The sequence below is a fragment of the Orcinus orca genome, chromosome X (assembly GCF_937001465.1).
Source record: "Orcinus orca chromosome X, mOrcOrc1.1, whole genome shotgun sequence".
Lineage (NCBI taxonomy): Eukaryota > Metazoa > Chordata > Mammalia > Artiodactyla > Delphinidae > Orcinus > Orcinus orca.
Genome location: NC_064580.1, coordinates 72,935,507 through 73,007,595, shown reverse-complemented (window position 1 = coordinate 73,007,595; position 72,089 = coordinate 72,935,507).

Below are 72,089 nucleotides of genomic sequence, written 5' to 3'. Positions count from 1 at the left end.
ATTATTTGTATAAGAACTTATTTGGCAGCTGATTATAATGAATCAAACTCTCAGATGTACAGAAAAACTGGTCAGCTAGGCTTTTATAATAAAAAGGCATCCATGACTGTGTCAGAAACACTGGCAATAAAGCAAAAGCTGTGTAGTGTATGGTACTGTATTTTTCCTACCAACTACCATTTTAAAATTGGGGAAACCATATTCAGAGAAAGAATGGACAGCACATATAATGAATTCAAATTTAAGAATGAAAACAAAAACAAAGAGAAGTAAAATCCCCAAATGCCACCCCGAATCCTTTTTGCACCAGTTTGGAGAAAAACTGACAAGAAAATATGCGGTCAAAGGATCACAAATGCCATAATTTCCACAAATGTCAGAGATGCTCCTCACGGATTCTGGAGCTGCCTGAATAGCAGCAGGAAGAAACTTTATGATTTGCTTCACTCTGTGAGTTAACTCCAGCCCAATGGCCCCTGCTTCTCTTGATCTCCCAGAATACACACTCTTTATGCTGTCTGGCTAGTATAATTGTTATTTATGTAGCTACCTCTGCTCCCAGACTGTGAGCTCCCTTTTCTCCCCTACAGGCCAAGCACAGTTCTCCACATAATAGTCACTCAGTAAACGTTTGTTGAATAGAACAAATGAATGAATAAAAGATGAATGAGTGATTCAGGCTAGGCTGCCAGGGTAGGAAGAAGGGAGAAATTCTGTGGTTTTCTTGTATTTGGACATCTCAATCAAGTTTCTGTTTTGTTTTTGTTTTACTCCCTCTAACTCTATTGCATCTTTATAAAACTTTTGGCAAGTTTTTTTTTAACCCATTCTTGCCTGCACACTTGCTCTGCCTCCCTTTCTCTCTTGCCTGGCAAATGAGTTGAAACATATTAGTCTGAGAAGCTTTAAGCTTTTAGGACCAAAGACTATGCTTACAACAGAATCACCTTACATATACCCAGTAGGTTCTCCATAAAACTTTTTTAATCAAATAAATACATTTCTAAAAATATTTTCAGTAATCTTTTCATCTTCTTCCTAGAACGTATTCAACAGTCCCCTACTTTTCACCAAAGCAACTTAGTATTGGAATTCTGAGAAACAAGCCCAGGAATTAGTCTTCTTTTTTGCATTCCAGTTATAATTACTAGGTTTTCAATTTAACAAGTTGATGTTGAGCACCGATTGGGTATTTAGCACTGAAAGATAAAGGAGACAATGTCCCTGCCTTAAGCAGCTTATTGTCCCATGGAGGATAACACAAGTATACAAAGTACTGCAATTTGTCTTCAGAGGAGGCACTAAGCACATCTTTTCATCAAGGGGACAAGAAACCTTACTTGGAACAGATGGCATTTGAATCAGACTTGCATGAATTTTGCTAGATATACATGGAATAAAAGGCATTTCAAGCAAAGAGATTAGCATAAGTAAGTGTCTTAGGTTGTTTTGCCATAACAAAATACCATAGGCTTGGATGGCTTGAATAACAGACATTTATTTCTATAGTTCTGAAGTTTAGGAAGCCCAAGATTAAGGTGCCAGTCAGTTTTGGTTCCTGGTTAGAGCTTTTTCATGGCTTGCAGATGGCGGACAGATAGGAAGCTCTGGTGTCTTTCCCTCTTCTCATAAGGGCATTGAAACCATCATGGGGGTTCTACCCTCATTACCTCATTAAACTTAATTACTTCCCCAAAGCCCCACCTCCTAATACCATTGCGCTGGGGGTTGGGTCTTCAACCTATGAATTTTAGGAGCACACAAATGCTCAGTCCATAACAGTAAATGTGTGGAGAAGTGAAAGTGATGATTCAGAGAACAGCAAGGGGTCCAATTTGGGGAAGAGGCATTGATGTAGAGAAGGCGGTAAAGGTAATTTGAAATCAGAAAGTGGAAAGATTTAAAATGCTAGGCTAAGTTTGGACTTAATTTAGTAAGTAATGGGGAGACAGTCTAGGTTTTTGAGCAGAGAGAGATAAATATCGTGAGCAAAGCTGTCCTTTGTAAGACTAGTCTAGAAGTAGTATGGGAAAAGGAATAGGGATGGAAAGTGATTTTGAAACAAGAGGACGGTCACAGTCTTGGTGAGATGTGGAAATAACTAACACTGATTGAGCCATTACTGTACTATATATCTGGAAGTTTAAAAAGTGCTTTGTAAGTATAGGTCATTTAATCATTAGCAAAAGCTTTTAAAGTAGACGTTTTTGCTATCTTCATGATATAGACAACATAATGGAGGCACAGAGAAGTTAATTACCTCCCTCAAATTCACAAAGTTAGTGATAGAATCAGAATTCAAAAAGATCTATATGTCTCAAGATTCTAAGGTTTGTTTGCTTGTTTCATTTTCTTTTTTTTAACACAGAATGTATACAAATTAATAAGAGAAACTCTAAGACTCAGAATGTGTATATATAATCATGATCAAGTGACTTCAGCATATAACAATGAGATACTATACTGGTAAATTTAGTCTTTTAATATAGAATTTTAAAAACTATAAAAATAGCTAGAGTTAACATTTATTGAGTGCTTATTATATGGCAGGCAATATTTAAGGATCAGTGTATTAACCTTTACAACAACCCTAAGAGGTCAACAATTGCATTAGCTCCACTTTACAGATGAGAAAATTGAGACTTACAGAGGTCAAGTAATTTGCCCAAGCTCACAAAGCTACTAAGAAACAAAGGAAAAATGCACAACCAGGTAGCCTGGCTTGAAAGTACACTTTTAGCCATTAAACTACATTATGGCGAAGAGAGGTGAGATAGCCACTATCTAATAGATTGTTGATGAGGTTTTGTTTACTCATTTACTTTTAAAAACATGTATAAACCATCTAAAATGTTCCAGGCATTGTCTTACGTGATGAGAATATAGTTGTATAAGGAAGACAGACATGATGCCTGCCTGAATAACTTTTACAAGCTCATAAAATGATACAACCTTTCTAATGAGATATTTGGCAATTTATATCAACAGCCTTGTAATGTTCATATCCTCTAACTTAGTAATTCCACTCTTAAGAGTCTATGCAAAAGACATATTGAGAAAAGACAGATATAGATTTATTATTCGAGTTTTTTTGTGGTAGCATTATTTATAATAGCTTGAACTGAAGCGTTATGAAGACTACACACACACACACACACACACACACACACAAACACATACACATACCCCTGCTATATTCCTAGTGACATACATAGTGCCTGACATATGGCAAACACTTATTAAATATTTGTCAAATGAATCAAAGGCAAATATAAAGAACAAAACTGAATGTTAAACAAGATGGCTTAAGTGTATTGCAGTATATTCACATAATAAAGATGACTATTAAAATAACTATTGAGAGGGGGTCAAGACAGCAGAATAGGAGGATTTGGAGCTCACCTTCCCCTACAAATACCTCAAAAATACATCTACACGTGGAAAAATTCTCATGGAAAACTAACTGGAAAGTGGCAGGAGAACTCCTATAATACCAAAGCTGCAAAAAAGATCTCCATGTAACTGGGTAGGACAAGTAAATAAAGGCATCATGTCAGGACATGTGCCCCTGGGAGGGATCTGTAAGAAGAAGAAGATCCATACAGGTGGACCCTCACCCTGGGTTGTGAGTAGGTCAACTCACAATCTGGGAAACCTAGTCCTGAGGTCCAGCACAGAGGAGACAAGCCCCCTTGCCTCCTGGGAAATCTACTGAGACAGATAGAAGGGCTGGAGAAACCTAGACTCTATTCATGAAGAGTGTGAGCATGTTGGCTTGCTAAAAATCAGAGAAGAGAGAGCCTTGCACTGGCTGCTGCCACCTCACTATATTTCCCAATCTGAGGGGGTGAACATCCCAGCTCTGCTCATTCCACATCACAGCCTAGCACAAGATCAAGGCAAAGATTCAGTCTAGCTACAAAGAGACAGACCCAGGTGCCTGGGGTGTGATCTAGGCAGAGCCGTGGACACCATTCAGTGCATGCACTGGTGTGGGTGGCAAGTCTGTGTAGACACTGTCAGTTTGTGCACAAGGAGGTGAAACTAGATGGGCAAACCCTGTCAGTGTACACAGTGGTCGGCACCACAAGAATGTGCTAACACTGAATCTTGGTCAGACAGGACCTGGGCAGGAATATGCAGTGTTTCCTTGCCCAGCAAAAGCACCCTGCCTCCACCCACTCCATGCCGTAGCTTAGCCCTAGATCTGGGGCAGACAGGTCCTGGGAGAAGCCTGCCATAGAGGCAGCCCAGATCTCAGGAAGCACAAAGGCCAACTCAATTCCCGCAGCCACAACCCTAAATCGCAAACCACAGCCTACTCCACATCAAAGTCTTGCACTAGATCTGGGACAAACACAGCAGAGAAAGGACTCGACCTTGGGCTGCTTCTGAGCAGAACCATGGACACATACATGGGCAGTGCATAAGTTTGCTGAGACCTCATTGGCTTCACATGCTTCAACAATCACTTCCTTTAAGGTAGGACATTTACTCAAGGGCAATGGAGCCTAATGGACTCCAACCCTTAGGGCCTTTACCCTAACAATTGCAGAGCAGACACCATGCCACACAGGTTACAGGTACAGAGATAGCCATGAAGCAAAGAGGAAGACCTGCCTCACATCCAGCACAGTCTCTGGACACCAAAACATCAACCACATGCCCTATCAAGGGGATAACAGTCAGCACATTCTGAGGAAAGATGTGGCTGGCATCCATACCAAAACCAGCCTTTGCACCAAAAATATTGGACACACAGTCTACAAAGGGATGTTCCCAAATTAAAACACCCCTTCAAGGCCGCAGTAGTTAACTGTTTCTCCTAAATTTATATATAGAGAGGAAGTTAGGTAAAATGAAAATGCAGAGGAACTACTCCCAATTTAAACAATAAGAGAAATCCCCTAAAAGAACAAAAAAGGAAACAGACCTCACCAATCTACTATACTGCAAGTTCAAAAAGAGGGTAATTACAATGCTAAAGGAATTAAGAAAGGTTATCAATAGAAATGCAGATCACTGTAACGAGGAACTAGAAACTTTAAAGATGAACCAATCAAAAATAGACAAGTCAATTGTTGAGATAAAAACCAATCTAGAAGTGATGTTATTGCACATTAAGTAATACAGAAAAACAAATAAGTGATCTGGAAGATAGAATAATAGAAATCATCCAATCAGAACAGCAGACAGAAAGACAAGTGAAAAAAAAAAGTAAAAGCAACATATGAGACCTATGGGTTAATATAAAGTATGGCAACCTATGCATAATAGGGGTTCTAGAAGGAGAAGAGAGAGAGGGGAGATCAAAAATGTATTTGAAGAAATTATGGCTGAAAAGTGTCCAAACCTAAAGAAAGAAATAGGTATCCAGTTATAGGAAACACAGAGGGTCCCAAACAAGACAAACTCAAACCATTTCACACCAAGACATATTGTAATTAAAAAGGTGAAATTTAAAGAGAGGATTGTAAAGGCAGCAAGAGAAAAACAAAGAGTCAGTTAGAAAGGAACCCCCGTGAGGCTATCAGCTGATTTCTCTGAAGAAATTTGCAGGCCAGAGTGTCATGATATACGCAAAGTCTTCAAACAGAAAAGCCTGCAATGTAGGATACACTACCCAGCAAGATTATCATTTAGAATAGAAGGAGAGATAAAGAATTTCTCAGACAAGAAAAAACTAAAACAACTCGGAACTACTGAACCTACAATAAAATAAATATCGATGGGTCTTCTCTAAATAGAAAAGAAGTGAGAATCTATAGGAAAGGGAAAATAACAATACAAAAGCTAAATATATAAAAGGATTGAAGATCACTTAAATAAACCAGTACATAGATTAAAAAACAAACAATTGTAAAAGCAATTATAACCACAATTAATAGTAAAAGGGTAAGTATGAAGATGTAAAATAGGATATCAAAATCACAAAATGTGGGGGAGGGGAGTATAAAAATGTAGATCTTTTAGAATGAGTTTGAACTTGAATGACTATCAGTTTAAAGCAGATATGTATAGTTATGGGCCAACATACTTGTACTACATGATAACCACAAATCAAAAACATACAGTAGAATCACAGAGAATAAAAAGAAAGGAATTCAAGCATACTACAAAAGAAAATCATCAAACCACAGAATGAAAAACAAAAAGAAGAAGAAATGAACAAAGAAGAACTACAAAAACAACCGGAAAACAAGGATTAAAATGTCTGTAATTACATACCTATCAATAATTACTTTAAATGTCAATGGGATAAATGTGCTGATCAAAAGACACGGAGTTAGAGATTGTATAAAAAACCCCCCCAAGAACCTACATTATGCTGCCTATGACAGACTCACTTTAGGGTGAAAGACAAACAAAGATTGAAAGTGAAAGGATGGGAGTTTTGGGAAGATTGCAGAGGAGTAAGATGTGGAGCTTACCTTCTTCCCCACATATACATCAAAAATACATCTATATGTGGAACAACTCGTACAGAACACCTACTGAACACTGGCAGAAGACCTCAGACTTCCAAAAAGGCAAGAAAATCTCCAATAATTGGGTAAGGCAACAGAAAACAGGAGAAAAAAAAATGACAAAGGAATTAGGAGAGGACATGCACCTCTGGGAGGGAGGTGTGAAGGAGGAAAAGTTTCCACACATTAGGTAGCCCCCTGGATGGCAGGGACATGGGAGAGCTTCAGAGCCTCAGGGGAGAGTGCAGCGAAAAGAGTGCAGAGGGCAAAGTGGAGAGAATCCCACACAGAGGATCGGTGCCAACCAGCACTCCCCAGCCTGAGACGCTTGCTTGCCTGCCAGGGTTGGTGGGGACTGGGTGCTGAGGCTTAGGCAGAGGTCAGACCCCAGGAAGAGAACTTCAGTTGGCTGCATGAAGACAGCCTGAGGGGGCTAGTGCACCACAGCTGAGGGAGTCCAGGAAAAAACCTGGGCCTTCCAGAGAGGCAAGACCATTGTTGTGGGTTCATGAGGAGAGGGGTGTGCCCGCCATAGGAGCTTCTTTCTCTGTGTGCTCACAGAGAGCAGGGCACCACCTACATGACCTCTAGGACTGGGTGCAAGCCACAGCTGCTATCTAGGACCCCAGAGGTGGGCACGACGGCTACCTACCACAGCCGCTGCTGCCACCAGGGTTCCTGTGAGCAAGCGCAGGTCACCGACCAAACCTTCATGGGAGTCTGTGCAACCCACCACTGCCAAGGGTCCTGCGAGCTGGGGCCAAATTCCCAGGGAGAGCAAATGGCACACCTCAGACTGTTGCAACTTCCTGCTGGTCTCTGCTGCTGAAGTCAGTCCCTGAATATCCTAATTGTGACTGTCGTATCCCTTCTTCTCCCTGGCCTGAGTGAGCAAGTGAGCCCTAATTAGCCACTGCTTTTGCCCCCCCTTGCCTGGGTGGGGAACAGACGCCTGAGGGTGACCCAGTGCAGAGACAGGGCCAAAACCAAATTTGAACTCCAGGGGTAGTGAGATCAAAGAAGGGAAAGGGAACTCTCTCTGTGCAGTTGCAGGAACAGCAGATTAAATCCCTGCAATCAGCCTGGTAAACCCTGCATCTGTGGAATATCTGAATAGATAATGAGTGTTCCCACAATTGAGCCTGTGGACTTTGGGGGCAAGTACATGGAGGAGTAAGGCCAGGTCAGAGTCTGAGCTGGCCCCACAGTGCACACAGAAGGTCCAGAGACCTACCTAGAGTTTGCTTTTTGCTTTTAATTTGTTTTGGGTTTTATGCTTTTGTTATTTATTTTCAGTGTTTGTTTTCACTTTTGTGTTCGTTTATTTGGTTGCTTTCTTCTTTTTTGTTTTCTCTCCTTTGTGTATGTGTGTGTGTGTGTGTGTGTGTGTCCTTCTGTGTGTCTGTTTGTTTTCTTTATTTTTCCCTTTGTTTCCACACCATACAGCTTGCGGGGTCATGGTGCTCTGGACAGGGGTGAGACCTGAGCCTCTGAGGTGGGAGAGCTGAGTCCAGGACATTGGATTCCCAAAGAAGTCCCAACCCCAGGGAATATTAATTGGCAAGAGGTCTCCCAGATGTCTCCATCTCAACACAAAGACCTGGCTCCCCTCAATGGTCAACAAGGATCATGACAGATTTCTACAAGCAACAATATGCCAATAAAATGGACAGGCTGGAAGAAATGGACAAATTCTTAGAAAAGCACAACCTTCCTAGACTGAACAAGGAAGAAATAGAAAATATAAACAGACCAGTCACAAGCACTGAAATTGAGGCAGTGATTAAAAATCTTCCAACAAACAAAATCCCAGGACCAGCTGGCTTCACAGGTGAATTCTATCAAACATTTAGAGAAGAGCTAACACCTATTCTTTTCAAACTCTTCCAAAAGATAGCAGAGAGAGGAATACTCCCAAACTCATTCTACAAGGCCACCATCACCATGATACCCAAACCAGACAAAGATGTCACAAAGAAAGAAAACTACAGGCCAATATCAATGATGAACAGAGATGCAAAAATCCTCAACAAAATACTAGCAAACAGAATCCAACAGCACATTAATAGGATCATACACCATGATCAAGTGGAGCTTATCCCAGGAATGCAAGGATTCTGCAATATATGCAAATAAATCAATGTGATACACCGTATTAACAAATTGAAGGATAAAAACCATATGATCATCACAATAGATGCAGAAAAACTTTTTGACAAAATTCAACACCCATTTATGATAAAAAAAAAAAAAAACCTCCAGAAAGTAGGGAGAGACAGAACTTACCTTAACAAAATAAAGGCCATATATGACAAACCCACAGCCAACATCGTTTTTAATGGTGAAAAACAAAACATTTCCACTAAGATCATGAAAAGGACAAGGTTGCCCACTCTCACCATTATTATTCAGCATAGTTTTGGAAGTTTAAACCACAGCAATTAGAGAAGAAAAAGAAATAAAAGGAATCTAAATCAGAAAAGAAGTAAAGCTGTCATTGTTTGCAGATGACATGATACAATACATAGAGAATCCTAAAGATGTTACCAGAAAACTACTAGAGATAATCAATGAATTTGGTAAAGTAGCAGGAAACAAAATTAATGCACAGAAATCTCTTGCATTCCTATACACCAATGATGAAAAATCTGAAAGAGAAATTAAGGAAACACTCCCATATATGGTTGCCACAAAAAGAATAAAATACCTAGGAATAAAACTACCTAAGGAGACAAAAGACCTGTATGCAGAAAATTATAAGACACTGATGAAAGAAATTAAAGATGATACAAACAGATGGAAAGATGTACCATGTTCTTGGATTGGAAGAATCAACATTGTGAAATGACTCTACTACCCAAAGCAATCTACAGATTCCCTGCAATGCCTATCAAACTACTACTGGCATTTTTCACAGAACTAGAACAAAAAATTTCACAATTTGTATGGAAACACAAAAGACCCCGAATAGCCAAAGCAATCTTGAGAAAGAAATATGAAACTGGAGGAATCAGGCTCCCTGACTTCAGACTATATTACAAAGCTACAGTAATCAAGACAGTATGGTAATGGCACTAAAACAGAAATATAAGTCAATGGAACAGGATAGAAACCCAGAGACAAACCCACACACATATGGTCACCTTATTTTTGATAAAGAAGGCAAGAATATACGGTGGAGAAAAGAAAGCCTCTTCAATAAGTGGTGCTGGGAAAACTGGACAGCTGCATGTAAAAGAATGAAAATAGAACACTCCCTAACACCATACACAAAAATAAGCTCAAAATGGATTAAATACCTAAATGTAAGGCCAGAGACTATAAAACTCTTAGAGGAAAACATAGGCAGAACACTCTATGACACAAATCACAGCAAGATCCTTTTTGACCCACCTCCTAGAGAAATGGAAATAAAAACAAAAATAAACAAACGGGACCTAATGAAACTTAAAAACTTTTGCACAGCAAAGGAAACCATAAACAAGACGAAACGACAACACCCAGAATGGGAGAAAATATTTGCAAATGAAACAACTGGCAAAGGGCTAATTTCCAAAATTTACAAGCAGCTCATGCAGCTCAATATGCACAAAACTAACAACCCAATCCAAAAATGGGCAGAAGACCTAATTAGACATTTCTCCAAAGAAGATATACAGATTGCTGACAAACACATGAAGGAATGCTAAACATCACTAATCATTAGAGAAATGCAAATCAAAACTACAATGAGGTATCACTTCACACCAGTTCGAATGGCCATCATAAAAAAAAATCTCCAAACAGTAAATCCTGGAGAGGGTGTGGAGAAAAGGGAACCCTCTTACACTGTTGGTAGGAATGGAAATTGATATAGCCACTATGAAGAACAGTATGGAGGTTCCTTAAAAAATGAAAAAATAGAACTACCATACAATCCAGTATTCCCACTACTAGACATATACCCTGAGAAACCCATAATTCAAAAAGAGACATGTACCACAATGTTCATTTCAGCTCTATTTACAATAGCCAGGATATGGAACAACCTAAGTGTCCATGGACAGATGAATGGATATAGGAGATGTGGCACATATATACAATTGAATATTACTCAGCCATACTAAGAAACGAATTTGAGTTATTTGTAGTGAGGTGGATGGACCTAGAGTCTGTCATACATAGTGAAGTAAGTCAGAAAGAGAAAAACAAATACCATATGCTAACTTACATATACGGAATATTTCAAAAAATGGTTGTGAGGATCCCAGGGGCAGGACAGGAATAATGATGCAGATTTAGAGAAGGGACTTGAGGAGATGGGGAGGGGAAGGTTAAGCTTGAACGAAGTGAGAGATTGGCATGGACTAATATATGCTACCAAATGTAAAATAGATAGCTAGTGGAAAGCAGCCGCATAGCACATGGAGATTATCTTGGTGCTTTGTGACCATCTAGAGGGGTGGGATAGGGAGGGTGGGAGGGAGATACAAGAGGGAAGAGATATGGATATATATGTGTATGTATAGCTGATTCACTTTGTTATAAAGTAGAAACTAACACACCATTGTAAAGCAATTATACTCCAATAATGATGTTTAAAAAAAATGAATGCCATAAAGAAAGACAGGTATTATATAATGATAAAGGGATCAGTAAAAGAAGAGGATATTACACTCATTAACATATATGCACCCAATATAGAAGCACCTACATATAGAAAATACTAACAGATATAAAGGGAGATCTGGGCAATAATACAATAATAGTAGGAGACTTTAACACCCCACTGACATCAATGGATTGATTATCCAGACAGAAAATCAATAAGGCAACCAATTGAAGAATAAAAATCATGTGATTATCTCAATAGATGTAGAAAAAGCTTTTGAGAAAATTCAGCAACGATTTATGATAAAAACTCTCCTGGAAGTGGACATAGTGGGAACATACCTCAACATAATAAAGGCCATTTATGACAAACCTACCACAACGTCACACTCAATGGTGAAATCTAAAAGCATTTCCTCTAAATCAGGGAAAGAAAAGGATGCCCACTCTCACCACTTCTATTTCACATAGTGTTAGAAGTCCTAGGCACAGGAATCAAACAAGGAAAAGCAATAACAGGCATGTAGTTTGGAAGGAAAGAAATAAAACTGTCATTATTTGCAGATGACATGATGACATGTAGGAAACCCCAAAGTCTCCCCAAAAAGCACTACAAAGTTATTAGAACTAAAAAATGATTTCAGTACTGTTGCAGGATACAAGATATATAGAAATGTGTTGCTTTTCTATTCAATATTAATGACCAATCAGAAAGAGAAAGGATGACAATCCCATTTAAATTCACATTAAAAAGGAATAAAATTCCTAGGGATAAACTTAACCAAGGAGGTGAAAGACCTATGCTCTGAAAACTATAAAACATTGAGGAATGAATGTGAAGATGATATAAAGAAATGGAAAGGTATCCTATGTTCTTGGATTGGAAGAATTAATATTATTAAAATGTCCATAGTATTCAAAGCAATCTACTGATTTAATGCAATCCCCATCAAATACCCATGACATTTTTCACAGAACTAGACAAATAATCTGAAATTTTTTATGGAACCATAAAAGACCCCAAATTGCCAAAGAAATCCTGAGAAAAAAGAAAGAGCTGGAGGTATCATGCTCCCTGATTTCAGACTATACTAGAATGCTACAGTAGTCAAAACAGAATTGTACTGCCATGAAAATATACACATAGGTTAATGAAATAAAATCGGAAGCCCAGTAATAAACCCACCCACTTATGGTTAATTAATCTACAACAAAGAAGGCAGGAATATACAATGGAAAAAGACATTATCTTCAATAAGTGGTGCTGGAAAATTGAACAGCTACATGGAAAAAAATGAGATTAGAACAATTTCTCATACCATATACATAAACAAAATAAAATAGATTAAAGACTTAACTGTAAGGCCAGAAACCATAAAAGTCCTCGAAGCAAACATAGGTAGAATACTCTTTGACATAAATCATAGCAATATTTTTTGGACCTATCTCCTAAGACAAAAGAAATAAAAGTAAAAATAAATAAATGCAGCATAATAAAATATAAAAACTTTTGCACAGCAAAGGAAGCCATCGACAAAATGAAAGACAACCTACTGAGTTGGAGAAAATATTTGCAAATGTTATGACTGATAAAGGGTTAATATCCAAAATATATAAATATCTCAGTTCAACAGCAAAAAAACCCAAACAACTCCATTAAAAATGGGCAGAAGAACTGAATAGTCATTTTCCCAAAGAGGACATACAAATGGACAAAAGGCACATGAAAAGATGCTCATCACTAATCATCAGAAAAATGCAAAACCACAGTGAGATATCACCTCACACCTGTTAGAATGGCTATCATCAAAACGATGACAAATAACAAATGTTGGCAAGGATGTTGAGAACAGGGAACGCTTTTACACAGTTGGTGGGAATGTAAATTGGTGCAGCCACTGTGAAAAACAGTTTGGAGGTTTCTCAGAAACTAAAAGAAGAACTACCATATGACCCAGCAATTCTACTCCTGGGTATATACCTGAATAAAATGAAAATACTAATTAGAAAAGATACATGCACCTCAATGTTCATAGCAGCATTATTTATAATAACCAAAATATGGAAGCAGCCTAAATGTGCATCACCAGATGAATGGATAAAGAAGATTTTGTATATATATATATATATATATATATATACACACAATGGAATATTACTCAGCCATAAAAAATGAAATTTGCAACTATGTGAATGGACTTAGAGAGTATTATGCTTAGTGAAATGATTCAGATAGTGAGAAATATTCTATGTAATCACTTATACATGGATCCTAAATAAATTAAAAAATGGGATTATATAGCAAAACAGAAACAGACTCACAGATAGAGAGAAAAACTAGTGGTTACCAGAAGGGAGAAGGAATGAGGGAGGGGTGAGATAAGGGTATGTGTTCAAGAGATACAAACTACTATCTGTAAAATTTATAAGCAGCAAGGATATATTGTAGAGCACAGAGAAATATAGCAATTATTTTCTAATAACTTTAAATGGAGTACAATCTATAAAAATATTGAATCAAAATGTTGTACACCTGAAACTAATATTATTTTTTAACTCAATTATACTTCAGTTTAAAAACATGCACCAGAGGACTTGACACCAGATATTTCGTATATCACTTTTAAGAAAGTTACTGGAAACATATACCATTCTCATCTCTCTTATTAATGAAACACAGATTGTTAAGTATCTATTCTTTTTCAGATTCTTTTCCTGTATAGGTTATTTCAGAATATTGAGTAGAGTTCCCTGTGTTATGCAGTAGGTCCTTGTTGATTATCTATTTTATGTATAGTGGTGTGTATCTGTTAATCCCAACCTCCTAATTTATCCCTCCCCTGAATTGGGGGTTTTAATATGCACTTTTGTAATGAAAAATAATACTAAGCTTATTTTCACGTGCTTATTTTCTATACATATAACTTTAGTGAAACATCTATTCAAATTTTTGGTTCAGTTTTTGTAGGGTTGCCTTCTTATAATTTAATTGGAAGATTCATTTATTTATTTTGGATACAAGTCTTTTCTCAGATATGTGTTATAGAAATATTTTCTCTTAAGTCTATAGCTTGTTTTTTTCATGTTAAACAGCAGAAATTTAAAATTTTGATGTAGTGCAGTTTACCAATTTTTTTTCTTTTGTGGTTCATGCTTTTAGTGTCTTGTCTAAAAATACTTTGCCTAACCCAAGTGACAAAGGTTTTCCTATGTTTTCTTCTATAAATTTTATAGTTTAGCTTTTCCATTTAGGTCTATGATTTTGAATTATTTTTTGTATATCTTGTAAGTGTTCAGGATCTTTTAAAAGTTTGTGGGAAAGACTATTCTCCATTGGATTATCATGGAACCTTTGTCAAAATCCAATGGCCTGTATATGTGTGGGTCTATTTCTAGACACTCTGTTCCTACATGTCTGTCCTTACGCCAAAACCCCATTCTTTTGATTACTGTACCTTCATAGTAAATACTTGAAAAAAAAAAAGAGGGCAGAATATATTGTTTTATTTGACAGAGACATCATTCATAAAATCCTCTCTCTGTCCAAGTCAGGCTTGAAACAAAATATTATCACCCTTTACTATGTTTGGAAGCATGTGGCAAAAGGAACTTATTATTCTGCCTCCCTTATTTAGTCTGGATTCATGAGGGCTTTAGGCTATGGGGCAATGGGTGATTTTCAATGGTAAATCAAACTGTATGAGAAACATCATATCCTGAGTTTTACCCCTATTATTATTACATGGAGATTTATTATATTATCTCAAAATTTTCCCAAACATAATACTATTCACCAATTAATATCAAGCACTTGAGTTTATCAGAGTTCATATAATTAATTCCTCCTACTTTTGTGTGTTGTTATAGACTGAGAGCTTGTGTCCAAGTTCATAAGTTAAATAATTTATAATGTGGTTGTATTTGGAGTTGGGCCCTTTTAGAAATTATTACTTTATGAAGGTGGATACCTCATGAATGGGATTAATGCACTTATAAGAGACCCCAGAGAGCTCACCTGACTCTTCTGCCATGTGAGGACACAGCAAAAAGATGGCTGTCTATGAACCAGAAAGTGGACCCTCACCAGACAGGAAATCTGCTGGCACCTTGATCTTGGACTTCCAAGCCTCTGAAAGTGTGAAAAATAAATTTTGTTGTTCCACTCAGTCTGTGGTATTCTGTAATAGCAGCCCAAATCGACCAAGTTAAAAATTTAGTTAAGTTTGAAATTTGTAGAGTTATTTCAAGTGATGAGATAAAAATGTGTTAATTGTCTATGTTCATTGGTTTATAAGCTCCCTGAAGTCAGGAAAATTACTAATTGTCTTTGTGTTCTCTATTCCTTGCACAATATATGGGATGTAGAATTCACTCCACAAAACTTCTCAATTACTTGAATTCTTCTTGATCTATTGGAATTAGAATATTTATTGATAACTTTTGATTAACTCTTTCTATGTTAAATATACATATTTGCTACAAATATTTACTCTTTTTGGCATTTGCTATAAATATATTATTTATGTTATAATTATGGGTATTTTTATGCAAAGATTTTACATATTAATATGCTTTTACTTTTTGATATTTTCTGTCACATTGCTCTTGGAAAATTCAATTTCCTTCCACTGATTTTTATAAATTTTAGCCTCATGTTTTTTAATAAATTTTCAAAACACTTTATTTTTTAACCCATCTAGAATGTATTTTTGTTTGTGATGAGGAAACATCTAAGCCTATATATCCCAAACAGGTGAAATAACCTGGCAACATTATTAAGTACTATTTTGAAAATTTTCTATTTAATATATCTGGTTATACACCATCTAGAAGGTTCAATTTTGGTGTCATTTCTCTTCCTCTTTCTCCTCCTCTTTCCCCTCTGCCCCTTCCTCCTTCTACTTTGATATATTCTCCTACAACTAACATATTTCAATAGTCAAGGATTTCTAATGTGTACTTATACCTGGTAGGGATAACCTCCACTAATTACTCACATTTTTCAAATGCTTCCTGCCGTTTCTAAATATTTATTTTTCCTGATAAACTTTAGAGTCATTTCATAAAGTTTGAAAACTTCCCATAAAAATATATTTATTTATTTTTAACTATTTTTAAAATTGAAGTATAGTTAATTTACAATATTGTGTTAGTTTCAGGTGTACAGCAAAGTGATTCACTTATACATACATATATATATATACATGTGAGCATATATATATATATATTATATATATATATATTCTTTTTCAGATTCTTTTCCATTATACGTTATCACAAGGTATTGAATATAGTTCCATGTGCTATAGTTCCAAGTCCTTGTTGTTTATCTATTTTATATATAGTAGTGTGTATATGTCAATCCCAAACTCCTAATTTATTGCTACCCCCACACCCTGCAATACCCTTTGGTAACAATAAGTTTGTATTCTAGGTCTGTGAGTCTATTTCTCTTTTGTAAATAAGTTTATTTATATCATATTTTTAGATTCCACATATTAGTGATATATTATACTTGTCTTTCTCTGCCTGACTTACTTTACTTAATATGATAATCTCTAGGTCCATCCATGTTGCTGTAAATTACATTATTTTATTCTTTTTTTTCTTTTTTTAAGCATCTTTATTGGAGTATAATTGCTTTACAATGTTGTGTTAGCTTCTGCTGTATAACAAAGTGAAGCAGCTATATGTATACATATATATCCCCATATCCTCTCCCTCTTGCATCTCCCTCCCACCCTCCCTATCCCACCCCTCTAGGTGGTCACAAAGCACTGAGCTGATCTCCCTGTGCGATGCAGCTACTTCCCACTAGCTATCTATTTTACATTTGGTAGTGGATCTATGTCAATGCTACTCTCTCACTTCATCCCAGCTTATCCTTCCCCCTCCCTGTGTCCTCAAGTCCATTTTCTACATCTGTGTCTTTATTCCTATCCTGTCCCTAGGTTTGTCAGAACCTTTTTTTTTTTTAGATTCCATATGTATGTGTTAGCATATGGTATTTGTTTTTCTCTTTCTGACTTACTTCAATCTGTATGACAGACTCTAGGTCCATCCACCTCACTACAGATAACTCAGTTTCATTTTTTTTAATGGCTGAGTAATATTCCATTGTATATATGTGCCACATCTTCTTTATCCATTCATCTGTTGATGGACATTTAGGTTGCTTCCATGCCTTGGCTATTGTAAAGAGAGCTGCTATGAATATTGGGATGCATGTATCTTTTCGAATTAGAGATTTTTCTGGATACATGCCCAGGAGTGGGATTGCAGGATCATATGGTAACTTTATTTTTAGTTTTTTAAGGAACCTCCATACCGTTCTCCATAGTGGCTGTACCAATTTACATTCCCACCAATAGTGTAGGAGGCTTCCTTTTCCTCCACACCCTCTCCAGCATTTATTATTTGTAGATTTTTTAGTTATGGCCATTCTGACTGATGTAAGGTGATACCTCATTGTAGTTTGGATATGCATTTCTCTAATAATTAGTGATACTGAGCATCTTTTCATGTGTCTGTTGGCCATCTGTATGTCTTATTTGGAGAAATGTTTTTTAGGTCTTCTGCCCATTTTTTGAATGGGTTGTTTGTTTCTTTGATATTAAGGTGTATGAGCTGTTTGTAATTTTTTTGAAATTAATTTCTTGTTTGTAGCTTCATTTGCAAATATTTTCTCCCAGTCGGTGTTTGTATTTTTGTTTTGTTTATAATTTCCTTTGCTGTGCAAAAGATTTTAAGTTTAGTTAGTTCCCATTTGTTTATTTTTATTTCCATTACTCTAGGAGATAGAGCCAAAAAATTATTGCTGCTGTTTATATCAAAGAGTGTTCTGCCTATGTTTTCCTCTAGGAGTTTTATAGTATCCAGTGTTACATTTAGATCTTTAATTTATTTGAGCTTATTTTTGTATATGGTGTTAGAGAATGTTCTAATTTCATTCTTTTACATGTAGCTGTCCAGTTTTCCCAGCACCACTTATTGAAGAGACTGTCTTTTCTGCTTTGTATATTCTTGCCTCCTTTGTTGTAGATTAATTGATCATAGGTGTATGGGTTTATTTCTTGGTGTTTTTGATCCTGTTCCTTTGATCTATATGTCTGTTTTTGTGCCAGTACCATACTGTTTTGATTATTGTTTCTTTGTAGTATTGTCTGAAGTCAGGGAGTGTGATTCCTCCAGCTCTGTTCTTCTTTCTCAAGATTGTTTTGGCTATTCTGGTTTTTTTGTGTTTCCATACAAATTGTAAACATTTTTGTTCTATTTCTGTGAAAAATGCCATTGCTAATTTGATAGGGATTGCATTGAATCTGTAGATTGCCTTAGGTAGTATGGTAATTTTAACAACATTGATTCTTCCAATCCAAGAACACAGTATATATTTCCATGTCTTTGTGTCACTTTTGATTTCTTTCATCAGCAAAAATATATATATTTAGAATGTCACAACTCTGCGTATTTACTTTGTGGAATATTACATGCTTTGATATCTTCTTTTACCAAACAGAATAAGACATATATTGTGAAAAATTAATTGATGTCTCAATAAAAATTTGTAACCATCTCCATAGATTGTACATAAGTCTTGCATTTTGGTTTTCTTATTTAAAAAGAAGATTCTCTTATTTACATTTGACTCACATTTTCAATGAGCTGGTCAGAAAGGGCTTAGTGTCTTTTGCTGGGATGAATTACCGCACAATTCTCAAAGTCATGAGGATATGTCCTTATCCAAGCATTCATAGGCTTGTATTCACCAATACACGTGTGTGTATCCCACCACACACTCAGATCTGTACGCAACCTCATGTGGATGTATGACTTCATGTATGTACATATTCAGTGATATGTTAGTCTGTATCCAATTGCACATATGTGTCTATATGTGAACACAGGCCTGTGTCTGACAACACATGGATCAATCAATATCTGACTACCTATATCAATGCATTTGTATATGTATATGCATATGTATTTCACATGATCACATACAGGTCTGTATCTGTCTACACACAGGGTTGTATCTTGCTATACACAGGTCTATGTTTGATGATACACAATCCTGTATCTGTCCACATACAGGGCTATATCTCACCATACACTGTTCTGTATCTGACTGTAATTAATTTATGCAGAACTTGACTGAATAATTCTTCTATTCCATGTGGCATAGACTGAGGTCACTCTCTGCTATTCAGCTGACTATTGGGATTTTAAGGTGGGTCTAAGATGACTTCACTCATATGAATAGTCTTGTTAGGAATGGCTGAAAGACCAGGCTCTTCTGTTTCTCTCTCCTTCTCCATGTAGATACAGGGCCATGTAGACAATTTCTGTCCAGTGAGGTTGTCAGACTTGTAAAATGGCAGCTCAGGGCTCCCAGAGGGAGGAAGCAAAAGCTATTAGGCCAGTTAAGTCTCATTTCATCATGACATCAGCTTGAAGTCCACGACCTCAAGTTTTAAATCCAGATTGCTTCTGCGCATCAAAGGAAACAATCAACAAAATTAAAAGTTAACCTATGGAATGAGAGAAAATATTTGCAAATCATATATCTCATAAGGAGCTACTATCTGAAATATATAAGGAACTTCTACAACTCAATAACAAAAAAACAACCCAATATGAAAATAGGCAGGTTCTTTGGAATATTATTCAGCCATATAAAAGAAGGGAAGCCTGCCATTTGTGAAAATATGGAAAGACTTTGAGGGCCTTATGCTAAGTGAAATAAACAGAAAAAGGAAGACAAATACTGTGTGATCTCACTTATATGCGGAATTTTAAAAAAAACCTCAGAAGTAGAGAATAGAATGTTGATTGCCAGGGCATGGAGGGTGGGAGAAATGGGGAGATGTTGCACAAAGTGTACAAACTTCCAGTTTTAAGATGAACATGTTCTGGGGAGCTAATCCAGCATGGTGACAATAGTTAACAGTTTTGTATTATATACTGAAATTTGCCAAGACTTAAATGTTTTCACCACACACACACAAATTGTAATTATGTGAGGTGATGGATGTGTTAAATAACTTTATTGTGGTAATCATTTCAAAGTATATATGTATATCAAATCATCATTGCTGTACTCCTTAAACTTACACAAAGTTTTCTGTCAATTGTATCTCAATAAAGCTGGAAAAATATTTAAAACAATAAAATTATATTTTATGAATTAAAAAATATAATACAACACAATGAAATATCACCTCACATCTGTTAGAATGGCTATCATCAAAAAGACAAGAGATAGCAAGTGCTGGCTAGGATGTGGAGAAAAGAGAACGCTTGTGCACTATTGGTGGCAATGTAAGTTGGTGCAGTCACTATGGAAAACTGTATGGAGATTCCTCAAAAATTAAAAATAAAACTACCACATGATCCAGCAATTCCACTTCTGGGTATATATTCAAAGGAAATGAAATCACTATTAAGAAAGAGACATCTGCACCTTCAGGTTCACTGTAACAATATTCACAATGGCCAAGACATGGAAACTTAAATGTTTATTAGCTAATATATGGATAAAGAAAATGTGATATATATATATATATATATATATATATATATATAAATTGTGTTGTATACCTTAAGCTAATACAATGCTATGTGTCAGTTATATAACAATAGAACTGGAAAAAATAAAATTCACCCTTTAAAAGGGTATGATTCAGTGATTTTTAGTATATTCACAAAGTTGTACTACCATCACAACTAATTTCATAACATTTTCATCATACCCCCAAAAGAAATCCCGTACTCATTAGTATTTTCTCCCCATTCCCCTCTCTCCCCTACCCCTGGCAACCACTAATCTGCATTCTGTCTCTATGGATTTACTTGTTTTAGACATTTCATATAAATGGAATCACACAATATGTAGCTGTTTCTGCTTTTCTCACTTAGCATAATGTTTTTGAGGTTCATCCATGTTATAATATGTATCAGTACTTCATTTTTATTGCTGAATATTATTTCTTTGTATAGAATAACACCTTTAGTTTACCCATTCATCAATTGTTTGACAATTGGGTTCTTTAAAATTTTTAACCATTATAAATAATGCTGCAATGAACGTTGGTGTATATATGTTCCTGTGTGGACATATGTTTTTATTGTTCTTGGGTCATATATAGGAGTGAAATTACTGGTTCTTATGGTAACTCTCTAATATTATGAGGAACTGTCAGACTGTTTGCCAAAGTGACTGCACCATTTTACATTCCCAGCAGCAGTATACAAGAATTCCAATTTCTCCACATTTTTGCAGTTGTAATTTAGATAGGGATTGCTTGAATCTATAGATTGATTTGGGGGATTATGGCCATTCTAATAATATTAAGTCTTCCAATCAATAAACACAGAGTGTCTTTTTATTTATGAAGTTCTTCTTTAATTTCTTTCAACAATGTTTTGTAGTTTTCAGTGTACTTCTTTTGCTAAATTCATTCCTCAGTATTTTATTCTTTTTGATACTATAGTAAATAGAATTTTTTTCTTAATTTCATTTTTGAATTTAAATTCTTAATGTATAGAAGTAGAACTGATTTTTATAAACTGATCTTGTATCTTGCAACTTTGCTGAACTTGTTTATTACATGTAATATTTTGTGTGGATTCCTTAGAATTGTCTCTATATAAGATCATGTCATCCTCAAATAGAGATAGTTTTACTTCTTCCTCACCTAACTGGATGCCTTTTATGTCTGTTTCTTGTTTAATTGCCTTGAGTTGAACTTCCAGTACAATTTCAAATAGAAATGTTGAGACAAAAATCTTTGTCTTGCTACAAAATTTAGAGGGAAAGCAGTCAGTCTTTCACCAGCAAGTACATTGGTAGCTGTAGGTTTTTCATAGATGCCCTTTATCGGTTTGAGAAAGTTGTCCTATATTTCGAATTTGTTCAGTGTTTATCATGAAAAGGTGTTGAATTTTGTCATTTTTCTGGTTTTTGTCCTTTATCCTATTAATATGGTGTATTATATTAATTGATTTTTTTTGTGTGTTGAACCAATTTCCAATATAGGGATAAATCACGCTTGGTGATGGTGTATAATCATTTTTATAAATTCCTGGATTCTATTTGTTATTATGTTGAGGATTTGAGGGTCTACATTCATATCAGATATTGGTCTGTAGTGTTACTTTCTTGTGATATATTTGTCTGGTTTTGGTATCAAGGTAATACTGTCCTCATAGAATGAATTTGAAAGTGTTACCTTTTATTTTTTGGAGGCATTTCTAAAGGATTGGTGTTAATCTTTATTTAAATGTTAGGTAGAAATTACCAGTTAAGCCATCTGGTTCCGAACAATTGTTTGTTGGTAGATTTTACTTTTTAACTCATTTTTTCCTTACAGTTTTATTACAATATAATTGGCATACAGCACTGTATAAGTTTAAGTTGTACAGCATAATGATTTGACTTATATACATCATGAAATGATTAACACAGTAAGTTTAGTGAACATCTATCATCTCATATAGATACAAAATTATAGAAATAGAGAAACATATTTTCCTTGTTATGAGATCTCTTAGTATTACTCTCTAAGCAACTTTAATATATAACATACAGCAGTTATGTTATATAAACATATGTTATATGTTTATCATGTTGTATATTATATCCCTAGTACTTGTTTATCTTATAACTGGAAACTTGTACCTTTTGACCACCTTCATCTAATTCCCTTTCTCTGCACCCCCACCTCTGATAACTGAAAATCTGATCATTGTTTCTATGAGTTTGTTTGTTTGTTTGTTTGTTTGTTTTGGCCACACCACGTGGCATGTGGGATCTTAGTTCCCTGACCAGGGATTGAACCTATGCCCCCTGTATTGCAAGCATGGAGTCTTAACCACTGGACTCCCAGGGAAGTCCCACTTGTTTGGTTTCTTTTGAAGTATAATTGACCTAAACACAATATTAGTTCCTGGTACACACATTATAGTGATTCCACTGTGTGTGTGTGTGTGTGTGTGTGTATACATATACACACATATATACATATATATCACATCTTCTTTATCCATTCATCTATTGATGGGCACTTAAGTTGCTTCCATATCTTGGCTATTGTAAATAATACTTCAGTGAACATAGGGGTCCATATGTCTATTCAAATTAGTGTTTTCATTTCCATCAGATAAATATACAGGAGTGGAATTTCTGGATCATGTAGTACTTCTATGTTATTTTTTAGAGGAATATTCATACTGCTTTCCAGATTGGCTGCCAGCACCAATTTACATTCCCTCCAACAGTGTACGATGGTTCCTTTTTCTCTACATCCTTGCCAACAATTGTTATTTGTTGCCTTTTTGATGATAAACATTCTGACAGGTGTGAGGTGATAGTTTTGATTAGTGATATTGAGCCCCTTTACATGTGCCTGTTGGCCATCTGTATGTATTCTTTGGGAAAATGTCTATTAAAGTCTGCTGCCCATTTTTTAATTAGGTTGTTTGTTTTTTGATGTTGAGGTGTATGAGTTCTTTGTATGTTTTGGATCTTAATCCCTTCTCAAATACATCCTTTGCAAATATGCTCTCTCATTCAGTAGGCAGTTTTTTCATTTTGTTCCTAGTTTCCTTTGCTTTGCAAAACCTTTTCAATGTAATGTAGTCTAATTTGTTTATTTTTGCCTTTGTTTCCTTTGCCTGAGGAGACATATCCAAAAAAATATTACTAAGACTTATGTCAAAGAATGTACTGTGCATGTTTTCCTATAGAAGTTTTATGATTTCAGGTCTTACATTTAAGTCTTTAATCATTTTCAGTTCATTTCTGTATATTGTTTGAGAAAGTAGTCCAATTTGACTTTTTTTTGCATGTAGTTGTCCAGTTTTCCCAGCATAATTTATTAAAGAGACTGTCTTATCCTCATTGTATATTCTTGCCTCCTTTATCATACACTAATTGCCCACATAAGTATTGGTTTATCTCTGGGCCCTCTATTCTTTTCCATTGATCTATATGTCTGCTTTTGTATCTGTACCATACTGGTTTCTTAAATGTAGCTTTGTAGTATCATTTGAAATCAGTAGTCTGATATCTCTAGTTTTGTTCTTCTATATCATCATTGTTTTGGCTGTTCAGGTCTTTTGTGTCTTACATAAAAACTTTAGAATTACTTGTTCTAGTTCTCTGTAAAATGCCATTGGTATTTTTTTTTTTTTTTTGCGGTACGCGGGGCTCTCACTGTTGTGGCCTTTCCCGTTGCGGAGCACAGGCTCCGGAAGCGCAGGTTCAGCGGCCATGGCTCACGGGCCCAGCCGCTCCGCGGCATGTGGGATCTTCCCGGACCGGGGCACGAACCAGTGTCCCCTGCATTGGCAGGCGGACTCTCAACCACTGCGCCACCAGGGAATCCCTGCCATTGGTATTTTGATAGGGATTATTTTGAATCTAGATTGCCTTGGGTAGTATGATCATTTTAACATTATTAATTCTTCCAATCTATGAATACAGTATATCTTTCCATTTGTTAGTGCTGTCTTTAATTTCTTTCATCTGTGTCTTATTTTCAGAGCACAGGTGTTTTACCTCCATTAGATTTATTTCTAGTTATTTTATTCTTTTGGTGTAATTGTAAATGAAATTGTTTTCTCAATTTCTCTTTCTGATCTTTCATTGTTAGTATATAGAAACACAACATATTTCTGTATATTGATTTTGAATCCTGCAACTTTACCAAATTCATTAGTGGGTTCTAATAATTACTTGGTGGCCTCTTTAGGATTTTCTATATATAGTATTATGGCGTCTACAAACAGTGACTATTTTACTTCTTTCTTCCCAATTGGGATTCCTTTTATTTCTTTTTCTTATCTGATTGCTGTAGGTAGGACTTCCAATACTAAAGTCAATCAGAGTGGCTAGGGTGGGTATCATTGTCTTGTTCCTGATCTTAGAGGAAATGCTTTCAGCTTTTCACCATTGAGTATGATGTTAGCTGTGGGCTTGTCATATATGGCCCTTATTCTGTTGATGTTTAATCCCTCTATACACACTTTCTTGAGAGTTTTTAACATAAATGGATGTTGAGTTTTGTCAAAAGCTTTTTCTGCATCTATTGAGATGATCATATGGTTTTTATTCTTTAATTTGTTAATGTGGTGTATCACATTAATTGATTTTCAGATATTGAACCATCCTTTACATCTTTGGGATAAATCCCACTTGATCGTGGAATTTCATCCTTTTAATGTGTTGTTGATTTTGGTTTGCTAATAATTTTTTGAGGGTTTTTGCATTTATGTTTATCAGTGATATTGGGCTGTAATTTACTTTTTTTCTGTGATATCTTTTTCTGGTGTTTGTATCAGCGTGATGCAGGTCTCATAGAATGAATTTGGAAGAATTCTTTCCTCCGCAATTTCTTGGAATAGTTTGAGAAGAATGGGTGTTAACTCATCTTTAAATGTCTGATAGAATTCACCTGGGAAGCCATCTATCCTGGACTTTTGTTTATTGTTAGGTATTTTTTATTAGTGATTCAATTTTATTACTGATAATTGATCTGTTCATATTTTCTATTTCTTTCTCATTCTGTCTTGGGAGATTGTGCATTACTAGAAAATTTTCCATTTCTTCTAGCTTGTCCATTTGACTGGCATATAATTTTTCATAGTAATCTCTTTTTGATCTTTTGTATTTATGTGGTATTGGTTGTAACTCTCCTTTTTCATTTCGGACTTTTATTTATTTGGGCCCCCTCATTTTTCTTCATGAGTCTGGCTAAATGTTTATTATTTTATCTTTTCAAAGAATCAGCTCTAAGTTTCATTGATCTTTTCTATGTTTTTTAGTCTCTATTTAATTTATTTCTGCTTTGATCTTTATTATTTCTTTCCATCTAATAACTTTGGGTTTTGTGTATCCCTTAACTCCCTTAAGTCCACTCCCACATTTACTGTTTTTGACATCATATTTTACATCTTTTGGTTTTGTGTATCCCTTAACTACTTATTGTGGATATAGATGATTTTACTTCATTTGTCTTTTAACCTTCTTACTAGCTTTATAAATGTTTGATCTACTACATTTATTGTATACTTGTCTTTACAAATGAGATTTTTCCTTTTGTAATTTTCAAATTTTTGTTGTGGCCTTTTTTTCCACTTAGAGAAATTCTTTTAACATTTCTCATAGAGCTGGTTTAGTGGTGCTGAACTCTTTTAGCTTTTGCTTGTCTTTCCTTCAAACCTGAATGATAGCCCTTCCAGGTAGAGTATTCTTAATTGTGGTTTCTCTCTTTCCATCACTTTAAGTATATCATGCGGCTTCCTTCTGGTCTGCAGTTTCTGCTGAAAAGTCCACTGATAGCCTAATGGGAGTTCCCTTGTACATAACTTGTTGCTTTTATCTATTATGTCTTCTAATATGTTCTTTCCCTTTCTCTCTCTTCTCTCTCTGAGACTTCTATTATGTGAATTTTAGTAGTCTTGGTGTTGTTTCAAAGGTTTCTTAAACTGTCCTAGATTTTATTTTATTTTTTCTGTTCAGCTTGATTGATTTCCACTATTCTGTTTTCCAAATTGTTGATCCATTTCTCTATATTATCTACTGTATATTACGTATATTACGTCCAGTGTATTTTTAAATTTCAATTATTGTATCCTTCAGCTCTGTTTAGTTCTCCTTTATATATTTTAACTCTTTGTTAAGCTTCTCACAGTGTTCATCCATTCCCCCAAGTTCATTGATCATCTTTATCATCATTATCTTGAACTCTTTTTTGGGTAGACTGCTTATCTCCTCTTCACTTAGATCTTCTCCTAGGGTTCTATTTTGTTCTTCATTTCCAAACATTCCTCTTTTGTCTTGTTTTGTCTGACTCTCTGTTTTTATTTTTATGTGTTAAGTAAGTCGGTTACATTTCTGCATCTCTGAGAAGTAGTCTTATGTAGGAGATGTCCTGTGGTGTCCAGCAGAACACCCCCTCTGTTCACAGGAACTATATTCTCTAGGGGTGCCCCTTATATGGACTGCATGGGCCCTTCTGTTGTGGTGGGGCTGATTACAATGGGGATGCTGGTAAGCATGACTGGCTCCTGGCCCAGTTGCTTTCCAGGACTTACCTAGGACAAAGGCTGCCAGCTGCTGGTGGGCAGTGCTGCATCACAGGTGGCTGGATTCAGGGGCAAGTAGCCCCATGGCTGATGCCAGCTTGTTGGTAAGCAGAGCCAGGTCTTGGGATGACTGGCTGTGGAGCCCTAGGGTTTACTGGTACTAGTGCTGGCCCACTGATGTACAGAAACATATCCTTGGGTGGCTGGCATTGGGCCAGGGGTCCACCTGCTCATAGATAGGGCCAGGTCACTGGGGCTAGTGCCAGCCCACTGATGGTTGGGACTACTGGCTGAGGTATGCAACATGTCTGGGAGCTGGTTTCTGCTCCTGGTGTGTGGTACCAGGACCCAGGTAGTCAAGGGGCTGGTGCCTGCCCACAGGTGGGTGAGGATGTGTCCTAGGCTTAGTGCCAGCCCACTGATGGATGGTATTGTATCCCAGGGTCTCAGGCTGAGGGCCCTGGAGCTGGTATTTGTTCTCTTGTAAGGTGTACCAGATCCTGGGTTGTCTGGTAGGTAGGGCTAAGTCCTGGGATGGCTGGAGTCTCAGAGAGGCCTACAGCAGCTGTCAACCTCCTGGTGGGAAGGCTGCAAGGCTAGTTGTGTCCCTGTAAAGCTAGTTGTTTTGCCTGGGGACCCCAGGACTGGTGCCGATTGGCTTGTGGGCAGGTTGGATCCTAGTACTTATAAGCTAGATGAAGTAATCCAAAATGGCACTTGCCAGCACCCGTACCCTCATGGTAGAATTAGCTTCCCAAAATGGGTGCTTCCATCTCTATTTCTCCAGGGTGAGTCCCAGTTTCCTCTTGCTTCTCAAGGAGGTTCTCCAAGATTAGCAAGTAGGTCTGACCCAGGTTCCTTTAAAATTACTGCTTTTGCCCTGGGTTTCAGAGTATGTGATATTTTGTATGCACATTTTAAAAGCAGAGTCGCTATTTCCTACAGTCCTATTGCTCTCCCAAAAGCAATCCCCACTAGCCTTCAAATCCAAATATTCTGGGATTTCTTCCTGATGCAGGACCCTTGAGTTGGGGAGACTAATATAGGGTCCAGACCCTTCATTCCTTAGGAAGACTCTCTACAATTGTGGTTATCCTCACATTTATGGGTCACCTATACTGGGGTGTGGGTCTTGACTATACCATGTTTCTGTCTTTCCCACCCATCTTCTTGTGGTTCCTTTTTTTACATCTGTAGTTGTAGAAGATCTTTTCTACTAGTTGTTAGGTTGTTCTCCTCATCAGTAGTCTGTAAATAGTTGTGATTTTGGAATGTCACTGGGATGAGGTGAGCTCAGGGTCTTCCTCGGCCAATTTGGTCACACCTTATTGGTAGCTTTTAAATTACTAATTAAATATCTTTACTTTTGTAGATTTATTCAGATTTCCCATTTCTTTGGATACAGTTTTGATATTTTCTCTCTTCCTAGGAATTTTTCTTTTTCTAAGTTATGTAATTTGTTTACATAAGATTTTTTGCTGTATTACCTTATAATCCTTTTTATTTCTGTAATGTGAATGTTCTTTGTTTCATTATTGATTTTAGTAATTTTAGTCATCTTTTTTCTGCTCTCTATATTTTTCCTAAATAAAGGCTTTTTAATTTCTTTTTAATATTTTCAAAGAATCAACTTTTGGTTTGTTGTTTTTCTACCCTTCATTTCATTTTTTCCCACTATAATCTTTATTTTTTTCTTTCTTTCTGCTTGCTTATGGTTTAGTTTGCTCTTGTTTTACTAATTCCTTAAGGCAGAAAATTGAGTTACTGATTAAAATCTTTCTTTTATTAGATATAGAATTTTTGGTTGACAGTGTTTTTCTTTTATCACTTTGAAAATATCATTCCAGTGCTTTTTGGCCTCTATGGTTTCTGATGAGAAACCCACTCTACTGAGAATCATCTGCATGTAATGAGTCAACTTCTCCCTGGCTACTTTCAAGATCTTTATGTCTTTAGACAGATTGGTAATAACATGTCTAGGTATGATCTCTTTGAGTTTACCTTAGAATTTTTTGAGATTTTGGATACATATATTAATGTTTTCATCAAATTTTGAAGTTTTGTGAGGTTATTTTTTCATATAGTCTTTCTTTCACCTCCTCTCTCTCCTTTCCTTCTGGACTCCTAGTATGTGTGTTTTAATAGGTTGATGGTATCCATAGGTCCCTGAGGCTCTGTTCATTTTGCTTCATCATTTTTCTTTCTGTTCCTCAGACTTGGTAACATCAATTGACCCATCTTCAAGTTCATGGATTGTTTCTTTTGTCTGCTTAAACTGTTGTTGACCTCTTGTGGTGAGGAGTTATTTAAATAATTATACTTTTCAACTCCAGAATTTCTATTTAGTTATTGTTTTCTAAAAAAATAATTTCTACCTCTTTATTGATATTCCCTTTGCTGAAAAGTCATTCTCATATTTTTTTCTTTAGTTCTAAAAATATAGTTTTCTTACTTCTTCAAAAATATTTTAAATAACTTATTTAAAGCCATTACAAAAACTAAACACTCCCCAGATTGCTGCAAGCCTCTGGTTAATTTTTAGAATTCTAAAAAAGTGGTTTCTGGGCTTCCCTGGTGGCACAGTGGTTGAGAGACTGCCTGCCAATGCAGGGGACATGGGTTCGTGCCCCGATCCTGGAGGATCCCACATGCCATGGAGCGGCTAGGCCCGTGAGCCATGGCCACTGAGCCTGTGCATCTGGAGCCTGTGCTCCGCAATGGGAGAGGCCACAACAGTGAGAGGCCCGCGTACCGCAAAAAAAAAAAAAGTGGTTTCTGACTTTTATTTTACCAGCTTTCTCACTGCTTTTATGGAGGAGAGAAATTTTGGAGACTCTTACTCCATTAATTTCTATGATATCTGTACTATAATGACATTACGGACTATACTATAATGAATAATTTTATAGATCTGTCATTTATAAAATGTGTCAGTATATCTATAGGATAAAGTTTTAGAAGTTAAATTGGTCAAAGGGCAGTTAATTTGTAATTATGTTAAAATTGTCAATTTTATGTTGAACATTGTTTTCCCTTGAGGTTTGATACATAAAGTTTTCACAAATCTTTTAGATTGTTTCTACTTCTTGGATTGGGTTATTTCCTAGTTTCCTATAGAGAAAATTGAAGACTGACAGGTAGTAGACCGTGTATATCTATTGTCCAGCATAGTGCTTGATGCTTAATATGTGTTCATATAAATACATGAGTGAATGCATGAATAAATGAAGTACCTGTGTCCTCTTCTATAACATAGTTTATCAACTATGTGGAGTAGAGAAGTGGAATTACACCTTCAATCTCCTAAACAAGGTCCTTGAAAATTAAGATATATGTTGAGCTCCAGGCTCAAGTCACTATACTTGGCCAGTTTATGAAGCTGAAAGACATCATATATAAACCAGACTGTACTTTCCAGGGCTGAAGGTGACCAAACACAAATTGGGCTATCTTGTTCAGTGTGTTCACCAGAGTCAAGATAGTTTCAAGCCAGTGATAGAGTTAAGATCAGTAATCAATAATATCCTCTGTCACTTGCTAGCTCTGTGACCTTAGTTAAATTATTAAAGATCACTGAATCTTAGTTGTTTCATTTATGAGGTGGAGTTAATAACAGCACCTTTCATTGGGTCATTTCTGAGGATTAAAATATTCATATTTCATGAATATATTAGCTATTGATTCCAGACTGGTGGTCTACATTCTGAAAACTGCTTTCACACATGTTTAGTTTGACCCACACAATGCTTTTTTAAAAAAATAATCACCCATATTTAAATATTGGAAGATTTCAAAACATCCAGATATTTTCAAGTTTCTCTTGGAAAAAAATGTCACTATATGATATCATCTAAGTTCCAGGGGTTGAATTTGATATGTAGAAGGAATCTGCTTGTTCCTGGAGCTCCATGCTTCAAAGGTGGCTTTCCCTATGTTTTGTCTCCCAAATCAGTTGGTTCTTTTTTTCTGGGATCAATGTGGAGAAATAACTTCAAAGGTATCTTACAGTGATTATAGGTTCCTCCTTAAACCAACAATTTCATTATGTCACCAGTGGTTCCAATTTATATTATTAATAGCTATTGTAATTCAGAATTCATGTAGGCTTCATAGCACAGTGGTTAGAAGAGTAGACTTTGAAATTTATCTGACACACACTACCTTTATGACCCTAAGCACATTACTAAAATTTACTGAATCTAGGTTTCTTCATTTATGAAACAGATATAATAACAACACAATTCATTGGGTTTTGAGGATTAGATGAGATCATCCATATAAAGCATAAAACATAAAATTTGGTATATCAAAAATGTTCAGTGAAGGTTAGTTATTATTGTAGAAAATTTTGCAGGGTGAAGATCATCTTCAACATTTAAAATACCTCACCCATAACTAAATTCAGTGAATTAATCTGTGACCTTCAATTATAATGTTGGTTTTATGTGCCTTCAGCCTGGCATAAGGCCTAATGAATGTCAAAGACTAGGAAAATTTGAATGTATTTGATGATTCTGTGTTGCTGAAAGGAAGGTGGAACTTTACCACATCACCCAGATTTCTTAGTAAAAAGTTGTGCCCAATCATCTTGAGGAACATAGATGCAAAAATCCTCAACGAAGTATTAGCAAACTGAATCCTACAATACATTAAGGAATCATACACTATGACAAAGTGTGATTTATTTCAGGGATGAAAGGAGGGTTCAACATCCACAAATCAATCAACATGATACATCACATTAACAAAATGAAGGACACAAACCATAAAATCCTCTCAATAAATGCAGAAAAAGCAACTGAGAAAATTCAACATCTATTTGTGATAAAAACTCTCAACAAAATGGGTTTAGAGGAAATTTACCTCAACATATTAAAGGCCATATATGACAAGCCACAGCTAACATCATACTCAGTGGTGAAAAGCTGAAAGATTTTCCTCTAAGATCAGAGAACAAGACAAGGATGCCCACTCTCACCACGTTTATTCAACACAGTATTGAAAGTCCTACTCACAGAAATTAGACAAGAAAAAAAAGGCATTCAAATCAGAAAGGAAGAAGTAAACCTATCACTAGCTGCAAATGACATGATATTAAATATAGGAAAACCTAAAGACTCCACTAAAAACTTTTAGAACTAATAAATAAATTCAGTGAAGTCACCAGATCCAAAACCAATATACAGGCATCTATGGCTTTTCTATACACTAATAACAAATTATCGGAAAGATAAATTAAGAAAACCATCCCATTTACAATTGCATCATAAAGAATAAAATACCTAGGGATAAATTTCAATAAGGAGGTAACAGACCTGTACACTGAAAGCTATGACACTGATTAAAGAAATTGAAGGTGACACAAATGAATGAAAATGTATTTTATGTTCATGGCTTGGAAGAATTAGTATTGCTAAAATGTTTCTACTACCCAAAGCAATCTACAGATTTAGCACAATCCCTATCAAAATTCCAATGGCATATTTCACAGAGCTAGAACAAATGATTCTAAAATCTGTTAAGAATTACAACATATCCTGAATAGCCAAAACATTCTTGAGAAAAAAAGAACAATCTGGAGGTATCATGCTCCCTGATTTCAAACTATACTACAAAGCTAACAAAAGCAAAAGTAAACATGTGGAACTACATCAAACTAAAAAGCTGCACAGCAAAGGAAAGCAAATGAAACCACCAACAAAATGAAAAGGCAATGTAATAAATGGGAGAAAATATTTTCAAATTTGTTTGCTAAAGTTTTAATATCCAAAATATATAAAGAACTCAAACAACTAAATAGCAAGAAACCAAACAATCTGATTAGAAAATTGGCAGAAGATTTAAATAAATATTTTTCCAAAGAGATCATACAGATGGTCAAAAGGCACATGAAAAGATGCTCAGCATTACTAATCATTAGGGAAATGCAAATCAAAATCACAGTGAGATATCACCTCACATCTGTTAGAATGGCTATTATTGAAATGATAAATAATAACAACTGTTGGTGAAGATGTGGAGAAAAAGTAACCCTTGTAAACTGGTGGTTGGACTGTAAATTGGTGCAGCCACTACAGAAAACAGTATGAAGATTCCTCAAAAAATTAAAAATAGAACTACCATATGACCCAGGTATTCCACTTCTGAATATTTATCTAAAGAACACAAAAACACTAATTTGTAAGGGTATATGCACCCTCATGTCCATTGCAGCATTATACAACCAAGATATGGAAATAACCCAAGTATCTATCAATGAATGAATGGATGAAAAATATGTGATATCTATGTATATCTGTATACATAGTTATATAGATGTATAATGGAATACTGCTCACGCATAAAAAGAATGAAATCCTTCCATTTGTAACAACATGGATGAACCTTGAAGGTCTGTTCCTTTTTCTGTTTTGTAGGTAAGTTTATTTGTATCATTTTTTAGATTACACATATAAGCGATATCATATGATATTTCTCTTTCTCTACCTGACTTATTTCACTTAGTATGATAATCTCTAGGTCAATCCATGTTGCTTTAAATGGAATAATTTCATTCATTTTTATGGCTGAGTAATATTCCACTGTGTATATATACTGCATCTTCTTTATCCATTCATCTGTTGATGGACATTTAGGTTGCTTCCATGTTTTGGCTATTGTAAATTGTGCTGCTATGAACATTGGGGTGCATGTATCTTTTCAAATTATAGTTTTCTCCAGTTATAGGCCCAGGAGTGGGATTGCTAAATCTGCCTTACATGAAATACTAAAGACAGTTCTTCTAGTAGAAATGAAATGACACTAATTAGCAATATAAAAGTATAAAACTGACTGTTCCTTTTGAATTTGACATATAGTCAAATTCAAAATATCCTAATACTGTAATTGTGATGTGTAAATTATTTTTATCTCTAGTATAAAAGTTGAAAACAATAATATTAAAAATAACTGTAGCTACAATAATTTGGTAATAGATGCACAATATAAAAAATATAGTGTGACTTCATTTGTATAAAACATGAGGGGAGAAGTAAAATTGTACAGTTTTTGTATGAGATTGAAGGTAAGTTGTTTTCAACTTAAAATAGACTGTTATATCTATAATATGCTTTTTGTAAGCCTCATGGCAACCAAAAAAAAAAAAAACTATAATAGATACACAAAAGATAAAGAGAAAGGAATTAAACTATACTACTACAAAAAAAAATCAAAAAACAAGACAGCAGTGAGGAAGGAAGGAACAAAAAATCAGCAAACAATTAACAAAATGGCAATAGTAAGTCCTCATCTATCAATAATTACTTAAGGCAAAATGGACTAAATTACCAATCAAAAAGCAAAAATGTAGCTGAATTATGAAGAAACAAGATTGTTGGGAAAATTAATAAAGTAGTGTTGTTCAGGCTTCAGAGGCAGAAGCAGACCTCTGACTGACCTGTGACTTTGTCTGGACTGCATGCCTGGTTGCACACATAAGAATTGCTGCTAGCAAGTCAAGCAGCACTTACAATACGAAAGGGAATATGTCTTGGAATTTCTTGAGCCCTGAGGACCTGGCCAGTCCCCCGGGGTCTATAAAATACTGTGACTCACATGGTGAAACCAACAGCATTGTTAAAGTGAATCCAGAGTTGCATTTTTGCATGCAAACTGATGTCATTTTGTGGCCTGGAATTCTAAACGGAAGCCCCCAGAACTCCAATCTGAAGTCTCACCTGTGGGGTGGATGCACCACCCCGGACCCTTCCCAACTGGGGCTCCAGATTGCTGTCACTTGGGACTTCCCAGCACTGCTTGGATCTGGATGTAGGTGCTTCTCCAATTCGGTGATGTATAAACCTCTCCCTTTACTATTCTTTCTTAGTTATACCATTCTTGTTTTTTTAAAGTTTTTATTGAAATATAGTTGTTGTACATATTATATAAGTTACAAGTGTACAATATAGTGATTCACAATTTTTAAAGGTTACACTCCATTTATAGTTATTATAAAATATTGGCTACATTCCCCATGTTGTACAATATATCCTTGTAGGTTATTTTATACGTAATAGTTTGTACCTCTTAATACCCTACCCCTATATTGCCCCTCCACCTTCTCTCTCCCAACTTGTAACCACTACTTTGTTCTCTATATCTGTGAGTCTTTTCATTCTTTTTTGTATTCACTAGTTTGTTGTACTTTTTAGATTCCACATATAAGTGTTAGCATACAGTATTTTTCTGTCTACTCTACAAGCCCATCCATGTTGCTGTAAATGGCAAAATTTCATTCTTTTTTATGGCTGAGTAGTACTCCATTGTATATATGTACTGCATCTTTATCAATTCATCTGTTGATGGACACATAGTTTGCTTCCTTGTCTTAGCTATTGTAAATCATGCTGCTGTGAACATTGGGGTGCTTGTATGTTTTCAAATTAGTACTCTTGTTTTCTTTGGATATATACCCAAGAGTAGAATTTCTGGGTCATATGATAGTTCTAATTTTAGTTTTTTGAGGAACCTTAATACTGTCTTCCACAGTGGCTACACCAATTTACATTCCCATCAACAGTGTACGAGAGTTCCCTTTTCTCCACATCTTCACCAACATTTGTTACGTGTGTTTTTTTTTTTTTTACATCTTTATTGGAGTATAATTGCTTTACAATGGTGTGTTAGTTTCTGCTTTATAACAAAGTGAATCAGTTATACATATACATATGTTCCCATATCTCTTCCCTCTTGCGTTTCCCTCCTTCCCACCCTCCCTATCCCACCCCTCCAGGTGGTCACAAAGCACCGAGCTGATCTCCCTGTGCTATGCGGCTGCTTCCCACTAGCTATCTACCTTATGTTTGGTAGTGTATATATGTCCATGCCTCTCTCTTGCTTTGTCACAGCTTACCTTTCTCCCTTCCCATATCCTCAAGTCCATTCTCTAGTAGGTTTGTGTTTTTATTCCTGTCTTACTCCTAGGTTCTTCATGACATTTTTTTCTTAAATTCCATATATATATATGTGTTAGCATATGGTATTTGTCTTTCTCTTTCTGACTTACTTCACTCTGTATGACAGACTCTAGGTCTATCCACCTCATTACGAATAGCTCAATTTTGTTTCTTTTTATGGCTGAGTAATATTCCATTGTATATAAGTGCCACATCTTCTTTAGCCATTCATCTGATAATGGACACTTAGGTTGTTTCCATCTCTGGGCTATTGTAAATAGAGCTTCAATGAACATTTTGGTGCATGGCTCTTTTTGAATTATGGTTTTCTCAGGGTATATGCCCAGTAGTGGGATTGCTGGGTCATATGGTAGTTCTATTTGTAGTTTTTTAAGGAACCTCCATACTGTTCTCCATAGTGGCTGTACCAATTCACATTCCCACCAGCAGTGCAAGAGTGTTCCCTTTTCTCCACACACACTCCAGCATTTATTGTTTCTAGATTTTTTGATGAGTCTATCATTCTTTTCTTAATTAATATACCATAGTCTTTGCTAATTCATTAAACTCTCTCTAAATTCTTGTTTAGCTGAGTGTATAGAGGTTATTTTGCCAGCAAATCCAACGAACCTTGAAACTGAAAGTAAGACTTTTGGCAAAAAAAAAGATCCAAGTATATGCTGCCTACAAGAGACTTGCTTTAGCTTTAAGGATGCATATTGAAAGTGAAAAGATGTTAAAAGATATTCAATGCAAATGGTAACCCAAAGACAATAGGAGTGCTATACTTAAAAAAGATAAAATAGACCTTCTGTCAAAATTGGTCAGAAGAGACAAAGAATATCACTATATAGTGATAAAGGGGTCAATTCATCAAGAGAATGTAACTATTATATATACACTCAACAGTAGAGTGCCTAAATATTTATAGCAAATATTAACAGAAGTAAGTGAGAATAAGACAGAATTACAATAATAGTAGTGGACTTCAATACTCCATCTTAAACATTGGATAGATCATCCAGACAGAAAATTAATAAAGAAACCGCAGAAATGAATAACACTATGGATGAAATGGACATGACAGAAAAAACATATAAAGAACATTTCATCCAACGGCACCAGAATACACATTTTTCTTAAGCACACATGGAATATTTTCCAGGATAGACCATATGTTGGAACAAAAAGGAAGCCTTAAGAAATTTAATAATATGAAAAGCATATTTAAAATCTTTTCTGACCATAATAGTATAAAATTAGAAATCAACAACAGGAGGAAAACACAAAAATCCACAAAATAAATAGAAATTAAACAGCATACTCCTGACAAACAGTGGGTGAAAGAAGGAATCAAAAGAGAAATAAGAAGGATATTTAGAGACAAATGAAAATGAAAACACAACATACTAAAACTTATGGGATTCAGCAAAAGCCATTCTAAGAGAGAAGTTTAGAGTGATAAATGCTTACATAAAAAAAAGAAAGGTCTCAGATAAACAACATAACTTTACACCTCAAGAAATTAGAAAAAAATACGAACAAACCGAAAGTTAGCAGAGAGAAGGAAATAATAAAATTTAGCACAGATATAAGTGAAAGAAAGACAAGAAAGACAACAGAAAAAAACTAATAAAACTAAGATTTTTTTTGCAAAGATACACCAGATTGATAAATCTTTAGCTGGACTAATCAAGAAAAAAAAGAAGATTCAAATAAACAAAATGACAAATGAAAGTGGGGACATTACAACTGACACCACAGAAATACAAGGGAACATAAAATCTACTGTGAGAAATTAAATGTCAACAAATTAGATAACCTAAGAGAAATGGATAAATTCCTAGAAACATTAAGCCTACGAAGAGTGAAACACAAAGAAATAGAAAGTCTGAAAGGACAAATAACAACTAAGGATATTGAAACAGCAATCAAGAGTTTCCCATCAAAGAGAAACGTATTCTGTAATAACCTAAATGGGAAAAGAATTTGAAAAAAGAATAGATACATGTATATGTATAACTGAATCACTTTGCCATACATTTGAAACTAACAACATTATTAATCAACTGTGTTCTAATATAAATAATAAAAATTAAAAACAGAGACCCCTGGGATCAAAATTCTATCAAATATTTACAGAAGAATTAACAGCACTAATTAAGAATTCTAAAACACTTCTACAAAGTTGAAAAGGAGGAAACACTCCTTTTATAAGGCCAGCATTACTCTCATACCAAAACCCAGATAAAGACATTACAAAAAAGAAAACTACAGGCTAAGTAAAGAGATGAATATAGATGCAAATATTCTCAATAAAATTCTAGCAAAGTGAGTCCAACAGCACATTAAACAGATCACACACCATGAAAAAGTGAGATTTATCCCTGGAATCTAAGAAGAGTTCAATATATGCAAATCAGTGAATGTGGTACACCACATTAATAGAAAGGATAAAAATTGTATGATCCTGTTAATGGACGTAGAAAAGGCATTTGAAAAAATTCAACATCTTTTCTTGATACAAGCTATCAACACTGGTATAGAAGGAATGTACCTCAACATAATAAGGGCCATAAATTGTAAACCCATGGCTAACATCATAATGGTGTAAAGCTAAAAGCTTTCCCTCTAAAATTAGGAACAAGGAAAAAGTGCCCACTCTTACCACTCCTATTCCACATAGTGTGGGAAGTATTAGCCAGAACTATTAGGTAAGAAAAAAGAAACAAAAGCCACAAAAATCAGAAACAAAGAAGTAAAATTGTCTCTGTTTGCAGATGGCATGATCTTATGTATAGAAAACCACAAAGCTGCCACCCAAAAAATTATAAGAATTAACAAATTCAGTAATGTTGCAGTATACAAAATCACCATGCAAAATTATTTGCTATTCTGTACACTAACAATGAAATATCTGAAAGAGAAATAAAATAATTCCTCTTACAGTAGCACCAAAAACAATAAAATACTTAAGAATAAATGTTACCAAGGGGCTGACAGGTCTGTACACTGAAAAATATGAGACATTGATGAGATGAATTGAAGAAGATACAAATAAATAGAAAGATTTCCCATAGTCATGGATCAGAAGAATTAATATTGTGAAAATGTCCATACCATCCGAAGCCATTTATAGATTTGTTTTGATTCCTGCAAAAGTCCAATAGCATTTCTCACAAAAAATAGAATAAAGCAATATGAAAATTAGTATGGAATCTCAAAAGACACCAAATAGCTAAAGCAATCTTTAGAGAGAAGAGCAAAGCTGGAGGCATCATACTTTGTGATTTCAAACTGCATTATAGTGCATTAGCAATCAAAGCATTATGGTGCTGGCATAAAAACAGAAACATATACCAATAGATCAGAAAACAGAGTACAGAAAGAAACCAATGCATATATGGTCAACTAATATTTGACTAGGAATCCAAAAAAGCTCAGTGGGGAAAAGATAGTTTTCAATAAATGATATTGGGAAAATTGGATATTCACATGCAAAAGAATGAAACAGGAACCTTATCTTGCACCACTCACAAAAAATAGCTTGAAATGGATTAAAGACTGAATTGTAAGACCCAAAGCCATAAAATTCCTAGAAGAAAACTCAGGTGAAAAGCTCCTTGATATTGCTTTTGGCTAAGATTTTTTTTTAATTTTATAACAATAGGCAACCAAAGCAAAAATCAACAAATGGGACTACATCATACTAAGATGTTTCTGTACAGCAAAAGCAATAATCAACAAAATTAAAAGCAATCTACAGAATAGAAAATATTTGCAAATCATATATCTGTTATGGGGTTAATATCCAAAGTATATAAGAAACTCCTACAAATAAATAACAATCCCCCAAAATAATCCAATTAAAAATGAGCAGAGATTCTGAATAGGCATTTTTCCAAAGAAAACATACAAATGTCCAACAGGTATGTGAAAAGATGATCAATATCCATAATAATCATGTAATCATAATCATTTCCCATAATAATCAGGGAAATAAAAATCAAAAGCAAATCAAAATCATAATGAGATATCACCTCAAACGTGTTAGAATGGCTATTATCAAAATAATAAGAGAGAACAAGTGTTGGCAAATATGTGGAGAAAAGGGAACCCTAATGAACTTTTGATGAGAATGTAAATTGATACAAAAACTATAAAAACCAGTATGTAGATTCCTCAAAAAATTAAAGATAGACCTGTCATATCATTCAGCAATCCCACTTCTGAGTATATATCCCAAAGAAATGACATTACCATTTCAAAGTGTTATTTGCACCCCATGTTCATTGCAGATTATTTACAGTAGACAAGGCATAGAAACAACTTAAGTGTTCATCCATGGATAAATAAACAAAGGAAATGTGGTGTATATGGAATATTATTCAGGCATAAAAATGGGAAATCCTGACACTTGTGATAACATGAGTGGAACTTGAGGACATTATGGTAAGTGAAGTAAACCAGATAGTGAAAAATAAATATCAAAAGGTCTCACTATTGTGTGGAATCTAAAAAAATATGTAACTCAAACTCATAGAAACAGAATAGAATGATGTTTGCCAGGGGCTGGGGGTTGTGAGAAATGCAGAGATATTTGTCAAATGGTATAAACTTCCAGTTAAAAGATGAATAAATTCCAGGGATCTAATATTCAGCATGGTGATTGTAGTTAACAATACTGCATTATATACTTGTAAATTGCTAAGAGATGTTCTTAAATGTTCTCATTACCAAAAACGGTAATTATTTGAGGTGATGGATGTATCAACTAACTTTACTGTAGTAATCATTTCACAATACATATATGTATCTAATTATCATGCTATACAACTTAAACTTACATTATGTTATGTGTCAATTATATGTAAATAAGCCTGGGATTGGGGAAGGAGAGGAGAGGACAGATCCTGTAGCAAACTTTAATAAGACCATTTAAAAAGGATGCCAACGAGGGTTACAACACTTGAATAATAACATATCAAGTTCCTACATTTTGCTGACTTTAGCTTTCTTTAGTCATATGTAGTACTGTTAAATTAGGGAGGGGTTGATTTCATCATCAGCATTCTGGCTTGAAGCTTCATAAAAACCAAGGTTTTTTTTTGTTGTTGTTGTTTTTCTTTTCATGAAATGGCAAACTTTATTTATTTAAAATTTAAAATTTTATTTTATTTTTTTTTAAACAGCAGGTTCTTATTAGTCATCAATTTTATACACATCAGTGTATACATGTCAATCCCAATTGCCCAATTCATCACACTCCCACACCTATCCCCCTGCGGCTTTCCCCCCTCGGTATCCATACGTTTGTTTTCTACATCTATGTCTCAACATCTGCCCTGCAAATCTGTTCATCTGTACCATTTTCTTAGGTTCCATCTACATACATGTGTTAATATACGATATTTGTTTTTCTCTTTCTGACTTACTTCACTCTGTTTGACAGTCTCTAGATCCATCCACAACGCAACAAATGACCCAATTTCATTCCGTTTTATGGCTGAGTAATATTCCATTGTATAGATGTACCACAAATTCTTTATCCATTCATCTGTCGATGGGCATCTAGGTTGTTTCCATGATCTTCCTATTGTAAATACTGCTGCAATGAACATTGGGGTGCATGTGTCTTTTTGAATTATGGTTTTCTCTGGGAATATGCCCAGTAGTGGGATTGCTGGATCATAAGGTAATTCTATTTTTAGTTTTTTAAGGAACCTCCATACTGTTCTCCATAGTGGCTGTATCAATTTACATTCCCACCAACAGTGCAAGAGGGTTCCCTTTTCTCCACGCCCTCTCCAGCATTTGTTGTTTGTAGATTTTCTGATGATCACCATTCTGACCAGTGTGAGGTGATACCTCATTGTAGTTTTGATTTGCATTTCTCTAATAATTAGTGATGTTGAGCAGCTTTTCATGTGCTTCCTGGCCATCTGTATCTCTTCTTTGGAGAAATGTCTATTTAGGTCTTCTTCCCATTTTTGGATTGGGTTGTTTGTTTTTTCAATATTGAACTGCATGAGCTGTTTATATATATTGGAGATTTATCCTTTGTCCGTTGATTTGGTTGCAAATATTTTCTCCCATTCTGAGGGTTGTCTTTTCCTTTGCTGGGCAAAAGGTTTGAAGTTTCATTAGGTTGCATTTGTTTATTTTTGTTTTTATTTCCATTACTGTAGGAGATGGGTCAAAAAAGATCTTGCTGTGATTTATGTCAAAGAGTGTTCTTCCTACGTTTTCCTCTAAGAGTTTTAGAGTGTCTGGTCTTACATTTAGGTCTCTAATCCATTTTGAGTTTATTTTTGTGTATGGTGTTAGGGAGTGTTCTAATTTCATTTTTTTACATGTAGTTGTCCAGGTTTCCCAGCACAACTTATTGAAGAGACTGTCTTTTCTCCATTGTATATCCTTGCCTCCTTTGTCTTAGATTAGTTGACCATAGGTACATGGGTTTAGCTCTGGGCTTTCTATCTTGTTCCATTGGTCTGTGTTTATGTTTTTTTGCCAGTACCATATTGTCTTGATTACTGTAACTTTGTAGTATAGTCTGAAGTCAGGGAGTCTGACTCCTCCAGCTCCGTTTTTTTTCCCTCAATACTGCTTTGGCTATTCGGGGTCTTTTGTGTCCACATACAAATTTTAAGATGTTTTGTTCTATTTCCATAAAAAATGCCATTGGCAATTTGATAGGGATTGCATTGAATCTGTAGTTTCCTTTGGGTAGTATAGTCATTTTCACAATATTGATTCTTCCAGTCCAGGAACATGGTATATCTCTCCATCTGTTGGTATCATCTTTAATTTCTTTTATCAGTGTCTTATAGTTTTCTGCATATAGGTCTTTTGTCTCCCTGGGTAGGTTTATTCCTAGGTATTTTATTCTTTTTGTTGCAATGGTAAATGGGAGTGTTTCCTTAATTTCTCTTTCAGATTTTTCATCATTAGTGTATAGGAATGCAAGAGATTTCTGTGCATTAATTTTGTATCCTGCAACTTTACCAAATTCATTGATTAGCTCTAGTAGTTTTCTGGTAGCATCTTTAGGATTCTCTATGTATAGTATCATGTCATCTGCAAACAGTGACAGTTTTACTTCTTATTTTCCAATTTGTATTCCTTTTATTTCTTTTTCTTCTCTGATTGCCATGGCTAGGACTTCCAAAACTATGTTGAAAAATAGTGGTGAGAGTGGACATCCTTGTCTTGATTTGAGTCCTCTCCCTCTGTTTCGTGATGCGTCTGGCTAATGGTTTATCAATTTTGTTTATCTTCTCAAAGAACGAGCTTTTAGTTTTACTGATCTTTGCTATTGTTTTCTTAGTTTCTATTTCATTTATTTCTGCTCTGATCATTATAATTTCTTTCCCTCTTCTAACTTTGGGTTTTGTTTGTTCTTCTTTCTCTAGTGCCTTTAGGTGTAAGGTTAGATGGTTTATTAAGATTTTTCTTGTTTCTTGAGGTAGACTTTAAGGACTATACACTTTCCACTTAGAACTGCTTTTGCTGCATCCCATAGGTTTTGGATTGTTGTAGTTTTTGATTTCCTCTTTGATTTCTTCAGTGATCTCTTGGTTATTTAGTAACGTATTGTTTAGTCTCTATGTGTTTGTGTTTTTTTCCCCCTGTAATTAATTTCTAATCTAATAGCATTTTGGTCAGAAAAGATGTTTGATATGATTTCAATTTTCTTAAATTTACTGAGGCTTGATTAGTGATGCAAGATGTTTTCTATCCTGGAGAATGTTCTGTTTTCACTTGAGAAGAAAGTGTAATCTGCTATTTTTGGATGGAATGTGCTATAAATATCAATTACATCTATCTGGTCTATTGTGTTATTTAAAGCTTCCATTTCCTTATTTATTTTCATTTTGGATGATCTTTCCACTGGTGTAGGTGAGGTGTTAAAGTGCCCCACTATTATTTTGTTATTGTCGATTTCCTCTTTTATAGCTGTTAGCAGTTGCCTTATGTATTGTGGTGCTCCTAAGTTGGGTGCATATATATTTATAATTGTTATATCTTCTTCTTGGATTGATCCCTTGATCATTATGTAGTGTCCTTCCTTGTCTCTTGTAACATTCTTTATTTGAAAGTCTATTTTATCTGATATGAGTATTGTTACTCCAGCTTTCTTTTGATTTCCATCTGCATGGAATATCTTTTTCCATCCCCTCAATGTAAGTCTGTATGTGGCCCTATGTCTGAAGTGGGTCTCTTGTAGACAGCATATATATGTATCTTGTTTTTATATCCATTCAGCAAGCCTGTGTCTTTTGGTTGGAGCATTTAATCCATTCATGTTTAAGGTAATTATCGATATGTATGTTCCTATGACCATTTTTTAAATTGTTTTGAGTTTGTTTTTGTAGGTTCTTTACTTGTCTTGTGTTTCCCACTTAAGGAAGTTCCTTTAGCATTTGTTGGAGAGCTGGTTTGGTGGTGCTGAATTCTTTTAGCTTATGCTTGTCTGTAAAGCTTTAGATTTCTCCATCGAATCTGAATGAGATCCTTGTGGGGTAGAGTAATCTTGGTTGCAGGTTCTTCCCTTTCATCACTTTAAGTATATCATACCACTCCCTTCTGGCTTGTAGAGTTTCTGCTGGGAAATCAGCTGTTAACCTTATGGGAGTTCCTGTGTATGTTATTTGTCATTTTTCCCTTGCTGCTTTCAATAATTTTTCTTTGTCTTTAATTTTTGCCAATTTGATTACTATGTGTCTCAGTGTGTTTCTCTTTGGGTTTATCCTGTAGGGACTCACTGCACTTTCTGGACTTGTGTGGCTATTTCCTTTCCCATGTTAGGGAAGTTTTCTACTAAAATATCTTCAAATATTTTCTTGGGTCCTTTCTCTCTTCTCCTTCTGGGACCCCTATTATGCAAATGTTGTTACATTTAATGTTGTCCCAGAGGTCTCTTAGGCTGTCTTCATTTCTTTTCATTCTTTTTTCTTTATTCTGTTCCACAGCAGTGAATTCCACCATTCTGTCTTCCAGGTCACTTATCTGTTCTTCTGTCTCAGTAATTATGCTATTTCTTCCTTCTAGTGTAGTTTTCATTTCAGTTATTGTATTGTTCATCTCTGTTTGTTTGTTCTTTAATTCTTCTAGGTTTTTGTTAAACTTTTCTTGCATCTTCTCGATCTTTGCCTCCATTCTTTTTCCGAAGTCCTGGATCATCTTCACTATCATTATTCTGAATTCTTTTTTGTGGACGGTTGCCTATCTCCAATTCATTTTGTTGTTTTTCTGGAGTTTTATCTTGTTCCTTCATCTGGTACATAGCTGTCTGCCTTTTCAACTTGTCTATCTTTCTGTGAATGTGGTTTTTGTTCCACAGGTTGCGGGATTGTAGCTCTTCTTGCTTCTGCTCTCTGCCCTCTGGTGGATGAGGCTATCTAAGAGGCTTGTGCATGTTTCCTGATGGGAGGGGATGGTGGTGAGTAGTGCTGACTGTTTCTCTGGGGGGCAGAAGTCAGTAAAACTTTAATCCTCTTGACTTCTGATGGGTGGTGCTGGGTTCCCTCCCTGTTGTTTGTTTGGCCTGAGGCAACCCAACACTGGAGCCTACCTGAGCTCTTTGGTGGGGCTAGTGGCAGACTCTGGGAGGGCTTATGCCAAGGAGTACTTCCCAGAACTTCTGCTGCCAGTGTACTTGTCCCCACAGTTAGCCACAGCCTCCCCTCACCTCTGCAGGAGACCCTCCAACCCTAACAGGTAGGTCTGGTTCAGTGTCCCCTGTGGTCACTGCTCCTTCCCCTCGGTTTTGATGCACACACTACTTTGTGTGTGCCCTCCAAGAGTGGAGTCTCTGTTTCCCCCAGTCCTGTTGAGGTCCTGCAATCAAATCCTACTAGGCTTCAAAGTCTGATTCTCTAGGAATTCCTCCTCCTGTTGCTGGACCGCCAGGTTGGGAAGCCTGACGTGCAGCTCAGAACCTTCACTCCAGTGGGTGGACTTCTGTGGTATAAGTGTTCTCCAGTCTGTGATTCACCCACCCAGCAGTTATGGGATTCAATTTTACTGTGGTTGTGCCCCTCCTACCATCTCATTTTGGCTTCTCCTTTGTCTTTGGATGTGGGGTATCTTTTTTGGTGAGTTCCATTGTCTTCCTGTCAATGATTGTCCAGCATCTAGTTGTGATTCTGGAGTTCTCACAAGAGCCAGTCAGAGCACGTCCTTCTACTCTGCCATCTTGTTCAGGGTTCCAAAACCATGTTAAAGAGGAAATAATTAGGGAATTAGACAATTTCAAAAAAAATAAATAAAGAGAAGAAGAGATGTTAAAATGTTTATAAAATTAATGAAACAGGATATTTGGTTTATGGACTATACTAAATGTTTTCATTATGTAAAATATGCTTAATGTTTCTATATGTGAGTGTATGAAGTAGGTGCTGAAATGAACTCAAAAGTGACTGGCATTTTAATAAGCATTTAGGACTTTGCTTGAAAGAGAATGCAAATAAGATGTGTGCTCTAGACAGATTGAGTGTTTCAGGGCCTAGAACAGTGTGTGCAGTTTTGAAAATAGAGAGCTTCCTCTCTACACATATCTCTGAACATATTGCTTAATCAAACATTTGATGACCTTGTCCTTGTCTGTGATTCCCAAGAATCATTATGCAGTTGAACACTACACAGGGTAGTCAATACATTGGAAAGTGGAAACAGTATTTCTGAGAACCCAGCAGCATAAAAACTTAGGACTATTCTGCCACCTAGTGGAGATAGAGCAGAATGCCACCAAATCTCCCAAATAAAGGAATTTAGGTATAAGCCATGTATTCAAAAGTACAAAATGCTAGAAAGAGTCCTCACAGATGTAATTGAATTTTCAGGAACTAGTGCAAACATTATTTTAGAGGTTCTTCAGTGCTGAGGGCGAACTGTTTTAGGCATCCCAATAGAAGATTTTTCTAAGAGGAGGCATTCCTTTATTTATCAGGGGTCTCATGAAACTCATGATGTTTGGGGGTGTCTTAATGAGGGAGCATCTGGGATCTCATTCTTTGGTTAATGTCTGAGAACTCTATTACAAGCATACCAATTTTTGAGAAATGACCTTAGAGCAAAGTGCCATCACCAATTGAAAGAATACAAAAATTACTCTTCCTAATGGTTTCCTGTAGATATGAGTCAGGCATGACAGACATTAACCAGTTTCCCATGAGTCTATGCCAGGTTGCAGAGAAAGGGACAGGTAAGGATCAACTTAGCCTATGTTGTACATCTATACATTGGCAACTGGGGAACATGTGAAAAGAGACCACTAGAAAAGTAGCATTTTTCTTTGAAGTGTTCTTAATGTAAAACAGCTGGGGAGATTTAGACATGTAGACTAACAAAACAGAGTAGACCAAAAGGAGACTTATTCATATATGAAAACTTTATTTATGACAGATATGTTTTTTGTCCATTAATGATGCTTGGTCAGTTGGATAGCCATATAGTAAAAAAAAAATGTGTATCCTGACTTCTATCTTGCATATACACAAAAGTCTATCCCAAGCGGTTTAACATAAGAGTATATTTATGACCTTGTGCGTAGGTAGTGAGCGTGTAGGTACATTTACAAATAGTTGCTTTAATATCCTTGTCTACTAATTCTATTATATGTGTTATTTGGGGGACTGTATCTATTGACTGATTTTTCTCCTCATTATGGGATGTATTTTTCTGCTTCTTTGCATGCCTGGTACTTCTTGATTTAATACAAGACATTGCAAATTGCACATTGTTGGGTGCTGAATTATTTTTGCTTTTTTAAAAAGCTTTGTTCTCCTACATAATTAAGATATTTGGAAACAGTTCGATCATTTCAAGGTTTTCTTTTAAGAGTTTTTAGGTGATACCAGAGCTACAAAAATATTTTGGTTTAGGTTAATTTGTCCTGTCTTCTGAGGTAATATCCTTCTCTATCTGATGTCCCTTTCATGAAGGGATTTCTTGACTTTGGTTTTCGAGAATGTGAACTATTCACAACCCTGTTTGAGCTCCAAAAATTGTTCTGCCTACTCCTTTCTAATAGTTTGGTGGTGGTTTCCTCATGTACATGATCAGAACTCAGTGGAAGACTGGAAGGAGAGGCCTCTGTCCATCTCCAGAGCTCCCACTCTGTGCAGACGTTTCCTCTCTAGTGCTCTGCCCTTTATAACTCTTTGGCCTCCTCAAATCCTCCACCCTGTCTCCTCAACCGAGTGAGAATATCAGACTCTTTTTGCATTTTTTCTTCCTGCATTATATCTTGGAAACTCTTTTCCCACAGTAAGCTAGGGCAATTTTAGAGCTTATGTTATTTGTTTTCCTATTATCAGGGATCCTGTGAGGCCTTGTTGTCCAATGTTTAAAAATTCTTGTTCCATATGTATTTGGTCTATTTTTCCATTTTTATTGAAAATAATTGACATACATCATTGTATAAATTTAAGGTGTACAGCATGATAGTTTGATTTGCATATATTGTTAAGTGAATACCACAATAGATTCAGCTAACATCCATTTTCTCATATAGATACACTAAGAAGAAAGAAAAAAAGAAAAAAGGGAAGAAAATTTCTTGTGATGAGAACTCTTAGGATTTACTCATTTAACAACTTTCCTATATATCATACAGTAGTGTTAACTATAGTCTTCACATTGTACGTTAAATTTCTAATATTTATTTATCTTATAACTGGAAGTTTGGACATTTTGAACACCTTGCTCTGATTCCCCCTTCCCCTAATCTCCACTTCCGTTAATAACAAGTATGATTTCTTTTTCTATGAGCTTTTGTTTTTTTAGATTCCACATATAAGTGGGATCATACAGTATTTGCCTTTCTATGCCTGCTTTACTTAACATAGCATAATGCCTGCATGGTCTATTCATATTGTTGCAAATGGCAGAAATTCCATGCTTTTATGGCTAAATAATATTCCATTGTACATATATAGAACAACTTCTTTATTTATTCATTCACTGATGGACATTAAGGTTGTTTCCATGTCATGGCTATTGTAAATAGTGCTGCTATGAACATTGGGGTGCATGTATTTTTGAGTTAGTGTTTTTTTTCCTTTGGATATATTCGCAGAAGTGAAATTTCTGGATCATATATGGTAGTTTTTTTAATTTTTTAATTTTTTCAGCATCCTCCATACTGTTTTCCATAGTGGCTCTACCATTTTACAAACCCATCAGCAGTGCACAAGAGTTTCCTTCACTCCACGTCTATGACAGCATTTATTGTCTTTTTCTTTTCTTGCAGTTCTATTGAATGTAATTGACATATAGTACTGTATAAGTTTAAGGTATATAACATAATTATTTGACTTGCATATATCATGAAATGATTACCAGAATAAGAATATCCATCATCTTGTATTGAAACAAAATTAAAGAAATAGAAAAAAAATTTCCTTGTGTGAGAACTCTTAAGATTTCCTGCCTTAACAAATTTCATATATAACATAAAACAGTGTTAATAATATTTAGCATGTTGTACATTATATCTCTATTACTTATTTATCTTATAACTAGAAGTCTGTACCTTAATAGAATCATTTACACACTGACTGCATTACCCCTCCACTACACTAGCAGAGGACCATGTTGAGAGGTCTCCCCTGGATCTCTGGATCCTCCAGTGGGAAAAGAAAACCTGAAGGGGACAACCAGCATCCCCCCATTATTGTGGATTGCTTTGTGGGAGCCCTTACTCTAGTCTCACTCCGTGAGGATTGCAGGTGAACAAAGATACCACAAAGAAAGAAAATTAGAGGCCAATATCACTGATGAACATAGACACAAAAATCCTTGACAAAATACTAGCAATCCAAATCCAACAGTACATTAAAATGATCACACACCATGATAAAATGGGATTTATCCCAGGGAGGCAAGGATTCTTCAATATACAGAAATCAATGTGATGTACCATATTAACAAATTGAAGAATAAAAACCATATGATCATCTCAGTAGATGCAGAAAAATCTTTTGACAAAATTCAACAGCAATTTATGATAAAAACTCTCCAGAAAGTGGACATAGAGGGAACATACCTCAAGAAATAAAGGCTCTACATGTAAAACTCACAGCTAACATCATATTAAACAGTGAAAAGCTGAAAATATTTCCTCCATGATCAGGAATGAGACAAGTATGTCCACTCTTGTTACTTTTATTCAACATAATATTGGAAGTCCTAGCCACAACAATCAGAGAAGAAAAAGAAATAAAAGGAATCTAAATTGGAAAAGAAGAAGTAAAATTGTCACTGTTTGCAGATGACATGATACTATATATAGAAAATCCGAAAGATGCTACTAGAAAAGTACTATAGCTCATAAATGAATTGAGTAAAGTTGCAGGATACAAAATTAATACACAGAAATCTGTTGCACCTCTTTGCACTTACAATAAAAGATCAGAAAGACAAATTAAGGAAACAGTCCCATTTACTATAACATCAAAAATAATAAAATACCTAGGAATAAACCTACCTAAGGAGTCAAAAGAATTGTACTCTGAAAACTATAAGACACTGATGAGAAAACACAAAGATGACACAAACAGATGGAGAGATATAACATGCTCTTGGATTAAAAGAATCAATATTGTCAAAATGACTATACTACACAAATCAATCTACAGATTCAATGTAATCCCTATCAAATTACAAATGGCACTTTTCACAATTTGTATGGAAACACAAAAGACCCTGAATAATCAAAGCAATCTTGAGAAAGAAAAACTGAGTTGGAGGAATCACACTCCCTGACTTCAGACTATACTACAAAGCTACAGTCATCAAAGCAGTATTGTACTGGCACAAAAACAGAAATGTAGATCAATGGAACAGAATAGAAAATCCAGAGATAAACCCAAGTACCTATGGTCACCTAATCTATGACAAAGGAGGCAAGACTATACAAAGGAGAAAAGACAGTCTCTTCAATTAGTGGTGCTGTGAAAACTGGACAGTGACATGTAAAAGAATGAATTTACAACACTCCCTAACACCATACACAAAAATAAATGCAAAATGGGTTAAAGACCTAAATGTAAGGCTGGATAATATAAAAGAGGAAAACATAGGCAGAATACTCTCTGACATAAATCACAGTAAGATCTTTTTTGATCCACCTCCTAGAGGAATGAAAATTAAAAAAAATTAAACTGGGACAAAATTAAACTTAAAATGTTTTGCACAGCAAAATAAACCATAAACAAAACAAAAAGACAACCCATAGAATAGGAGAAAATATTTACAAATCAAGGGATCAACAAGGGATTAATCTCCAAAATATACAGCATCTCATGCTGCTCAAAATGAAAAAAACAAAAAAAAAACCCAGTCAAAATATGGGCAGAACATCTAAATAGACCTTTCACCAAAGAAGATATACAGATGACCAACAGGCAAATGAAAATATGCACAGTATCACTAATTATTAGAGAAATGTAAATCAAAACTACAATAATGTATCTCCTCACACCATTCAGAATGACCATCATCAAAATACCTACAAACAATAAGTACTGGAGAGGGTGTGGAGAAAAGGGGATGCTCCAACACTGTTGGTGGGAATATAAATTAGTATAGCCACTATGGAGAACAGTATGGAGGTTCCTTAAAAAAGTAAAAATAGAGCTATCATATAATCCTGATATTGCATTCTTGGGAATATATCCAAAGAAAACCATGGTTCAAAATGATACATGCACCTCAACATTCATTGCTGCACTATTTACATTAGCCAGGACATGGATGCAACCTAAATGTCCATCGAAAGAGGAATGGATAAGGAAAATGTGGTACATATACACAATGGAATAGTAGCCATTAAAAGAATGAAATAATAACATTTGCAGCAACATGGATGGACCTAGAGATCATCATACTGGGTGAAGTAAGTCAGACAGAGAAATACAAATGTCATATATTATCACTTATATTTGGAATCTAAAAAAATGATACAAATGAACTTGTTTACACAACAGAAATAGAGTCACAGAAGTAGAAATCAAACTTATGGTTTCCAGGGGAGGAAGCTGGGGAGGGGGATAAACTGGGAGATTGGGATTGACATATACATACTACTATATATAAAATAGATACCTAATAATGACATACTGTATAGCACAGGGAACTCTTCTCAATGCTCTGTAATGACTGATATGGGAAAAGAATATAAAAAAGAATGGCTATATCTATATGTATAACTGATTCACTTTGTTGTACAGCAGAAACTAACACAACATTGTAAATCAACTATATGCCAATAAAAATTTTTAAAAACCTACCTAAAGAGGAAAAACCTGTACTCCAAAAACTACAAGACACTGTTGAAGAAATCAAAGATGACACAAACAGATGGAAAGATATACCATGTTCTTGGACGGGAAGAATCAATGTTGTCAAAATGACTATTCTACCCAAGGTAATCTGTAGATGCAATGCAATGCCTATCAAATTATCAATGGCATTTTTTTTTGCAGACCTAGAACAAAAAAAATCTTAAAATTTGTATGGAAACATAAATGACCCTGAATAGCTATAACAATCTTGAGAAAGAAAAATAGAGCTCGAGGAATCAGGCTCCCTGACTTCAGACAGTATTATAAAGCTACAGTAATCAAAACAGTATGGTACTGGCACAAAAACAGATGTATAGATCAATGGAACAGGATCAAAAGTCCAGAAATAAACCCACACATCTATGGTCAATTAATCTATGACAAAGGAGGCAAGAATATACAATGGAGAAAAGACAGCCTTTTCAAAAAGTGTGCTGGGAAAACTGGACAGCTACATGTAAAAAAATGAAATTAGAACATTCTCTAACACCATACACAAAAATAAACTCAAAATGGATTAAAGATCTAAATGTAACACAGGATACTATAAAACTCTTAGAAGAAAACATAGGAAGAACACTCTTTGATACAAGTAGCAGCAATATTTTTTGGCTCTACCTCCTAGTGTAATAAAAATAAAAACAAAAATAAACCAACGGGACCTAATTAAACTTCAAAGCATTTGCATAGCAATGGAAACCATAAACAAAACAAAAAGTCAACCTATAGACTAGGAGAAAATATTTGCAAATGATGCAGCTGACAAGGGATTAATCTCTAAAATATACAAACAACTCATGCAGCTCAATAATAAAAAAGACAAACAACCCAGTCAAAAAATAGATCTAAATAGACATTTCTTCAAGGTAGACATACAGATGGTCAAAAAGCACATGAAAAGATGCTTAACATCGCTAATTATTAGAGAAATGCAAATCAAAACTACAATGAGGTATAACCTCACACCAGTCAGAATGGTCATCATCAAAAAGTCTATAAACAATAAATGCTGAAGATTGTGTGGAGAAATGGCAACTTTCCTACACTGTTGGTGAGACTGTAAATTGGTTCAGCCACTATGGAGAAGCAGTGTGGAGGTTGCTTCAAAAAGTAAGTGTAGAACTACCATATGATACAGCAACTCCACTCCTGGGGTACTGCAGCTGGAGAAAAGCACAATTGGAAAAGATACATACACTCCAATATCCTTTGCAGCACTATTTACAATAGCCAAGTCATGGAAGCAACCTAAGTGTGCTTCAACAGATGAATGTATAAAGAAGATGTGGTATCTATCTATCTATCTATATATATGTGTGTGTGTGTGTGTGTGTGTGTGTGTGTGTGTGTGTGTGTATGTGTGTGTGTGAAATGGAGTATTAGTCATAAAAAGAATGAAATAATGCCATTTGAAGCAACAGGATTGAATTGACCTGGAGATTATCACACTAAGTAAAGTCAGAGAAATACAAATATTATATAATTTCCCTTTATATGGAATCTAAAAAATAGTACAAGTGAAATTATTTACAAAACAGAAAGAGATTCTCACAGACAAGGAAACAAAATTATGGTTCCCAAATGGGAGAAGGATAATTTAGGATGTGGGGATTAACATATACACACTATTATATATAAATTAGATAATCAACAAGCTCTGTCTGTGTGGTACAGGGAACTCTACTCATTACTCAGTAAGAACCTATGTGGGAAAAGAATCTGAAAAAGAATAGATATATGTATATGTGTAACTGAATCACTTTGCTGTACACCTGAAACTAACACATTGTATATTAACGCTACTCCAATATAAAATAAAAATTAAAAAAAACTCATACATACAAAATTCTTCATGTAAGTGTCATTGTCTTTCAAATTTAGTTAATATATCATTTGCCTACATTTGGATTTGCAATATTATGTTGTCCCAACACTACCTAAATGGCCTAATTACACCTCATTACTAACACAACCTACCTGATTCTTTAAAATGAAACATCTGAACCACTGAGGAGACATCAAAAATTTTAGAGCAGAATTGTAGGAAGATTCATTTGGATGATACAGTAAATTCATTATATCTGCAATTTCAGAGACACTGTGGTATGTTACAGAAATCCAAAGTGGCCATGATATATCCCAGTGGTCTCCAAAGTTTTTGGCCAGTTTTGTGAGACCAGTTTTGTGGAAGACAATTTTTCCATGGACCTTGGGTAGGGGATGGTTTTGGGGTGATTCAAGCACATTACATTTATTGTGCACTTTATTTCTATTTTTATTACATTGTAATATATAATGAAATAATTATACAACTCACTATAATGCAGAATCGGTGGGAGCCCTGAGCTTGTTTTCACTTGCCATGCACTGAGAGGGTTTTGATATGAGTCTGCAAGCAATTGATTTATTATTGTCTCTGTGCAGTCAAACCTCTCTGCTAATGATAATCTGTATTTGAAGCCACTCACCAGTGCTAGCATCACCGCTTCAGCTCCTCCTCAGATCATCAGGTATTATATTCTCATAAGGAGTGCACAACCTAGATCCCTCTCATTCACAATCCACATTAGGGTTCGCACTCCTATGAGAATCTAATGCCACCGCTGATTTGATAGGAGATGGAGCTCAGGCAGTAATGTGAGTGATGGGGAGTGGCTGTAAATACAGATGAAGCTTCACTTGCTCGCCAGCCGCCCACCTCCTCCTGTGCATCCCAGTTCCTAACAGGCTACGGACACTGGTCCATGGCCCGGGGGTTGGCGACCCCTGATATAGCCTAGAGTGATAGGAAATTCCTTGATTTTGGCTTGTTTCACATGGTACCTTGTCCCCTCAAAAAGTGATGGATTTATTTTTGATGCATTCTCAAATATTAATTGACACAAAAATTTAGATTCCATAACTTTGGATACCATAAGTACATTAATGCTCAAGTCTGTTCAGGTGGTATAATCCAAAAGTTATTTCTATGAAGGCAAATGAGACCTGTTACAGAAAACTGTTTCCTCCAGAGGAATCAATTTCTCAATTCTTCAATGTTTTTTTGTTTGTTTGTTTGTTTTGTTTTTTTAAATTTCTTTCTTTTGGCCACATCCTGCTTCTGTAGTGAGTGGAATGAGTGCTGGCTCTGCTGCTAGTCTCATTCATGGAAAGCACTCCATGGGCATTTGTTGCCCCCAGTACTGTGCAAGACTTAGTGTGAGGACTACTTGAAGTATTTGGCAAGTCCATCTTTGCAGAACTTATTGTCTAGTTGAAGAGATGAAACTCGCACATCATGGCAATAAAGAGACCTGGGTTCTGGTTTCTCTTTGGCTTTCATCTGACACTGTGGCTTACATTAGCTTTGTGTGTGTGGTGTTTGCTCTTCAGGAATCTTAACAGTAACCATACAGCACTTACAGCCAGGGCCATTACAAAGCAGAAGAGGAAAAAAAATAATTTCTTCAATTTCCTTCTCTGTGACCTCTTCTTTCATTGGTGGCCTTTTTTTCCCTTTACAGCTCAGGGTCTCACCTGTTACATATGGATAAAATAATAGTTAACTATTATTGACAATTTAGTACATGCCAGGAACTGTGCTAGTACTTTACATTTAACCCTCACAACAACTCTATGAGGTGTATTCCAACAGATATGGAAACTGAGATTCAAAGAGATTAAGTTATTTGACCAAGCTCACACAACCAGTAAGTGGATCTGAGATTCAAAGATGATCTGATTCTATAGCCCTAAGTTAAAACACTGCTCTTACTCAGTACACTGCATTGGTTTTGTGTAGAAAATAACATCTGACTTTCATTAGTCACTTGTATTAGTTTTCTCTTGCTGCTGTAACAAATTACCACAACATTAGTGGTTTAAAACAATACAACTTTGTAATCTTATGGTTTTAGAGGTCATAATTCCAGCATGGGCCTCATAGGAGCACTAAGATATAGGTATTGGCAGGGCTGTATTCCTTTCTGGAGGCTCTCTAGGTGAATCCATTTCCTTGTTTTCTCTAGCTTCTGGAAGCAACCTGCATTCCTTGCCTTATGGTTCCTTCCTCCATCTTTAAAACTAGGAATGGCTGGTCAAGTCTTTCCTACATCACATCATTCTGACATTAAATTTTCTGCCTCCTTCTCCCCCATTAAGTGATTCTGTGATGACATTGAGCCCACCTGGATACTCTAGGATAATCTCCTTATTTTAAGGTCAGATGATTAGTAACCTTAATTTCATTTGCAAACTTAAATCCCTTTTGCCATGTAACATATTCACAGGCTCCTTGGATTAGGATGTGGATATCTTTGGGGGGACCGTTATTCTGCTTACCACATCACCTATACACTGTTAGTTATGTCTATATTGTATTTCTTCAATTCACAATAATTTTTACCTTTTCTAAAACCACACACAGAATATTTTCTCCCAAACATCTTCCTCCAATGTTACTTAGCTCAGGAATTAAAAATAATACAAGTACTAGTAGTACTAATAACCTTAAATGAAATTTATTAAGTTTGTACTATGTGTCATATATTCTTTTGAGTACATTACATGCATTTTGACACTTGAGTCTCACAACTCTTTTATTGTTATTGCTATTAATTATAATTTTACTATGGATTTTTCCCTGAGTAAATATTGTAACAGCCTCCAGTCCTTTTCTGCACTACTTATTTTAAACCAAGCTGTGAGCTCAGATTAATGTACTTTTTGTAAACAATGAGATCTAGCCTAGTTTCTTTTTATAGCCATTAAGCATGGTCATGTTGCTAGCCAGCAAGGGCTAGGAAATGACTTATGTCATCTTAGGGAATATACAGAAGAGAAACTAATAATATGAAAGAAGTAAAAATACCCTGGCTTGGAAAAGGTAGAATGAATCTTTAATTACATAAACTTCAGGTAATTTCAAATGGGAAAAGAACAATTCCACTATGTCCAATGATAAAAAGTAAAGCAGGTTGTGTACCATTTCATTCAAACTTCAACATGTTATGGTTACCTCCTCTCTTTCCAGTAGGTGTCATGCCTTCATTATTTTTGTAATTAATGGTATTATTCTTGAAGAAGAGTCTCTGAAGATGGAAATAGAGGGGTGTACAGGTTGATGCTGTGGTAAAGTAATTCAAAATATATGATTCACATTTCAAAGGATGCTGGAAACCAGATATATGCTATGGGAAAATTACATATATGACTTTTTGAATCTTCAGCTGAGAAATGTCATAAGCTACCTTTGACCAGCTCACTGCTTTAGCATAAGACTGGGAACCTCATGAAAGTTGGGAACATATCTTAGAAAGTCAGTGTGTATGGTGATTAAGTTAATAGACCCTGGGGCCACATTGCCTCAGTTTGAATTCTAGCTCTGGCATGAACTGGTTATAAGATCAGAAGCATGTTATTTAATCTTATCTATGAAATGGGGGTTATAATAATTATATCTTCCTTAAAGATTTTTGTGAGGTTTAAATGAGTTAATATATGCAAATCACTTAAAGCAACACCATCTGTCAATGGGCATTTAGGTTACTTCCATGTCTTGGCTATAGTAAACTGTGCTGCAATGAACATTGAGGTGCATGTATTCTTTCTAACCAAGTTTTTCTCTAGATATATGTCCAAGACTGGGATTGCTGGATCGTATGGTAGCTCTATTTTTAGTTTTTTAAGTAATCTCAATACTGTTCTCCATAGGGGCTGTACCAGTTTACTTTCTCATCAATAGTGTAGGAGAGTTCCCTTTTCTCCACACCCTCTCCAGCATTTATTATTTGTAGAATTTTTATGATGGACATTATGACCGGTGTGAAATGATATCTCATTGTAGTTTTGATTTGCATTTTTCTAATAATTAGTGATGCTGAGCATCTTTTCATGTGTTTGTTGGCCATCTGTATGTCTTCTTTTGTGAAATGTCTATCTAGGTTTTCTGCCCATTTTTTGATTGGGTTGTTTGTTTTTATGGTATTGAGACACACGAGCTGTTTGTAAGTTTTGAAGACTAATCTTTTGTCTGTTGTATCATTTGCAAATATTTTCTCCCATTCTGTGGGTTGTCTTTTCGTTTTGTTGATGCTTTCCTTTGTTTTGCAAAAGCTTTGAGTTTACTTGTGTCCCATTTATTTTTGTTTTTACTTCCATTATTCTGGGAGATGGATTGAAAAAGATATTGCTGATATTTATTTCAGAGAGTGTTCTGCCTATGTCTTCCTCTAAGAGTTTTACAGTATCCAGTCTTACATTTAGGTCTTTAATCCATTCTGAGTTTATTTTTGAGTATGGTGATTGAAAATGTTCTAATTTCATTTTTTACCTGTGGCCATCCAGTTTTTCCAGCATCACTTATTGAAGAGATTGTTTTTTCTCCATTGTATAGTCTTGCCTCATTTGTCATAGATTAATTTACCATAGGTGCATGGGTTCATTTCTAGGCTTTCTATCCTGTTTCACTGAGCTATATTTCTGTATTTTTGCCAATACCATACTGTTTTGATGACTGTAACTTTGTAGTATGGTCTGAAGGCAGGGAGCCTGATTCCTCCAGCTCCATTTTTTTTGTTGCTTTTTTTTTCCTCTCAAGATTACTTTGGCTCTTTGGGGTTTTTTGTGTCTCCACACAAATGTTAAGATTTTCTCTTCTAGTTCTGTGAAAAACACCATTGGTAGTTTGATAGGGATTGCATTGAATCTGTATATTGCCTGGGGTAATATAGTCATTTTCATAATATTGATTCTTCCAATCCAAGAACATGGTATATTTTCCATCTGTTTGTGTCATCTTCGATTTCTTTCAACAGTGTCTTATAGTTTTCAGAGTACAGGTCTTTTGTCTCTTATGTAGGTTTATTCCTAGGTATTTTATTCTTTTTGATGCAATGGTAAATGGGATTGTTTCCTTGATTTCTCTCTCCGATTTTTCATTGTTAGTGTATAGAAATGAAACAGATTTCTGTGTATTAATTTTGTAACCTGCCACTTCACCAAATTCATTTATGAGTTCTAGTCATTTTCTGGTATCATATTTTGGATTTTCTATGTATAGTATCATGTTGCCTGCAAACAGTGACAGTTTTACTTCTTCTTTTCTGATTTGGATTCCTTTTATTTCTTTTTCTTCTCTGATTGCCATGGTAGGAGTTCCAAAACTATGTTGAATAAAAGTGTTACACTTCTTTTTAAACTGATGTGTGATTCAAAGGGAGTTCATGCCATGTAACGCATATGTACACCCATATATAAGAATTTCAAGGACTTAGACCATAATAGTATATGACTTGCAATAAAATTATAATGAACATAATTTAATATGTCTTTGTAGTTTTAGAAGACACTGGTGGGCTCACTTGTCTGGCAGAATGAAGTTCGAGACTGTTTACTCTGGTTACTGAAATATCCTCTGTGATAATGCAATATCTGCCAATACATACATATATATGCATGTATATACATATATATGTACACAGTATTATATATGTATATGTGTATGTATGCATATATATGTGTGTATATATTAGATAAATATGCATAGGTATATTAGAGTCATATTAGATATATGAATGAATGTCATTTTTTAACAATTTAAATAAATGCCTTAAGATTCCATGGTACATAGTGTTACCATAATTTACCCCTACTTTTAGTCAGTTACTTTCTGAAGTCAATTGCTTTCTGAATGACTCCTTTTTATTCTCAACACATCTTTATATGCAACAAAAATTTTAAAAACTAAGGTTGTTTGAATTTGACAAATCTGGTTTCTGTGGATGATTAATTTTCAATGTATCACGTTCGTTCTTTTTATTTTTCTAACTCATCACACAAATAACAGGCCCATTAAACAATTCATTCATTTTCTCAATTGAAAATACAAAAATTCTGCCTCTGCAGAGTTAGGCACTGAAACTTTAGAGCAAGCAACCACAGTGGTATTTTGCTAAAATGACCATTGTAGTGGTATGTGAGTGAAGGTCTTGTTCTATAATGAGAATATATGGCTCTACACACACAAAAAAATAAGCTACTCAAGCTGTATTAAAGGAAGAAACTTGCTTTTACTTTGAATTAGTCAGTAATGGAGACTTTCTTAGAGCTCTCTCAGGTTCCCTAATCCAATGGAGAGGCAAAGGTCCTTTGGTAAGTTTGTGAAGACTCATGAGACAAGAGATGTATCTCAGAGAAAGGAAAAAATGTTTTCTCTTATGGCCCACTACCCAGAGGGTCTTCCCAGAGGCTCTTCAAAATAGGGTTACAAATCCTCTGACCCCAAAATTCTATGTGGTCAAAATTTTATGTGCCCTACCCACATTGTCTTATATCCTTTATCCCCACCTTTGCCTTTCCCACTTTCTCTTCCTCACAACCCCACCCATTCCCTTTGCATAGTCTCTCTTCCACTTTGGCATCCTATTATCATCTCCTGTCACCTCACTTATATGTCTCATTATTTCCTCTTTACCTGCTTGCTTTACTTTTGTCTTCCTTTGCTAGTTTTCAGTGTCACTCAGTTTAGAGGCATTCATCTTCCCTTGTTTTTCATTTGTTAACACTCAGTCATCTCTTCCCTTGACACTTCTCCCTTCCTCACGATCACACAAACTTTCTAGAAGACCAAATAAAAAATTAATAAGAAGGGCCCACAAGACTAAACAAGACCTGATATTTCCATTAGTCCTGGGCCCTGATGTGTTCAAAATACCAAGAACTATTACACATCAGAATTCATCTTCACATATGTTGATTTTATTTGGAAATTAAAATAGAAACTAAAAAGTAGTTATGTCTATTAAAAGTCCAACCCCTTTGGCTCCTGCCCAGATAATGACTCTTTTAGCAAACATTAGACAGATTCAGAATCTTAGTTTTTTGTCTTTTAATAAACTAAGGACCAGTGGCTTTACTTGTTATCTATCATACCTGTGAGGAGAAAGATACCTTTTTCTACAACAGCTTGTCTGACTACAAGACCATATGTCAAAGATAGTCTCGCAATGATAAATCTATGGCTTTCTTCTTTTTTTTTTAGCCTTTTAAAAAACTTTACCATTTTTTAACAATTTTTTTAAAAATTGAAGTATAATTAATGTGTTGTATTAGTTTCAGGTGCACAGCAAAGTGATTCATATATATATATGAATATATGTGTATATATATATATATTCTTTTCATATTCTTTTCCATTATAGGTTATTACAAGATATTCAATATAGTTCTGTGTGCTATACAGTAGGTCCTTGTTGGTTATCTATTTTATTTATAGTAGTGTGTATCTGTTAATCCCAACCTCCTAATTTGTCCCTCCCCCTTCACCTTTCTCTTTTGGTAACCATAAGTTTGTTTTCTATGTCTGTGAGTCTATCACTGTTTTGTAAATAAGTTCATTTATATCATTTCTTAGATTCCACATATAAGTGATACCATATGATATTTGTCTTTCTCTGCTTGACTTACCTCACATAATATAATAGTCTCTAGGCCCATCCATGTTGCTGCAACTGGCAGTATTTCGTCCTTCTTTATGGCTGAGTAATATTCCATTGTGTATATATATCATATCTTCTTTATCCATTCATCTGTCAGTGGACATGTAGGTTGCTTCCATGTCTTGGCCATTGTAAATAGTGCTGCTGTGAACACTGGGGTGCATGCATCTTTTCCAATTAGAGTTTTCTTCAGATATACGCCCAGGAGTGGCATTGCTGGATCATAGGGTAGTAGTATATTTAGTTTTTAAGGAACATCATATCGTTCTCCAGAGTGGCTGCACCAATTTACATTCCCAGCAACAGTGTAGAAGGCTTCCTTTTTCTCCACACCATCTCCAACATTTATTATTTGTAGGCATTTTAATGATGGCCATTCTGACTGATGTGGGGTGATACCTCATTGTAGTTTTAATTTGTATTTTTCTAATAATTAACTATACTGAGCATCTTTTCATGTGCCTGTTGGACATCTGTATGTCTTTTTTGGAGAAATGTCTATTTAGGTCTTCTGCCCATTTTTTAAAAAAATAAGTTTATTTATTTATTTTTGGCTGTGTTGGGTCTTCACTTCTGTGAGGGCTTTCTCCAGCTGTGGCAAGCGGGGGCCACTCTTCATCATGGTGCGTGGACCTCTCACTATCGTGGCCTCTCTTGCTGTAGAGCACAGGCTCCAGACGCATAGGCTCAGTAGTTGTGGCTCATGGGCCTAGTTGCTCCGTGGCATGTGGGATCTTCCCAAACCAGGGCTCGAACCCATGTCCCCTGCATTGGCAGGCAGATTCCCAACCACTGTGCCACCAGGGAAACCCCCTTCTGCCCATTTTTTGATTGAGTTTTTTGTTTTTTTGATATTAAGCTATATGAGCTGTGTGTATATTATTGAAATTAATCCCTTGTTGGTAGTCTCATTTGCAAAATGTTTTCTCTCCATCTGTAGGTTTTCTTTTCATTTTGTTTATGGTTTCCTTTGCTGCACAAAAGCTTTTAAATTTAAATAGGTCCCATTTGTTTATTTTTACTTTCATTTGGTTTTCCTTAGGAGAATGATCCAAAAAATATTGACAGAATTTAGATAAAGTATGCTGCCTATGTTCTTCTCTAGGGATTTTAGGTTTTCAGGTCTTACCTTTAGGTCTTTAATCCATTTTGAGTTTATTTTTGTATATGGTGTTAGAGATGTTCTAATTTCATTTCTTTACATGTAGCTGTCCAGTTTTCCCAGCGTCACTTATTGAAGAGACTGTCTTTTCTCCACTGTATATTATTCCCTCCTTTATCATAGATTAATTGACCTTAAGTGCATGGGTTTATTTCTGGGCTTTCTATCCCATTTCATTGATCTATATGTCTATTTTTGTGCCAGTACCATACTGCTTTTATTACTGTAGCTTTGTAGTATAGTCTGAAGTCAGGGAGTGTGATTCCTTTATCTCTGTTATTCTTTCTCAAGATTGTTTTGGCTATTCAGGGCCTTTTGTGTTTCCATACTAATTTTAAAATTGTTTATTTTAGTTCTGTGAAAATACCAGTGGTAATTTGATTTTGATTGCATTGAATCTGTAGACTTCCTTGGGTAGTATAGTCATTTTGACAGTATTGATTCTTCCAATCCAAGAACACAATATATCTTTCCATCTGTTTGTGTCAGCTTCATTTTTTTTTATGAGCATCTTACAGTTTTTGGAGTACAGGTCTTTTGCCTCCTTAGGTAGGATTATCCCTAGGTATTTCATTCTTTTGGATGCAATGATAAATGGGATTCTTTTGGCAGAATATGGTTATATGTTTGATGCTAAGGCTGAGCCCTCTTACAGAATCCCAAAAAATCACAAGTGCTCCTGATGGCTTCCATATTCAAGCCTCTGTAGCCTTTGTTATATTTTTGCTACCATTTCTTTCTTAGTGTTGTACCAATGTGGGATGACCACAGATAATATTATCCACTGGCAATTTTATTGTTTTTCCCTGCCTAGTATATCCAATTAAAATTTCCTGAAATCAGGAAGGCATAGATTTGTTGAAAATATAGCTCATATTCTATCAAAGAGTTGAAAGCACTCTCATCCATAAATTGGATATATGAGTGGGAAAGGGTTGCTTTTGCATAATTTTCCAGGCTTATTTGAGGTGGACAAAAATAAAGAGAACCTCAGTGAGAAGACACCTGTTATTTTTGGTCTGCTCTGTTTAACACTTTTTTTTTTTTAAAGGAAATCTGCCTCCCTCATTTTATATGATTCTAGTGGGATTATCAGTCAAGGAGCTCCACCTCTACTTCCATAATGTTGAGAATGAGATCATGGCTGATCAATCAGAATTTCTTATTATGGATACCGTAATTGGTCTGTGGGTAGGCAAATAACCCAACCAGAGTGTTCTGTAGAATCTAACCTCTAGATATTTGGGGGAAAATGCTCTCTGCTGTGGATTGTATGGTATTTTAATCTAAGGCTGCTGTTGTTATCACGCCATTCACATCTAGAGAACCTGTATCAGACATGAGATAAAAGTTCTTTCTTGCATGATCTGGAACCCTGGTTCTACTTTGAAAAAAATTTTCTTCTCTGCTTTAATTAAACCAGTTTTATTCTAATTTTACAATTGTTAATAAAAATATTCCTAATTCAGTGAATTTCTCAGTTGGGAAAATCTAAATTGCACATGAGGGAATAGTGGGGTTTGGGAGAGCTCAGGCACTTGTCATAGATCATACAGCTATCTAGTGGAGAAATTACAGCTTAAACCCAAAATATCTATGGTGATAGATAGGCTTTCATGCCAAGATGACACTCTATTACTTAAATAAAAGCAGTAATCATTCTGAGCAATCATCGTATCCAAGTGAAGTGTGCCCCATAACTGTCTACATAGAGATATTCTGACAGTCAAACTCTGGTTTGAAATGAGATTTGCTGGTGGCAGTACAGGACCAAAATCAGTCAAGGGAACCCACAGAGAGGTGGGTTTAAGAGTTTTGGTAGTTTATCCTTTAAAGATTCTCTTTGCATTTTATGAATCAATAGGTACCTAGATGCTTTAGAGGCAACTCTGTCATTGTATATATGGAAAAACTGAAGCCAAGGTAAGGGAGTGCCTGAATTGACACACTTTTTACCAGAAGTTGTCTGAGAAAGCAGGCAGGTCCCCTAATTGAGCAATTGCATTATGACTTTGTCAAAAGCCAACCCAGACCTATCTATGTCAATATTTTGTTTATGATATTGTAGTATAGTATTTTGGCACTGGATGAGTCCCTCTTCAGCTAGAAAGGAGGACCCTCATCCTGAATGGGCACAAGATGATGGCCATATACTCAAACTTCTACTCATGATAACCTAGGAAAATATTCCAATAGAGGAAGACACCATTGCCATCATAATGATTCAGATACTTGAAACATATGGGGGAAACATTGATAAGGGCAATAGAGTTGGCTGTTTATCATTAAGTTGTTTTTACATACTGCAGAGAGTGGTTAACAGATAGTTAAAGATTAAGTGTGAGGTCTTTTGTAGTTAAAAAGTGTGAGATTTTTCTTTGTAGCTTACAAATGGGCCATTATCTCCTGAATTGGAAGAGCAGACATATCTGGAAAGCAAACTCAGCTTAATAGATAGAATAATGGAATGCCAGAGATATTTAAAGTGCTCAGCCAAGGCATATTTCTTATGCTAAATTCAGAGTCCTGGCTTGGAAAACTTAGGACCCTAAATATGAGATGGGTGTATCTAAGTGGCTGCTTCTGAGAATCATGGATCTGTAGACTATGTGGGACCTACAGAGCTTGCAAGGTGGCCTGATTCTCAGTAAGAGCTAGCATTTCCCCTATTTAGGAGCACACTGCAGGGGTTTCTTTTCTGCGGAGGGACAAGTGTCCTGTCAAGAGTTTCCCACAACTCTTTTGTTGGTTGCCAGGCTGATAACTAGGTTAAACTCCAGTTATAACCCATCTGGAGATATACTGATCTTGATAAGGAAGAAAGAAGACTATACATCAAAGGCCCTGCAGTAAATAGAATATACCAAAATGAGCCATGAGAATATGATTGGGATAGGATTTTGGAGGTGCCTGTTAGGGGAGGTTGGAACATAAGTCTAAATAAGTAAGAATTCTATTAGGAGTACTTCCTTGCAAAATAGGACATAAAATTCTGGGAAGGAACACAGAGAATAGGGCAAAATTGCTGCTAGAGTAGTAATAGAAGCCTGGTGAAAATGGTGAACCACACTAAATAAAATTGAAATGCCTGAGTTGTTACAGCAGATAATAGAGGCAGGAATTAAGTTTTGGAGGGGAGTGACATCACCAAGATGGCAGAGTAAGAGATACCAGCATTTATTTCCCCCTCCAAAACAATAATTAGACAGCTATCCATGAATAAAAATAGCCCTTGGAGGGGCTCCAAATTCCAGTGAAGAACCAACAGCAACACAGTGGAGCAAAAATTGGAGAATAACCGCTATAAAGGATCACTGTGGAGATCAGCTTAGCTGTTATGTGGAGATGGCTAGGAACAAAGAAAAAGGATGAGGGCTATAAGTATCAGCTATGCAGCAGATACAAACACATTCCCCAGTGGCTTGCTCTTTGGAGGACCTTTGTAGCCTTTGCTGCTAAACATCTCAATAGCCCCCACAACAGTTGCCAACTCCCCCCACAGGATTAACAGTGTAGGACCCTGTAGTGTTCATTGGCCTACAGTGTAGCCCCCTCAGGGGCCTGCTCCACAGAAGACACCAGCAGCTTTCACCAATGAAGTAATGAATAGCCATGCCACTGCTGATACCCCAGAGAGGGAGACACTGCTGTGCACCTCCCAGAAGGAGTTGTTATTATACTTCCCAAGAACCAGGACTGCCACCCCTCCAAACCTGCACAGGTCCAAGACCCCAGAGCCATGGCTGCACCACATGTGCCCACACTTCAGACCTAGTCTGTAGCTGCTGTGCATATGTTCTGTCCTCCAGATACCTGCTCCACAGATACTTCACTTGTGCCTGTGTTTCAGGCATCAGAGCTGCCAGTGCTGTAGGCCACTGTCTGGGCCCCAGAGCTGCTATCTTTCCATGTGCACCCATGCTCTGGACCCTGACTTCATGGCTGCTCAGCATATACCCACATCTCAAGCACTGGAGCAATCACTGCTACAGGCCAGTCAGCACCCTGGATCCTGAAGCTTCTGTCACTCCATGAGTACCTGTATTCCAGACCCTGGCTCTGTGGATTCTCCATGACTGATGTTGACTAAAAAAATGCACAACCTAAAAGTTGAGAATTATGTTTTATTCAGTAGGCTTACTGAGGACTATAGCCGGGGATAGAGCCTCTCAAATAGCTTTTAGGGACTGTTCCAAAGAGGTAAGAGAGGAGCCAGAATACATAAGAGTTTTTGCTGAAAAAAACCCATGCAGTTGAACATCAAAAGATTACTGCTGGGCTTCCCTGGTGGCGCAGTGGTTGAGAGTCCACCTGCCGATGCAGGGGACACGGGTTCATGCCCCGGTCTGGGAAGATCCCACGTGCTGTGGAGCGGTTGGGCCCGTGAGCCATGGCCGTTGAGCCTGCACGTCTGGAGCCTGTACTCCGCAACGGGAGAGGCCACAACAGTGAGAGGCCCGCATACCGCAAAAAGAAAAAAAAAGATTACTGCTAATCACAAACACAGACATCTCAAGTTAATGATTTTAGCACTTTTCTATGTATGAGAAGAGGCAAGAGTCTGGGCTTATTGAAATCATTCATTTGGTATGTATCTTAACTATCTAGGGCCATAGATAGAAAAACTATCCTGTTTTTCTCCATAATGAATTCCCTTCAGGGTATGTCATTGGGGTTGGCTGTTGGTTTGGTGACAGGCAATCTATTTTTATCCATCCCAAATTCTCTTCAGGGTGCACCACAGGGGTGGCAATAGAAGTGACTGATGGCTTTATGGTCAGAACATCCTTTGTTTACTGAAATGGCAGGTGACATTCTTGTCCACAGTGCCTCTTATTGGTCGTAAATTAGACCAAAGTTTGGGAGACATTTCATGACCAATTTTGTCCCACCATGCTAGGAGGGCTCATTCCTAGATCAAGCAAAGATTCTGTTGATAGGCCACTCCATGTGCTAATTTTTGGATTAGGCCCTGTTGACAATCTAAAATTCTCTGGATTGCCTGTTTTACTAGTCTATTATGATCCAGGAAATGTTTTCTTTTGTTGCTTCTTCCGATATCTAGAGTTGCACTACTACAGTTATTCTATACAGAGTTATATATGTGATCAACTACCTCAAGATGTTTAGCCTTCATTAATTTTGTCAGAGGCCTGGTTACACATTGGGTAATGCAAGAGACAACAAGGATATAGGTAATACAGCTGTAACATTAATAAAGTCATAGTACAGCAGAGAGGCATAAGGCATAAATAATTTAAAAATAACAGGAAAGGACAAATTAAAACAATGATTAGTAGAACTAGCTGTAATCTGGTTTCAATAAGCCATCAAGTCCACAGCGGGCCAGCTGGAGAAGCCAAATTCTGGAGGGATCAGACAGAAAAATATAAACGTTTCATCTTAATTTACAAATGTATACTTTATCAATTTTTTGTATGTCATGGTTATCATAAGAGGAAAGATTTTCAGAAAAACAAAGATTAAAAACCAGTATATTTTAGGAAAAAAGTCATAAAATTATAAATCATATTTATCAGTTCATTCAGTCCTGTGTAATCAATTCCTGTCAATCTGGAGGAAGACATCAGGTTTTCCATTAGAGTTTTGTAATATCTTACCCATTTCAGTGATATGATCTAAAATTTATCAGAAAATTATATTTGTCAAAATATCCTTTTTATGAATCTTCTTGAAGATCTTTACTTTATAAAAGTATAGAGCAAAACAATGATTGTCTATAAACAACAAAAGGCTTAAAATGGCAAGGTTAAAGATCTGATTACAATGCAATTGACAGGAAACTTAGTTTTCTGTGACATATAATATTTTAAGATAATAACTAGAATTATGACTGATAAAATTATACCAGGACATATCACATTTTTAGGAATTCCATATAAATTTTGGAATAACTGTATTAATGACATTTACATACAAAATATAACATAAGAAGGTTTTTTATCACCACTTATCTGACAATGTTTTCCATGAAATTTAACTTACCAAATAAAACTAAATTAAATATCTCACTTGAGGCTGTTTCAAGAGTCCTTTAGAAGCATCCCAAAGTTAGCTGGAGATCAAAGAAAACTTAATTAGAATTTGATATTTGGGAACTTTATAAAAAAAAAGAAAATTTAAAACACCTGGTCAAATAGGATCACAGGTCACAGTGAAACAATACTTATTCAGCCAAAGTGAAGTAAAAGATCTTTAAGGCAAACACAGGTCATTTAGAAGGCAAAGAAACTCACAATCCATTATCAAAAGTAGCTCAAGGTTTCAAGAAAACTTTGCTCTCTCAACAGAGAGAGAGAGAGAGAGAGAAAAGTAAGCTCCATCCTTCCATTAACCTAACTTCAATAACAAAATTCATTTACCTAATTAAATTAAATCCAATCCCAACCTGACTATGCACAAAACTTCTTTTTCATGGCTACCTTTCTATAAACCTTCCACAGCTTTCAGTACCCATATTAGTTTGTCCCTTATTTTTCTTTTCCATTTAGAAATAACCAGATTTAGGACAAAATCACTCTCTCCTCTTAACAAAACTCATTTCCATTCCTCATACCATCCTATTTTCTTGCATAATGAAATGTTTTCCTTATTATTTTTAGTAGCTTTAATTACATGTTACAATTTTAACCCTTAAAAACCTTAATCTCTAATGAAACCCACAAGCAGCAAGTAATCGTGAACTGTTTGTCATATTGGTATTTCCTGATTGGCAAATTTAGGAATATTCCATAACTTCTAGAAATATACATCTTCTCATAGAATAATTTCTTTCCTCAACATGATACAAGACATCACTGGGTCTGATAAACCCAAACATCTTTAGTTTCACTCTCATAAGGAAAAAAATGTAGGTAAATTTAAACTTTAACAATTAACGTTCCAGTATTATATCTTATTTGAAATGACTTGAATATTCAATGAATTCCCAACATTTAACTTAACTTAGAAAAACTCTAAAGTTTCAAGTTACCAAAAATATGGAGAATCCATTTTAGATAGACATACCCAAAACATAATTATTCCTAAAAAATTCACCTGAAAATTCTTATCTCATTTACATTTATTTTATAACTTATGAAAATATCATTATACTGCCCTCCCCCATCCCACATGCATGTGTGTGATCAGCACAGGCAAGGGGACATGGGGAGCAGTCCAAGGTCAGCATGTGGCAGAGCTGTGGCTGCTCCTGCTGCTGAGTGGAGCAGTGAAGTGGCTGCCTTGCACTTCCCCAGACTTCCCAAGTGGGGCCAGAGAAGCCACTCATAGAGCCACCAGTTAGAAGGCACAGGGAAAGAGGGATCTCCAAACTCCTCCTCAGCATCTCCTTTCTACCCCCTTTGGGCCCCTGCCCTTGGAGAAAGTGGAGTGTGGTGCTCGGTTATCATTAGTTCTTCAGACAGCTTCTTGTTGCATGGATTTGGCTGCTGCCCAGTGGAGCTCTTCATTGTTGGCATTCCTCTGTGTTTAGTTTCCCACAGCACACCTCTGGCAATGATGAGGAAAAGTGTGTGGGAGACAGTGGCCCGCTGCAGACTGAGATTGGGTTATGTGCTGCAAATGCTAGTGCTACCTACCCTGGCCCTGCTCAGTGACAGTGGCACTAGCTCGGCTGCTCAAGAGACTGTGAAGGAAGGCTTTGGAGAGGAGGTTATTTGACCACTGGAAGAGTGCTAAGAGTTAATCCAGCATAAAGAGAAATCCATAGATTGGCTGACAAGATAGTGGAGTAGAAGGACATTACCTCAATCCTTCTTTAAAAAACATCAAAATCATAACTAACTGCTGAACAACCACAGACAAAAAAAAATGCTGAAACCTATCAAAAAGTTACCTTATGTCCAAAAACAAAGAAGACACAAGACAGTAGGAAGGGCACAATCAAGATAAAATCAAATCCTATACCCACTGGGTGAGCAACCCACAAACTGGAAAATAATTATACCACAGAAGTTCTCACACTGGAGTGAAAGTCCTGAGCCCCACGTCAGGATTTCCAGCCTGGTGATTTGGCAACAGGAGAATGAATCCCATAGAATCTGGTTTTGAAGGTCAGATGGGTTTGATCACAGGAATTCCACAGGACTGGTGGAAACAGAAATTCCACTCTTAGAAGGCGCACACACATCAGGTCCTTTGTGCACCAGGACTCAGGGATAAAAGCAGAGGCCTCATAAGAGACTGGGCCAGATTTACCTGCTAGTATTAGAAGGTCTCCTGCTGAGGCAGGAGTGGCTGTGGCTCACTGTGGGGACAAAGACACTGGCTGTGGGAGTTCTGGTGTGTGCTCATTAGTATGAGCCCTCCTGGAGGCTGCCATTTTCTTCCCAAGACCTAGACCAACCCAACTGCCTGTAGGCTCCAGTGCTGGGACACCTCAGAACAAACAATCAACAGGGTGGGAACACAACCCCACCCATCAGCAGACAGGCAGCTTCAAGTCTTTCTGAACACAGCTCTGCCCACCAGAGGGACAAGACCCGGCTCCACCCACCAGTGGACAGGAATCAGTCCCTCCCACCAGGAAACCTGCACAATCCTCTTAGACAGCCTCATTCACCAGAAGGCAGAGACCAGAAGCAAGAAGAACTACAATCCTTCAGGCTGAAGAATGGAAAATGCAATCACAGAAAGTTAAACAAAATGAGACAGCAGAGGAATATGTCCCAGATGAAGAAACAAGATAAAACCTAAGAAGAAAAACTAAGTGAAGTGGAGATAAGAAATTCTACCAGAAAAAGAACTCAGAGTAATGATAGTAAAGATGATCCAAGATTTTGGAAACAGAATGGAAGCACAGATAGAGAAGATGCAAGAAATATTTAACAAAGACCTAGAAGAATTAAGAACAAACAAACAGAGATGAACAATACAATAACTGACATGAAAAGAACACTAGAAGGAATCTATAGCAGAGTAACTGAGGCAGAATGGTTAAGTGATCTGGAAGACAGAATCGTGGAAATCACTGCTGTGGAACAGAATAAAGAAAAAGGAAT